This window comes from Lathyrus oleraceus, chromosome 5 (genome assembly GCF_024323335.1).
Source record: "Lathyrus oleraceus cultivar Zhongwan6 chromosome 5, CAAS_Psat_ZW6_1.0, whole genome shotgun sequence".
In the NCBI taxonomy this organism is placed as follows: Eukaryota; Viridiplantae; Streptophyta; class Magnoliopsida; order Fabales; family Fabaceae; genus Lathyrus; species Lathyrus oleraceus.
The window spans coordinates 27,294,656-27,363,755 of record NC_066583.1 but is presented as its reverse complement, the minus strand read 5'-3'; the positions used below and the strand labels follow the sequence as shown (position 1 = coordinate 27,363,755).

At 38.1% G+C, this 69,100-nt stretch overlaps 1 protein-coding gene and 1 pseudogene across 1 annotated transcript; both read left to right on the top strand.

The window, feature by feature from the left end:
- The first annotated feature begins 27,694 nt into the window (after positions 1-27,694).
- On the top strand, positions 27,695-32,345 carry LOC127078542 (uncharacterized; annotated as a pseudogene).
- Positions 32,346-42,292: 9,947 nt separating this feature from the next.
- Positions 42,293-43,414, top strand: LOC127087343 (probable F-box protein At1g44080). Its single transcript, XM_051028229.1, has one exon. The coding sequence runs from the start codon at positions 42,294-42,296 to the stop codon at positions 43,338-43,340; it is 1,047 nt and encodes a 348-aa protein (XP_050884186.1). The 5' UTR covers position 42,293; the 3' UTR covers positions 43,341-43,414.
- Positions 43,415-69,100: the final 25,686 nt, after the last annotated feature.

The window sequence follows — 69,100 nt, the reverse complement described above, 5'->3', positions numbered from 1 at the left end:
TACCTCATTTTTGGTTTTAATATTGACGTCGTCAATGAGAATCGACTTTTGATTTCTATGATTTTGTAAATTTGCATTTGTTATCCGACTTTCGCGGCTTGTTACTCTTTCTAGTCACTGGAGAAAACAATCATAATCGAACACGAATACCTATCATGTTCTAAATCAACTTAGCACAACTTCACTCTCATTTCCTCAAGATTTTTGGATCATCGATTTTCATCTTCAATGGATATGGTTGGATCCAAAACTACTGGATCCACCACTACACGGAAAGTTGTCGTTGCCGCCTTAGCAGCAAGTAGTCAACCGCCTATTCCTCCGCAACAAAACACTGCAGATTCTAGAGCATTAGTTCCTTCACACCCGGATCAAGTACGAGTTTCACATGTAGCGAAGTCAGCTCTGATCAATATGTTAGAGACTCTTATTCCAGTTTCGACTTTGTAACATGAAACCTTACCTGGCTTTCACACGCTGCAAGCAAACCTCGACGTACAATGCGACAATGACTTACTGAATAATGTGTTCAACATTGTTTGACAACAAAAATCAAATGATATTGAAGAAAGACTTTAAGGCCTTAACAGGGCCTTCATAACGCTCCCTTCTGCGAGAATACAATTCAAGAGGCTATTTCAAGAAAGACTCGCGCTGCGATCCCGGAACCAGCTGGGATGAATGGATTAGTGTAGAAGTAAAAACACTAGACTCCCCTCCGAGCCTCGGAGAAGACCAATGAAGTTATGCTCTGACCCTGGTTCAAGCATAAGTTCACCCGAATAAGGTGCAACCAAAGCACCCGCTGTTAAGACAAAATTTGGAAAGTAGGATCCCAAAGTCTATGTAGAAGCCACCCAAGTAACTGATTATGACGGAAAGGGAGATCATGATGAACATATGCAATTAATAGATAAACGACTGAGTTACTTTAGTGTCGACGATGCTTCCAATGCAAGTTGTTTGACTAACTTTGGGCATACCAACTCGGTTATGGCTCAACAGCTTACCTGATGGATGCATTGATTCTTGGGAGGAATTCCGTAAGAGGTTTTCGGCATAATTCACAGCCCGAAAGCGAGGTTCTATCATTTAGGCCGCTCTAACATGGATTGTTCAAAGGAAGAAAGAAATCTTGTGGTCTTATATCAACCGATTTACTCAAGTCTCAATTGAAGTAGATGTGGCTTAATAAGGCCTGCAGTGCTGGATTTTTGAGAATCACCTTATCAACGACCATCCTTTCAGGCCAAAGATGGGAAAAGCAAGGTCAAATTCGTTCAAGAGATATTAACTATGCCCGAACCTTTTATGATTTTAGAAGAAAAGTTGATCACATGTGTTTGATAACCCCACGTCTAGCGAGTCTCACTCCGGTCACCCATTTGGAAAAGAATATCACCGATGCCAAGATGATCTTGATAGAAACATACAAGGGAAATACGACATATACACCCTGTTGATGGTCTCTCGTGAGAGGATATATCAAGAGTATGTGAATATCGAATTTTGAAGGGTGGGAATCTGACCTCTGTATCCCGTCAGAGAGATAATCCTGACGGACCGATCAGATTGTCGAGTGAGGCGTGTTAAGCATTCTTCTTCAGTTATCTCGACATTGCTAAGACATAGATCTTTTTCCAACTAAAAGGGAATTGAGTAAGATCTGGATAAACCCAAATTGTCGAGTCACCATGTTAGGTTGATAATCAACAAGCCCTAAGATGTCTTTGGTAGTCTCAAGCCTAGTCGACAACAATTTGGGGGTAAAGAAGGCTTTCAGATCTCAATAGCCTCAGCTTTATGTTCAACATGAAGAGCAAGAAATTCTCTTTTGAACCAATCTGGTTCATGACTTTGGTAAGAAAAGGGGGCCATGGAAGGAATAAACACATGTCGACTGGCAAATTATTTACGCAACAATCTCTAGTCTTCCTATCGAGGTTTATTTGCAGGAACGACTACAAAGTCCTAGGCTGATATGTGTTAAGTATATGGTGTGTCTGTTGGTAAAGTATTTGGAATACTAGAACAATAAGAGAAATGTTTTCAGAATAGAAAAATACAGTAACAATAAGAAATGGTCAAAACAAGATAAATATGTAAATGAACAAAGCAAATGAAAATAACTTGACAAGTTAAATGGTTTGAAAATAAATGTGGAAGCAGAAGTATATTTTGCAGGAAGTTAACTCTTTTCTCTCAGACGCTTGATACTTCAAGTATTTTCCTATTGCAATGTTACAAATGCCACCCCTTTTAGAAATGAAAATCACATATACTTAAATAGTAATAAAAAATAACTTCTAAGAGGCTATGACCCATTCATGATGCACCACGTGTCGGAGCCTATCCCCTACATCTCTAGTAACTTTCCACTTTCTGTTTCCCACTATCAGTTACCATCATGGTACGCTTGCCTTCGGTTTCGACATAATCACCTCCTTCATCGGCATAACTTTCTTGATTTCCCCCTTCGCTGACTCTACTTTCGACCTCCTATTGGTCGTCCTGATTTCGTCCTTCGTCGGGGTCGAGATTTGTCAGCTAACAAATTCCCCCCTAAAAGGCCAGTTTCGACTGAGACGCTTCGACCGAGAAACTTGGTTTTTTTTACTTTCCAAATTTTGGTTGGATGTCTAATCATTAATGATGTTCTGTGCAATGATGATTTTCCCTGCGCCACGATTTCCCAGAAACATTGTCATCATTAGGAGCTACTTCCTAAGTCGTGGGATCTCAACTAATGTTGCTAACTTTCCCAATACCTCTTAGTCTGACAGTTTTCGTCAATCGGTTGACCCTTGGTTGTCATCTAGTTTTCCTATAAATAACGCTTTTTTACATTCAATATTTTCTTCCTGTTTCTTCATCTGCGCATTTTCTCTGCAATTTCTCACAACGACATTGTTCTTATCGGTTTTTGTTCTTCTTCTTTCACTGCAATGACTTCCTCTACTCACACCAAGAGCGTAACAACCTTCAACACTGGAAACAACCCTGTTGCATTTCAACTTATTGAAACTGACAACATGAAACCTATTCCTCAACCCTCTTCTACTGATGAAGCTGTGGTAAAAATATGGCAACGCAAAAACTGGGCCATCTGCATCTTAAAGGAATGAATAGGATTATATCTGTTGAAGCTGTCAGAGGAATCCCAAACTTAAATATTGATGAAGGAAGAGTTTGTGGGGAGTGTCAGATTGGAAAACAGACAAAGATGTCACATCAGAAGATCAAACATGACACCACATCCAGAGTGCTGGAACTTCTCCACATGGACTTGATGGGACCTATGCAGGTGGAAAGTCTTGGTGGGAAAAAGTATGCTTATGTGGTGGTGGATGACTTCTCCAGATACACCTGGGTAAATTTTATAAGGGAAAAATCTGATGTATTTGAGGTATTCAAAGATCTTTGCCTAATACTTCAAAGAGAAAAAGAAAGTCAGGTTATCAAAATCAGAAGTGATCATGGGAAAGAATTTGAGAACAATAAATTTGCTAGATTTTGTTCATCTGAAGGAATTAGTCATGAGTTCTCATCTCCCATTACCCCATCAGCAAAATGGTGTGAAAGAAAGGAAAAATAGAACTCTCCAAGAATCTTCCAGAGCTATGATTCATGCTAAGAAATTGCCCTACCACTTCTGGGCTGAAGCTATGAACACAGCCTGCTATGTTCACAACAGAGTAACCTTGAAGAAAGGGACTCCAACTACTTTATATGAAGTCTGGAAAGGAAGAATACCTATTGTGAAATACTTCCACGTGTTTGGTAGTAAAAGTTATATCTTGACTGATCGTGAACAAAGAAGGAAGATGGATCCCAAGAGTGATGAAGGAATATTTCTGGGTCACTCAACAAACAACAGAGCATTTAGGGTCTTTAATTCCAGAACAAAAGTAATGATGGAATCTATCAATGTTATTGTTGATGATCAACAGACTGATGTCACAAACGATGTTGAGACATCTCTAAATGATGCCCCAGCTAATTTCCCAGACAAAAGTAATGAGAGTGAACCCACTCAAGCTGAACCTGAAGCTGACAAAATTAATAAGGGACCCTCTATCAGAATTCAGAAGGATCATCCTAAAGATCTCATTATAGGAGACCCAAAAAAAGGGGTCACCACTAGATCAAGGGAAGTGATCTCACATGGCTGTTTTGTGTCCAAGATTGAGCCCAAAAATGTCAAAGAAGCCTTAACTGATGAATTCTGGATCAATGCCATGCAGGAAGAGTTAGGCCAATTCAAGAGAAATGAAGTATGGGAATTGGTTCCAAGACCCGAAGGAGTCAATGTTATTGGAACAAAGTGGGCTTACAAGAATAAATCTGATGAACAAGGGGTGGTTACTAAAAATAAAGCAAGATTGGTAGCACAAGGATACACTCAAGTTGAAGGAGTTGACTTTGATGAAACATTTGCCCCGTAGCTCGGCTGGAGTCCATTAGACTACTGCTCAGAGTAGCATGTATTCTGAAGTTTAAACTGTTCCAAATGGATGTAAAAAGTGTCTTCTTCAATGGGTACTTAAATGAGGAAGTGTATGTTGAACAACCTAAACGGTTTACAGACCCAAATCTTCCAAAGCATGTGTATAAGCTGAGGAAAGCCCTATATGGTTTGAAACAAGCTCCTAGGGCTCGGTATGATAGACTCAGTGTTTCTCATTGACAATGGATATAGGAAGGGAGGCACTGATAAGACCTTATTTGTCAAAAATGAAGGGGGAAAACTCATGGTGGCTTAGATATATGTGGATGATATTGTGTTTGGTGGGATGTCAAATAAGATGGTGGAACATTTTGTTAAACAAATGCAGTCTGAATTTGAAATGAGCCTTGTTGGAGAGTTGACCTATTTTCTTGGGCTACAAGTCAAGCAGATGGAAGATTCTATCTTTCTATCTCAAAGTAAATATGCCAAAAATATTGTTAAGAAGTTTGGCATGGAGAATGCAAGTCACAAAAGGACATCTGCTCCTACTCATCTGGAAGTCTCTAAAGATGAAAATGGTGTTATTGTAAATCAAAGTCTCTAAAGAAGCATGATAGGGAGTCTGCTATATCTCACAGCAAGCAGACTTGACATTGCTTTTGCTGTAGGTGTTTGTGCTAGATATCAAGCTGAACCAAAAGTCAGTCACATAAACCAAGTGAAAAGGATCCTGAAATATGTCAATGACACTAGTGACTATGGGATGTTGTACACTCATGGATCTGGATCTGTGCTGACTGGATACTGTGATGCTGATTGGGCTGGAAGTGCTGATGATAGGAAAAGCACATCAGGAGGATGCTTCTTCTTGGGGAACAACTTAATATCATGGTTTAGTAAGAAATAAAATTGTGTGTCTCTGTCCACTGTTGAAGCTGAATACATAGTAGCTGGAAGTAGTTGTTCTCAACTGGTATGGATGAAACAGATGTTGACTGAATACAATGTCACGCGAGATGTCATGACATTGTATTGTGACAACCTGAGTGCTATAAATATTTCTAAGAATCCTATTCAGCACAGCAGGACAAAACATATTGATATTCGTCATCATTTTATTAGAGAACTAGTGGAAGATAAAATTATAGCCCTAGAGCATGTTGCTACTGAAATGCAGTTAGCTGGTATTTTTACAAAGGCCTTGGATGCAAATCAATTTGAATTTCTAAGAGGGAAATTAGGGATTTTTATTTATGAGAATTTGTAGCAATTAATTTGGAGTGGAAAAGGTAATAAAATTATTGTCTGCTTACTTAAAATAAAGTGCCCCATTTATGGTAAATCATCACCTAGTATTGGAAATTCCATCTATTACCTTTTCACACGCAACCTCTACTCAAACATTTCCAACTTCCTGCGACTTCATCAAACTTCTCTGCTAGGGAAACTGAAACCTTTCCACAAAAACAACAAGATGTCACAACATCAAACACCATCTGGTTCTAAAACTACCAAACCTACTCACTGATGCGTGTTTTTCGCAAGTATACGAATGCGTCAGAGTAATATAAAAGATTGTCGAATCCACAGAGACCAAATGTCAATCTATCGTTATCTATTGTTACGGTGTTTATCTAAGGTAATCGAAACAGGGTTTTTAAGAGTGCACAATGAAAAATAAAGTATTAAATTAAATTCAATTAATAAAGACATGTTCGAATGTAATTCACATAATAAATTAATAATCCAAGTACTTGCTAATAGAATTTCTTATGGGCAGTGTTTCCTACTTTGAAAAGAATCAATTTAACGGGAACTGTCGCTTTCGCGTATTCAGAACCGAGTTGTACTCCCTAATCAAACCCTCTTATTGTCACTTATAAAAAAGCGCGCATTGCGTTAGAGTAGTAAACCTATTTTTAAGAAATATAGTGTCTTGACTAAGTTGAAAAGTATTTTGACTTGGATTTCTTAACCAAAAGAGGTTCTCACGAACCAGACTCTAAACTTATAAACGCGTCCGAAAATAGTTTTAAAATCACTTTTCTTTTTAAGTTAAAAACTCCTAATGAACTAAACAAAGCGATTTCGCTGTATTTGAAATAGTTAAAAACAACTAAGTTTAAACAGACGTCAAACGACTTTCGATCTTACCCAACGGAAATTAAGTGCAGGAAAACTTAAGTTGAAAGTCAAAATAGCCCTTAAGTGTTTTTACGAACAATTGTACGGATTATCGGTTCAATTACGATCCTTACATTCTAACCTTTATAGGTTTAGCCAGACATGGTAAAGTAAAAATGCATTTTAATTTTTACCATAAAAACGGATAAAATAAAAGGTAATAAGTGCGAGTGCGGGAAAGTAAATAAAAGTAGTGTGAATGCGGAAAGTAAATAAAAGTAGTGCGGTGCAAGAAATAAATAAAAGTAGTGCGGTGCAAGAAATAAACAAAGTAAAGTGCGATTGCGGGAAAGTAAACAAAATAAAGGAAGTGCGGGAAAGTAAACAAAATAAAGGCAGTGCGGGAAAGTAAAGTAGACAAAGGTAAAACAATAAAACCTGTTCCAATTAGAGGGTCGAATAAACTGCGAAACAGAAATGAAAATGGTGGCAGGATTAAACTTCCTTCCAAAGTGCTCCAAACTCGATTACACAGTGTGGCAACACTCCGATGTGAAGCGATTACCACTTTTACACAATACTGATATATGCCTAGTTGTAACTAAGTTTGGATGCCTAAACAAGTGAAATCAAGGCTCTATTTATAGGCAAGAAAAAAACAAGGAGATTACAAGGATGCCCCTAAGTTTGAAATTGGGAGGGAAACATTTTTGTTCTTGTGGCGCCCGCCACAACATCATGGCGCCCGCCATAGGAGTAAAGTGCAGCGCCCAAGTGGAGATCATGGGAGGCGTGGCAGTTGAGGAGAGGTTGAGATTTGGGACACGTCATGGCTGGAGCCATGGCGCCAACCACAGTGGGAGCCACAAGTGCAAAATGCTGATTTTTTGGCTTTTTAGCTCATTTTCGCTCCTTTTCTCGATCGGGGCTCCGATTAGACTAGAAACCTGAAAACAAAGAAAAACATAGTAATAACATAACAAAATAACAGTAAAACAACTAAAATGCATGCGAAATCGGAGTCGAAAATACGGTGAATTTCAGTGTCATCAAATTCTCCCACACTTTAACCCTTGCTTGTCCTAAAGCAAAACACTTAAAAGCTCAAAAGAAGAAAAACCGGTGTCGACGAGTGATTCAGGCTAAAAGGGCTTCTAAGTTCAAGTCGGGATGCAGTGATAGGTACTAACTGAGCGAACCAAGGGTATCGTGATGACACTTATCCGCAGACACGGACATAAACTCCATTCCTATATTAACCAGCCCATATTATCCCACAATACCTAGGCCTACCTCTTCATCTCTTTTTGGGTCCTTTTCATTCAGGAGCAATCACATTAAGCCCGTTATCCGTACATTCTTCATAGTAGAGTGACCTGTTAGTGATTCTGATCCTAAACATGGGGTTTCTGGCACATAAATATGTGTAAACCCTTTTATTTGACCCAAATGCAGGTTCTGAGGAAATGTGTCAAGACTCTGAAGATCGAGGTTCTGAAGATTCTCTCAATTAGTCTCTTTATCCTTCTAAGCATGGTTCAACGTCATTTCATTACAAGCCTCTGAAAATTATAAGATAAGATCAAAAGGTTTTATGTCAGGAAAATAGTATACAGTATAAGATCACCTTTCCCTCCACTACACTGATTTTGTAGGCTAATGACAATACTATTGTACCATTTTGCCTCATATATGCAAGCCGTTATGAAAGAATTTGTTATTCCAGTTCTACCCTCCAATGAATCTTTTAACTGCCTATATAAAGAAGACTTGGAAGATTGGACAGGTGGCTAATGCTAATTCACTGTTCAATACCACGCTTATACACACGCTCTTTGTTAAACTTGATTTTATTTGTGTATAGTTTTTGTAAACACACATAGAGTTTTTGCTCATTACTGTGTGAGAGATTCATTATACTTAACTTTTGTTAATCTGCTTTTCTAGAAGCAATATTGTAAACACATACTTATAAATCCCAAATTGTTTGAGTGGTTTCCTTGAGTGACTAGGTTTTAGTCAGATAGACTCAAAAACACAAAGACGATTTGTCTTTGTGGTGTCTGTAATCAATTTCAGTTATAGTGGATTAAGTCCTTGTTGAGTAGACAAAATCACCTTGGTAGGATGGACTGGAGGTAGCTTCGTTAATAGCGAACCAATTTAAAAATAACCTTGTTATTTTTCTTGTTCATGTTATTGTTTGATTGAGTTGGTTTTGAAAAAGTTTTCATTTTTAGAAACCCAATTCAAACCCCCATTTTTTGTGTTTCTTGCCACCTTCAAATATCAGTAGATCAAGTGGTTGTTACACATCAGTCAGTCAATCACACAATGATGCTTCCTTAATTATACAAACACACAATTAGTCAGCATGTGCACAAATTAGAGTCAATAGTCAGTTGTCATTCAAATAAGAAGTTAGCATACTTCATAACTACTACATATCAAACATCATAACATCAGAGTTCATACACATAATTAGTAGATCAGCTCACACATGCTCAGGGGATAGATGATCCATCATGTGAGCACACACATCAATACTTCAATAACACATACACACCTTGCAACACTCATGTTAAACAAAGCTCCACAAACCCAGTTAGTAGTTAGAACACACTACTAACACACACTACTCCCTTTTTTGCCACAATTTGGCAAAAATAGAAAATAGATCAGATCAGCGAAACATTGTTTGTGGTAACATAACCATAAAAATAGATGAGCACTAACATAACATATCCATGAATGTTTAGGAATTATTATAGACCAAAAAATAAGGAACATACAACCATACAAAAACTTCTGGAAATATTAAACCTCATGCTAGATCTTCAGACCAACCACTTGATTAAATGAAAGTGACACAATCTTCATCAGTATCTGAGTAAGAATCATATATTTGAAGAGGCTTCTTCTTCAAATATTTCATCTTTGTGACATGCCTCTTCCTAGTCACAGATGGTCCAACATGTGTCCCAACCTTAGATTTTTTCAAATCCTTCTTCAGTGACTATTGAGCGCTAGCCTTCTTCCCAGACTTATCTTCCAACATATTCACCTCTTTAGCTTTAGCTTTTCAGATGAGTGTGTCATTTTTGAAAAAAATAGAAAGACTTGAGAGAGGGGAAATTGAACAAAATTCCGAGTCCAAAAGAGAAAGAGAAGAATACATTCCTTGCTTGTAACGATGGACCAATCAAAATGAGAGTTTGAAATTGGAATAATCAACCTCATTTCACGTGCACATAGACCTTTAGAGAGATATACTTTCTTGTTCTCCTTCCACGCCTCCCTAGCTTTGATTACTATAAACTCTCACATAAGAAAATACCAATAGCACCCCTTAACCTTTCAAATTGAATTGCATCTACGACCTTAGTAAATATGCCAACAAGTATCTTTCAGCTACTACATGCTCAAGGTTTACAACTTTATTTTCCACAAGTTCACTGATGGAATGATGTCTTATGTCAATGTGCTTGGGCTTAGTGTGTTGGACATGATTCTTTAAAATATTAATGGTACTCGTGTTTTCACAGAATAATATCATGACATCTTGTTCGACATTATACTCCTTCAACATCTATTTCATCCAGAGCAATTGGATACAACTGCTCCATGCAACAATATATTCAGCTTCAGCGGTGAATAAAGAGACACAAATACTGAATTTTTAAAATATCCGATATACCATGTTACTTCTCAGATTTTTTAGAATATCCTATATACGATGTTACTTCTTGGATTTTTTAAAACAGTTGTCCAACACTGGATTTTTCTAAAAATTCAAGTGAATTTTCATGTATTTCTAAAAAATATAAAAAAAATCAACCAAAATACTTAGGTTAAACCAGATTTTCTCAAAAACCCAACACATTTTCATGTATTTAAAAAAAATTGAAATAAAATATAACAAACAAAATTTAATTAAACCAAATATTTCCAAAAGATTTGGTAAATCTTCACGATTTCTTAAAAAATTTGGTAGATTTTAAGAAAATCCGGTAAAACTCATTCATATTTCCAAAACTCAAAGATTTTGTTAAAAAGTCAATATAGTTATCCAAATATCGGATACATCACAAAAGTTTTTCAAAAGTCTAAAAATTTTAATTTTCTTTATTTAGAGAAAATTTAGATAAAAAATATATATATTGGGAGTGTCAAAGTTAAAAAAATAAGAAGCTAACAGTTTCGGCTATTTTATTTTTAATATAACCTATTACCTCGAATTTTAATATAAATATTAGGGAAGTCGTTTCGAATCCCGATTACTTCATTTTTATGTTTCTTCAATTGTTTAATTAGTATTTCTCACTTGGCGCCTTTTAAAATTCCATTTTTTCTTTGTTAAAATTTTTTTTCTTCATTTTTTTAAAAATTAATTAGTAAAACTCAATCTTTGTTGTCGTGGATGAAAAAATGACAGAGTCATCATCATCCTTTATTCGTTCCTAAGGAACATGAAAATAATAAGAATACCTAATAACTAAGGGTGAGATGCTAGGTTCGGGAGTCAGTTAAGTACGGAAAATATACTATGCACCCCTTACCTTCATTGCATTCAATGAGGTCCTCCTTCAATTCTAGGGTTAGTGTGGGCTTACAGATGTTCGTTTGATTATTGTGTAATTATTAATTATTTATCATATTTTTATTGAGTAAATATTTTAATTAAACAAATGGGAGATCCAAAAAAGATTTTTTATTATCGTACTCGCTAGAGTTTACAACTCTATGCCTATGTACCTTCACATTAGGCAAGGGATCATAGTACCGTAGTTCTTGTATAAAAAGATTGTTTGTTGATTTTTTTTATCCCTTGAAAATTCTCACGCATCGGGGGAGGAGAAGTAATTGATTTTAGGAAAATGTCTCAATACATTAGGGTAGAGGACTTACAGTTTGAAGTGTGATGAATTGATTTTATCCTTTAATTATTTTGCAAAAAATTATAATATTTAATTTATTTAAGAAAATAAATAAATGATAATATTAAATATTAAATGATAAATGATATATCTCTTATCCTGATTTTATCCCATAATTATCCCTAAATTATCCAATTGTTATCACCCTAAATTATTCTATCCCATAAATTAACAATAATTTTCCAAATTAGTTAATATCCCATAATTAACCCTATTTTTTTATATTATTTATATTAACTCATTTAAAAATTAATCCCTAATTTCAATATATCTAATTATTCTAGAATTAATCCCTAATCCCAACCCTTATTACATATTTTTTTATATTTTCATTCCATGTTGATTATAATTATTATTTGGGAATAAAATATTTATTTTATCTTATTATTAGTTAGAAACTAAACAATTTTGTTTCTTTTTCTTAATATAAATTATAAATAATTAAAATAATTAAAATTTGAGTTTTTAGTTTTATTCAATTTAGTATAATTGACGTATGTATTTTATTGAAAAATTTAGTGGTTTTGAAATAGGATGTTGTTCGTTAAAAAAAGATTTATGATATAGATTTTATGATATTTGTTAAGAAGGTTTATGATATATTTTTAAAGATTTGAAATTGTGTTTTAGAGTATTTGAAATATGATTTGGGTTTAACTTGAAAGAAATTATGAGATTTGAGTTTAAAAATTAAACCAGGTATTCATTTTTTAGATTTGAATATATTATGATTTTATTAAAAAAAAATTATTCATGTTAAAATATTATTTTAATTAATTGTATTTGTTAAAGAAAGTTATTAAATTTTTTTTATAAAAATTTTTTTTTCTTTTTAAAATGCTTTATGATATTAGTAAAAAAAATTACTTTAAAAATTGATTCAAAAGAATTTATTTATTTTAAAAAAATGCCTTATAATATTAGATAAAAAAATTGATTGAAGAATTAACTAACGAATTTAAACCATAATAAAATATGAGAAGTCATATCGAAATAAAACATCCACCAAACATAAACAATTCAACCAATTCTATAAATGAGATAATATTCGTTTTTTTATTCCCTCTTGTTCTTTACGTCTTCGATCCCAACCTTCTCACAATTTTTCTTCTTTTCCCGCGTCCTTTTAGAAAAGATCGATGATGATGATGACGTTGGAGCTTTAGGATTTCAGTGTTATTGTTCTTCAATATGAAGAACAACAACATTTTAGGGTATGATTTATAAATTGTGGATGAGAAAAATATGAGAAAAATGGATTTTATTCATAGGTAAAATTAGGTATGAATTTTATTTATAGGTAAAATTAGGTTAATAAATAAAATAGAAAAGTTAGAAGTAAAGAAAAAAAATAAAAGAGAAAAGACACTAAAAGTGAAAAATATAGGATTTGAACACATTCTCTTTTTTAACTCTTTGTACTCATTTTGAAACCAACTAAGCAATTCTATTTATTCGAAATAGAACAACATTAACGAGTATATAATAATAATCTTAATAATAATACTATTAATCCAATTATGACCCTAATTAAATAATATATCAACTAATGATAATTTGATTAATAAAAAAATTAATTTAACCTTACAATCTCAATATTAATCTATTTATAAATCTATACCTATAGATAAAGGGGATACAACTATTTAGAGTGACCTATTTTTCTCCCGATTTTACCCTTATATGTTTTAATTCTTTTTATCCAATAATAATATGTGGCACTCATACCATCCTACACTTATGGAACAGTTTAACAAAATATTTCACTTTATAACTTCTCACATTTTTATTCCTGTTATCAAATTTAGCATAACTGCTACAAAATAGGAATAGCAGTTACAACATATAGGAAATGGCAGTTTAATTTTAAATAATGGATGCATTGGCTACACACATAAAATCCAAGTGTAAATGGGAGTTTCTGTGACATCACCAAAATATTTCCTTAACTTCTCAATATCAATGTTCTTATTATTGGCTGCTACAAAAACAATTACCAACCATATTTACCTTTCACCATAACATAAACCTTCATCTCTCACGTGAAGCACCACCAACAACGATCCTACGAACATTCACGATTTTCATTTTTTTCATTTCCTCCGGTTACAACAACAACCAAAAGCACCGCTGAACTTCCGACATCACCGTTGAACTTCCGACATCACCGCTGATACATCCAACGGCCACCTTCGCGATTGAACTGCCTTGCCATAAACTTCTTGAAGGTACGTGAAATTCTAACTACTATCTATGACTTCTTTGCTTTATGTGTTTCGAAAGCAACACTGGAATTTTCGTTAGGATTCGTTCATATTTGTATAATCAACTTTTTTAACTTATTTATAGTCCTTCATTCTGCAATTGTGAAAGTGGAAAAGAAAAGTGCATTAACAAAAAGAAAGAAGGTTCAAAGTTTATGGTGTGAGATTTGTCATATTAGCACTTTTTCAAAAGCTGTGATGGAAGGTCACATAAAGGAAAAAAACATATGAAGAAAATGATAATATTTGAACAAAAGCTACTAAGCTATAAAAGATAACTAAACAAAGAAACAAACCGAGTGACATTAGTCATTACTCTAATGGGCAAGCATATTAATCGAGCATAAAATAGATCATATACTTCTTAGGAATAAACATAAAATTACTCATCATTCAGTAAAGAATTATTGGACTAGAAAAGCTATCGCTACTCTATGGATGACTATCTTATTGAAGAAGCCAAAAGGATAATGAAAAAATACAAGCAGTAGCACTAGAGTAACTTACTTTAAAACACTCAATTTCTACTGTATAGATATATTAAATGTCCACACTCAAAAATATTGAACATGTTAAATTAAATAAACAAAATCAAATCACATTCAATAGAAAAGTTTTTTAATCTTCACCATAGAATATGTTACTTCAGTACCCATTGTATGTCTTCTCTTTATGTTGTAGTCCTTTCCGTCCTCTTCGACAATTTCGCAAACTGATATGCTCAGTAAGATAGTGAAATGATAGTTTTTGTGATCATGAGTTTGTTTCCAAAATCAAAATATAAATCCATCGAAGTTATGTAATGTATTATATTTAATTATATTTAATTAACTTAAAAATAAAATAAAAAGACCACCTATATATTTAGGTAACGGCCTAAACAAAATGCAACAGACAGAATCCACAACTGATTTAGTGGGGGTGTGATGTTCACAACTTAAATTGATTTAATGGACTGACATACTATAATAATTTAATTATTAATTAATTATTAAAATAATTAGTTGAACGAAATTTAACTATTAATTAATAATAAATAAATTGGTGGAAATTTTGGGTAACATAATATTTTATTACTTAAAAGAAAACAATATTAACGTATTTTGGGTAACATACAAAGTGTAATGCTTATTTTAATATATTTTCATAATTTGAATAATAAAATCATCTTATTCACTGCAACACTTATTTTAACGTATTTTAAATAAAGTGTAATACAATAATATATTAAATAATTATTACATAAGTGATATATTTAATGTATTTTAACTGTGTTAGATTAAGTAGAAATAATTTAATTATTAAAATTATTTTGAATGCGCAAATTCAATATTATATGAAAAAAAACGGAAATGAAATCTCACTAAAAATATCACTTATACCTATTTATAATTATTTCACTTTTAATAATTAAATTCTTATATTATGACTCCATCTGTTGTAGTGTTAACGTTAACATCAATTTATCAACATTTATGTACGTCATGCAACATTTATGTAGGTTATTTGTGGAAATCAACAACATATTTAAATTTATAGTATACTTGAAATTGTGTGGTGTTCTTATAAAAACCCTCAAAGTTTAATGCAGAAATATGAAAAAGATGCATGACTCAATTGAAGTTACTGAAATAATTTAAAGTTTATGGAAAAGTAACCAAAAGAGATAAATTTTTTTTTAAAAATGTAAGGGAATAGAAAGTGTTAGAGAGAAGAAAAGTATCACTACAGTGAGCTGGATTAGAAAGGAAAAGGAAAGCACATAGAGATGCAAGAAGTGGGAGATTAGGATTGAAGCAAGTCATGGTGAGTAGTTGTGTTCTAAAGGATAAAGATGTTTTGAAGAATTGATAAACTAAACTTGAGAAAAGTGTAAACTTTGAAGAGATGAAGTAAAAATGGAGCCTAAGTAGTAACAGGTATAAATGCTTCTTTCACACGTGGCTGACATGCAAGTAATAACTTAAACTCATTTACAAGTATAAGTGCATATTTTGTAGACACATGAACAATATAATGTGACTAGAATTTGTTGCATCCATTGATCATTTAAGATACATATAGAAACACCCCACACCACTAACAAAAATAAGAAAGGATAAGTAACAAAATACAAACGAATATAACTTCAAAATATTTGTATAATCAACTTTGTGATATGCTCTTTCATATTTATTTTGCATTGCATTTTGACTTTGTTCTCTCTTATAGAATACAATTTTTTTAAATTTTAATTTTAAGGTAAATTATTTATCAAGTTAAATTAGTATATAGTATGAAAATAATTACGAAGTACACAATTTTTTTAATTATATTGTGTTATTTATTTAAAAAGAACTAAAGATAAATTATGCCATCTATATATAGGTATAGGTAACTTATAACATGCATAATTAATTTTATTTAGTCTATAATATGTAGTGATTGAAGAAGAAAATTTATATCAAATCATCTTCTGATGATATATCAGTTTTCGATCAATTGTTTTTGTAGAGGATTCAGCATAATTTCTAGTTGAAAATTACATTAATAAAATGGAAAATAATACCCGTCAAATATCAAGTCAATAATAGAGGTCAAGAAGGTCCGAAAATAAAAGGAAGAGGAGACAAAATATGAGCAACGAGCAGAGAGAAAACAATTTGTCGAGACGACGTGAAAATTATAGGCGGCGAAAAGAGCAAGAGAAATAAGCTCAAACATCTCGCCCTATAAACATTCAGTCGAGAGTTCTGTTAGTTGTAAATTTATGTGTCGGGTTTTTGTTATCGTATCCACAGAGATTGTAAGATATCACCGCCGTTCGATGGTTGTATTAATCTTAGCTTAAGTAACAATAGGGTTTTGGTTGGTTGTCACGTTATCTTGCATAAAAAGGTAATAAATTGCGGTAAAAGTTTTGGTTTGAATAAATGAGAAATATTGCCAAATTTAGGGTTCGATGATCACTTTGCATGTATTTGTTCGGTCAACAATCTTATAAACACCTTTAGATGATAAATCATTTCACAAAGTCCTCCCAATATGTTTCTCTCGAACACACATTGTGAGTTTTCCCATTTTGATCCATTATTTCTCTCGAACACAATCTATCAAAATGACAACTTTTTGGTTCAACCTTATGGTGAACAAAATCATTCATTACTATCTCTAGCTAACAAACAAGATTGGATGAAAACCTAGGTCAAGAGTTGGTAAACATCTCTCGATCATAAACCAACACAAAGAGTTTTAAATAGAAACAAAGTTTTCATCATATATTCACCATTAAAGAGTTTACACATGAAGATCCTTACATTTACACACAAAGCTAGTAATCACCTACATCTAACCTTGACAAATGGATGACTTAGCTACTCATTTTCATGGTAGCTTGGTCGACAAGTTTCGGAAGAAGGTTGATCAACATCCAAGTCGGATAATCGAGATTGGATGGGAATCCACCTTCTTTTTGTAGAAGATGGTTACTAGATGAAGAGAAATGAAATCTAGGGCATAAAAGATCCTAAGAACAATGCTGGAAAATATCTCTAAGAAAGTACAAAAGTGGAAAAATTAGGTAAAACTAAGGTATGGCTCTCAAAAGTGGCACTTGCTACTTATAGAGCTGTACTGGGCTGTCATGCTCGCTAGGCGAGCAGAATGGCTCGCCTAGAGAGGGTCAAATTGAGGCACAAGAGGCACCTACGCCCAGAGACACAGTCTATCTCAGACTGTCATGTTCGCCTAGCGAACAAAACTTCGCCTAGCGAAGGACATGCTTCAACCTTCGCCCCAGCGAGGTTGAAAGGTTTGGCTACTGGAATCCTCGCTGGGAACTCGCTAGAGCCTCGCTTAGCGAGTGAGTGCTGGCTGCGCTTTTCATCAAAACTGAACGAACTCGCTACCACCTTCGCTAGCAGCTCGCCTAGCGAATTTATTGATATTTTACTGGAGCTTTTCGCTGGGCGCTCGCCTAGCGAGTGCTTCGCCACAGCCCTCGCCTAGCGAGCAGGCTGATGAATGCTTGTTTTCTTTGGTTCCTTTGCCAACTTTCTTGTGTCTTCATTTTCAATTATTTCATGCCTTCTTCCTGCACAATAACACACAAATCAAAGGCACCAAGATCGTTTATCAATGTAATGCATTTCATCTAAAACAAAGGTGGTTTTGACAATTTAGCAAGGAAATAGAGTGAAAGATACCCTTAATTGATAGCTCAAATAAGCACTTTTGGGTATCTAACAACTCTCCCCAACTAGATTCTTGCTTGTCCTCAAGCAAAGTATGCCTCTTGAATGACAAGAGGATTTGCATTAAGAAAAAGGTTTCTCCGAAGTTGGATAAAACGGTTCAAACACAAGCGAATCAGCATATACAGGTGTCCAACGGTTCGAATAAAATAATACACAAGAACTAAAACTTAATAGCTTATGCGAAATATTTATCTATCTACAACAATATTATTCTGAATGAATCACCCTATCTCTCCTCTTCGAATAAGGAATGAAGAATTTACGCGTTTGCAACCGCGGGAATAATCTCACTCTCTAACAAACAATGAAGAAATCAAATAGATTCATACAATGTCTAACAATCATAAATGGTAATGTGGAAGCATAAAGATCACTAAGGGCTTTTCGGTTGAAGCTTGGTTAGGTTAACAAACAAGGGTCATTTCTAAGGCCATTGAAACGAAAGTGCCGATGCAAAAGAGACATTCACAGTATATTATTCACACATCTCGACTTTGTTTCATTTGTTTCTTATTTGAAACCTTCACAACTCATATTCCACAACTCAATTTTTATTTTTCACTATTTTTCTTCCAAGCAAACATTCATTTTCATTCTTTCTATTTTTGTTCTTTTCTTTCACATCATAATTACAAAACAGATGTTTCTTTTCTACATTTTTATTTTCAATGCTTGCTTGGTTTTTCATTTCTTTTTTCAAGAGTTGTGGTACTTACCGATTCTCCCCAACTTATTTCTTACTCACCCTAAGTGAATGCTCTTAACTTTTTTACGGCAAAAGAACAATAATCAAGATTTTCCGGGTTGTATCAAAAAAGATTTTTGAAATCTCGCTTTTTTTTTTCAAGCAGAGATTCAACTGTTTAAGCTCAAAGGGGTTAACGAATACTCTCTCTGCTCACAGGTAAGTTGTTTTTGGATGTAGTTGTGCTCGATAGAAAACAAGTGCCTTGATCATTTCTAATTACTTCCACATATTCAAAATAATAAAAGACAAAGCATGAATCAAATGAATCAACAAAACTTATTAGAATCCAGCATTTAAGTGTACAATGGAGGTTTCCTCACAATTTGTGGTTTTAAGTTCTAGATGAAACATTCATTCAATTATGTTGCACAAAGACAATATTCAATTTACCAAAAAGAGTAAAGTTCCTAATGCATTCTAACATTCTAGCCGAAGGTAACCATGTACCTTAGCCTCATTCACTTGTTTATTCTTATCATTGCCATCCAAGCTTGGATGCACCTTCATTGGGTACTTCTTTGAGGAGCAACCAATCTAGAAGGTTTTGCCACTTAATCAACCAAAAATTTATTAAACAACAAAATTCAAAACATAAATAATAATAATACTTCAAAATATAAAATTGTTCATGGGGGACAAAACACCCCAACAGTACAAAACCAAAGTCAAAATACAGAATACGCAAATACAATAGAAATAAACATAAAAACTGAAAAATACAAAAACTTAACCCTCTAAGGGCTCAGAATCCTCCTCGCTACCGGCCTCAGAACCGGTAGCCTCATCATCCTCAGCATCATCATCATCATCAGCTGCAGCACCTGAAGACGCACCAGCGCCCGCCCCCTCACCATAAACAGGCCTGTCCACAGGCCAGTTGGCGTTAAGCAGAAACTGCTCACGCGTCATCAAGGCATGAGCACCACTTCCCTGCAGCTGTAACCGCTGCATAGAGTCGTGCATATCTATCATGGCTCTCTGGGATGCCGCCATCCATTCAAAACTATAATCACACACAGCCTGCAGGTAAGGATCTAGTCCAGGAGTAGAAGTACCAGGACCATCAGAAGCCCGGGTACTCTCTGTAGCTGCACTGCCTCTGGCATTCTTCGCTCTACAATATTTGGCCACGTACCGGTCATCGATAGGTGGCGGGATCCTTACCTGACCCCGAGACGGAAGTCTCACCCTTGCCTGAATGCACAAACTCATGATCAAGCACGGGAAAGCTAGGGGACAATTCACACGAGCCCCCGACTTTAGCCCGCTTTCGATCACGGACTTAAGCTCATTAGCGATGATCCTCGCCACATCGATCTGGACGTTGGTGAGGATAGAATGGACCAAATGTGCCACTGGGATCGGCACTGTAGAGGTGTGGGACTTTGGCTGGATGTTTGTCAGCACTAACAGCAGTATCAGTTGAGCCATGGGAGTCATGTTCTCCCTGTGATACCTCATTGGAACCCCAGATGGGTTCAGCTCAACAGATTTCCCCCTTAATAGCAGGGCGGCAGAAATGGCTGGAACATCCCGGTGAAGCCGTAGGTCAGTATGGTATGTGTCCCTCTCTTCAGCTCCCAACTGGAGCGGTTCCCCAAGGACTCGGTTGATGGCATCCCTATCAAATGCTACTGGACGCCCGACCACTTTAGATATCCAAGTAAAGGGCTCGTCGTCATCAGGCAGTGCGTTAGCATAAAATTCACGCACTGTTGCTATGTCGTAATGCTCCAAGGGATTAATCAACCGATCCCATTTCTTAGTGTCAATCAACCCGACAAAAGATCTGTTCGTGCCCTGTGGGTTGATTAGGAATCGCTTCTCCGGAAGAATTTTCCGCTTCTCCAGAGCGACGTACCTGGCGGCCTGCTTCGGGCCGACAAACTTATCTGTATCAAACTGGATAGGCACAGTCCGGGAAGTAGTCGCTCCCTTTCTTTTCTTAGACGCTCCAGACCTTGATTCCATCTGCAAAATATGAAAGGAAACAACACACACCAAACAAACAGATTAGACAGCAAAGCCATTTTTCAAAAGACTGTCAGGCTCGCTGCTGCTTCGCCTAGCGAAGTGGCAGCGAACGCTCGCCCCAGGTTCGCCTAGCGAGTGCTAGCGAACCTTACGGGTTTTTTTGGGTTTTCAGCATGTTCAAAGAATATTTCCCAAAACCCATACTCTAATGGTTCCAACATCAGAACCTAATGATTTAACAATTAAATAACCGTTCTATGCTATTGGGGATTACATATTCACATTCAAAACCTAAAATCCCTAATTCCAAAACCTAAAATCCCAATTTGCAAAACCGAAAATCCCACATGCAAACCCAAGGTTTCCCATACCACAACTCATCCTAATTGACATTCAAATTGGAAATATAAAGTTCAAACAAAAAGAAAATGTAGTAGGGCAAACCTTAGTTACAGTGATTTGATTGAAATGAAGTGACCAGGGTTTGCAATGGACCGAATAGAGATGGAGTGTTAGTGAGAGTGATGCAAATGAGAGAGTGTGGAGAGCTCTGTAAAAAATTTTCTCAGCAGGGTTGCAAAACAGCAAAGTTGTGTTAGGGCAAAAATGAGTGCCCTGCTGAGATTTAAATAAGTGCTGTCATGCAGCACTCGCTGCTGCATCGCCTAGCGAGCAGCTAGCGAATCAGCTCGCTACTGCCTCGCCTAGCGAGCAGCTAGCGAGCATGACAGCAAATGCCTTTTCAAAGGCAGCAATTCATGTTTATACAGCATGGTTTTAGCACTAGGAAACCCAACACACACAACACAAAAAAAAACAGTAAATACTTACAATGTTGGGGTGCCTCCCAACTAGCGCTTGTTTAACGTCGGCTAAGCTCGACGGTGCGATGCTCATAGAGGAGCATCAAGCGGAATTGTGCAGCTTCCGCTATCCACTTTGTTGTTTGACTTTCCGGGATCCATTTTGTTGAGCAACTTCCTCAAGGGCTTTGTTGTCTTCAAGAGGTTCTTGATGAACCTTCGATAAAATCTGATACCACCCTTTTTCGGAACTATTTGTACAACGCTCACCCATTCACCATCTGCGATAGAACAATTCATCCCGGCCTCCACTAATTTGAAAACCTCCTTCTTTTTTAGCACCCGCATCAATTGATTCTCTTCGTTTGTGGACAAATTATTGCTAATGATCACGGGTTTAGCACAGTTATCATCAAGGTACACATATTTCAAATGTGGCTCTAGTTTCGGCTCCTCCACTATATTGGTCATATCCACGCCTTCCCTTGTCTCTTTATGATAGACAAGTTCTCCACAAGCTTCTAATTCATTCAACCATGCTTCCATCTTTTTTTCTTTAGTTTTGGTCGAAAGTTGGTAGACTCCGATAAGAGGTCTTTCGGAAGGATTAGAAATATGGACCTGGTTTGCGACCTCCACTAGCTTCTCCTCTGTGGCATCGATTCGGAAAGAATCATGTTTATCATTGAGATGCTTTTTGGCTTCAAAAAGATGGAAGGCTACCTCTTCATTTTGGACCCTTACCTTCATCAAACCGTTATCTACGTCTATCATCATGCGCGCGGTTTTCATGAATGGTCGGCCCAAGATGAGCGGAGCATCATCATCCTCTTCCATATCAATAATAATAAAATCAACCGGGAAGAAGAATTTATCAACTTTGACTAACATGTCTTGAGCCACTCCATATGGTGCAGTGGTAGATTTATCAGCAAGTTGCAAAGTCATCTTCGCAGGTTTGATATCAACATTTCCCAATCTTTTGATAATGGAAAGTGGAATTAAATTGATGCTAGATCCCAAATCAATCAAGCCATTACCCATGTAGGTGTCTCCGATGGTTACCGGTAGAGCGACTCGTCCCGGATCGGATTCCTTCCTTGGGAGGGTTTTTTGAATGATGGCACTACATCGTGCATCAAGCAAGATTGTCTCAGGTTCCGTGTGCCTCCATTTTTTTTGTAAGTATGTCCTTCATGAATTTGGCATACTTTGGCATTTGCTCCAAGGCTTCAGCAAACGGAATGTTCACTTTCAATTGTTTAAAAATATCCATGAACCGGGCGTAATGCCGTTCATTCTCCCTTTTGGACGGAGCATGAGGATAAGGAAGGTTTTGGATTGGAGTAGCGCTCACTATCTCCTTTCCTTTTGCAATTCTCGAACTCCTCCATCTAGGTTTTTTCACTGGCTCCACCACTACTTCATCACTTGTATTTTTCTCAATCTCCACACTTTTTTTCTTTTCAACTTCACCATTCGTTTTGGTCTTTTCAACTTCTTCCTTTTCACTCCACTCCCCCACTTCACCATCAATATTTTCCTCAACTATTTCCTCCTCATTTTCTCTCTCAACTCTTTTTTTATTCTCACTCATCAACTCCCTCCCACTTCTCGTTGTGATCGCCTTACAATACTCCTTAGGATTTGGTTGCGTGTTTGCCGAAAAGGAAGGACCGGTTTGTTGTTCCGCGAGTTGCTTAGCAAGTTGCCCAACTTGAGTCTCGAGATTTTTTATAGCCGCGTCGTTGCTTTTTTGATTTGCCATTGACATTTGCATGAATTGCGTCAATGTCTCTTCCAACTTCGAAGTTACGACCGGCGGTTGTTGAGGTATATAAGGATTTTGAGGAGGGTTTTGACGGCTAGAAGAACCACCTCCATAACCTTGGTTTTGGTAATAGTTACTTCTAGGTTGGAACCCTTGGTTCCCTTGGAAATGTTGTTGTTGATTTTGAGGGTTTGGTTGATAAGGTTGTTGTTGTTGTTGTGGTCTCGGTTGGTAGTCCCTTTGGTTTGCCATGTAGTTTACTTCTTCAAACCCCGGAGGTGGACAGAATCCGGTGTCATGCTCACCTTTACAAAGCTCACAACAAGCTATTTGTTTACCTTTAGACGGTTCTCTCAACTCTTTAATTTGTTGCGTTAAGAGTTCCACTTGTTGTGAGATGAGCTTGTTTTGGGCAAGGATGGCATCGTTCGTCCCTAGCTCAAGCACTCCCGACTTCTTCAAAGAGTTTCCTCGACTTTGACTCTGAAGATCATTTAAAGCCATTCGATTTATGATGTTCGGGGCTTCTTCGGCACTTTTTGACAATAAAGAGCCACCCGAGGTAGCATCCAACAACGTTTTGCAGTTTGGTTGAAGTCCATTTTTGAAGATATGGATTTGAGTCAATTCATCAAATCCATGCCCTTTACATTTCCGAAGCATGGACTTGAATCTTTCCCACGCTTCATTTAATGATTCACTGGTTCCTTGTGAAAACACCGAGATGGCCGTCTTGGATTCCATGAATCGGTTATGGGAGAAAAATCTTTCGATGAATTTCTCTTCTAACACGTTCCAGTCTGTCATTACGGCTGGTGTTTGATCTAGGTACCAATCCTTTGCTTTACCGAGCAAAGCGTGGGGAAATAATCGTCTGAACAACGGAAGCTCCTGAGCCTGATCCACTCCGGCAGCCAATGCTATCTCATAAATTTTGTGAGAAAAGCAAATGGGTCTTCATGGTCCATTCCGGTGAATGGACTTCCATATAATAAATTTAGAGTTCCCGTTTTCATCTCAGCTTGCCTTCCTGTGTGGTTGGCAAACTGAGCGGTGTTCCTTGGACTATTTATGCATGGAGTAGAAATAGGTGGTGGTGGTGGTTGCTCCATGTTTGGTATGAATGGTGGTGGATTTGTGGTCGAAGAACTTTCTCCTTGCTCTTGGCGTTGTTTAGCCTGTTGCCTCCTACGTCTCGTTTTGCTATTGAGCCTCCTTGCGGTTCTCTCGATCTCGGGATCAAAAAGAAGTTCGTCCACAGGGATTTGCCCTCGCATAAAACGTAAGCTGCACACTAAACCAAACAAATTACAAGCACAAGTCAAAAATTCACAAGCTAAAACTTAAACAACCATTGCGATGCTCGCAATATCAATTTACAATCCCCGGCAACGGCGCCATTTTGTTAGTTGTAAATTTACGTGTCGGGTTTTTGTTATCGTATCCACAGAGATTGTAAGATATCACCGCCGTTCGATGGTTGTATTAATCTTAGCTTAAGTAACAATAGGGTTTTGGTTGGTTGTCACGTTATCTTGCATAAAAAGGTAATAAATTGCGGTAAAAGTTTTGGTTTGAATAAATGAGAAATATTGCCAAAGTTAGGGTTCGATGATCACTTTGCATGTATTTGTTCGGTCAACAATCTTATAAACTCCTTTAGATGATAAATCATTTCACAAAGTCCTCCCAATATGTTTCTCTCGAACACACATTGTGAGTTTTCCCATTTTGATCCATTGTTTCTCTCGAACACAATCTATCAAAATGACAACTTTTTGGTTCAACCTTATGGTGAACAAAATCATTCATTACTATCTCTAGCTAACAAACAAGATTGGATGAAAACCTAGGTCAAGAGTTGGTAAACATCTCTCGATCATAAACCAACACAAAGAGTTTTAAATAGAAACAAAGTTTTCATCATATATTCACCATTAAAGAGTTTACACATGAAGATCCTTACATTTACACACAAAGCTAGTAATCACCTACATCTAACCTTGACAAGTGGATGACTTAGCTACTCATTTTCATGGTAGCTTGGTCGGCAAGTTTCGGAAGAAGGTTGATCAACATCCAAGTCGGATAATCGAGATTGGATGGGAATCCACCTTCTTTTTGTAGAAGATGGTTACTAGATGAAGAGAAATGAAATCTAGGGCATAAAAGATCCTAAGAACAATGCTGGAAAATATCTCTAAGAAAGTACAAAAGTGGAAAAATTAGGTAAAACTAAGGTATGGCTCTCAAAAGTGGCACTTGCTACTTATAGAGTTGTACTGGGCTGTCATGCTCGCTAGGCGAGCAGAATGGCTCGCCTAGCGAGGGTCAAATTGAGGCACAAGAGGCACCTGCGCCCAGAGACACAGTCTATCTCAGACTGTCATGTTCGCCTAGCGAACAAAACTTCGCCTAGCGAAGGACACGCTTCAACCTTCGCCCCAGCGAGGTTGAAAGGTTTGGCTACTGGAATCCTCGCTGGGAACTCGCTAAAGCCTCGCCTAGCGAGTGAGTGCTGGCTGCGCTTTTCATCAAAACTGAACGAACTCGCTACCACCTTCGCTAGCAGCTCGCCTAGCGAATTTATTGATATTTTACTGGAGCTTTTCGCTGGGCGCTCGCCTAGCGAGTGCTTCGCCACAGCCCTCGCCTAGCGAGCAGGCTGATGAATGCTTGTTTTCTTTGGTTCCTTTGCCAACTTTCTTGTGTCTTCATTTTCAATTATTTCATGCCTTCTTCCTGCACAATAACACACAAATCAAAGGCACCAAGATCGTTTATCAATGTAATGCATTTCATCTAAAACAAAGGTGGTTTTGACAATTTAGCAAGGAAATAGAGTGAAAGATACCCTTAATTGATAGCTCAAATAAGCACTTTTGGGTATCTAACAAGTTCCATTTCAAAATTTTACAAATATGACTTTTCCAAGATCACACTTTCAAGGAACTCATGACAGTGAAGCCGGCCCAAGTAGAATTACACATGTTAATGATGTTGCACTTGGTTGGTGATTATCAATATATATATATATATATATATATATATATATATATATATATATATATATATATATATATATATATATATATATAATATATATATATATATATATATATATATATATATATATATTACATTTCATAATTTTGTTCGCTTTCGTCATATCTTATTTTATGTATTTAAACCCGCAGATTGTAATTGCACATCACCTAATCAATGAAACAACACGAGCCAATTCGATACAGGTATAAGTGATATAGTTCTAAGTATGCGAGTATTCATTTTTACAAATGTATATATATTAATTATTATTTTTGTATCAGATGATATGGATGTTGATGAAGCTTTGTAGGATGCAGTAATATCATATGTTAACATGGACGCCAGAGAAAATGGTGCATTATCACGTCGTCCTCAAGGTATGTTCGTAAAAATTTTGCTTCAAATAAATGTAGCCTTTGCTCATGTGACGTAAAATTTAAAATCATGCAATATTAAAATATAATAATTGAGGCATCTTGCATATATTTTTTATTTGTATTTTAGATTTTGGATAATATTTAGTAATCAATATCAAACTCTTGCCTGTAGAATCAGGACATGCTTTTCGAGGAAAGCACAATATTGCTCGAAATTTCAAAAATAATATGATGATGGCAAAATCCTGGTTGCCTCATCCATTTACCTGTAGACACTGCAATGCAAGATTGTTTCATCATGAATCACGTGACACGTGTTGTAAGGGTGGAAAGGTATCATTCTCACGGGTTGATGCTCCTATAGAATTGCAACAATTATTTTTGGATGGTTCAGCTGAAGGAAAACATTTTAGGCAACATATTCGAAGTTATAACCATGTGCTTTCATTCACTTCAATTGGTGTTCATGTTGATGAGAATATTCTTGCATCTGGTCGTGGTATATACACATTTCGTGCTCAAGGTGCTTTTTACCGTAACATAGGAGGTTTCTATCCAAATGATGGTGTCAGGCCGCGTTTCTTACAACTATACATCTACGACACTGATAATGAGCTACATAATAGAATGCAGGAAAATCCACAGCTGCATCTAAATGTAGTTCACAAATTACAGAAAATGCTCCATCAGTTTAATCCTTTTGTAATTAGGTTCAAGCAACTTTCAATACTTCCGAATATCAGTGAATGTAGCCTCATACTGAAGGAGCGTCCAAGTAATCACCATCAATACAATCTTCCAACTGCTGAACAAGTTGCGGCAATTATTGTTTGATGTGATGCAGATTCTATGGATTATGGAAGGGATATTAATGTCATTCATTGTGATGGAAATCTCAAGAAAGTTCAAGAGACAAAGGGATATTAGGATCCTTTGCAATACCCTGTATTGTTTCCATTTGGGATGCATGGTTGGGACATCAAGACAACAAATTGCAATGGACGAAAAGTGTCATGTCGAGCATATTACAGTTACATGCTTCAGGTAAATTTGGATTAATTTTAGTAGATAATCTACTTAGCTAAGTGTTGTTTAAAAAACTTTACATTTAACACCGACATTTTTTTCAATCAACTGTAGATTCTCCCAAATGATCAATCAATGTTGTTAAATGCGGGTCGACTGTTGCAACAATATGTTGTAGACAAATATGTCAAAATTGAATCAGGGAGATTGAGGTGGATTAAAGAGCACCAAAGTGATATACGTTCTGAATTGTACCAAGGTTTACATGATGCTTTGCATGTTGGTGAAACTAATGCAGGTACAAATTTATATAGCATAAATATACAGTTTTAGATTAATAATTAGTTGTACTTCTAATGCTAATAATTCATATATTCTAATACTAATGCATTTCATGAATCATCGTAGAGAACATTGGAAAAAGAACAATATTGCCATCATCATTTATTGGCGGTCGTCGAGACATGACACAACGTTATGAAGATGGCGGTAAACCAGATATTTTTCTAACAATGACATGCAATCCTTCTTGGAGTGAGATAACATCAAAACTTTTGCCTTTTCAAACACCACAAGATCGTCCAGATTTGCTAACAAGAATATTTCGTTCGAAATTTGAGAAATTGAGGATGATGTTATTAATAAAGGAGTCTTGGGCAAAGTTAAAAGCTACATGTATGTAACTAAATTTCAAAAGCGAGAACTGCCGCATGTGCATATGTTGTTGGTCTTAGAAAGTAACGATAAGTTGCCTGACCCAAAAGATTATCATAGTATGGTAAGAGCAGAAATACCTAAATTAGAATGTGAACCACAATTGCATGAAGCTGTTGTAAGACATATGATCCACGGACCTTGCGGCATAATCAACCGAAAGTCTCCATGTATGAAAGACGCACATTGTAAAAAAAGGTATCCCAAACAATTCTTGGATGAAACACGTCAAGGCACTGACTCATATCCCGAGTATAGGAGAAGGTTTGATGAGTCTGTATCGTTAGGTAAAGATAGGTCTGTCGATAATAGATGGGTGGTTCCTTATAACCCTTGGTTACTGTTAAAGTATGATTGTCACATCAATGTAGAGATTTGCAGTAGCATTAAAAGTATCAAGTATCTATACAAATATGTGTACAAGGGCCCTGATCGTGTGGCTATGGAGGTTCATAAAGGATCATACATGGATGAAGTTCAGCAATATGTTGATGCAAGATGGATTTGTGTTCCCGAGGCATTATGGAAAATATTTCGATTCACTTTTTACCGATTATATCCTTCGGTTGAAAGATTACATATCCACTTGCCGAACCGCCATCAAGTGCGCTTTTATGATCATCAGCAAATTGCAGATGTGTTAAATAATGAACGCAACTCCAAAACAATGCTCACACAATTCTTTGCATTGAATCTACGAGATCCACATGCAAGAAAGTATATGTATAGAGAGATTCCAGAGCATTATTGTTGGAACAAGCGGGATATGGAATGGCATCATAGGCGATCAACAAGAAAAGTTATCGGGAGAATCTATACGGTATCACCTTCGGAGGGAGATAAGTTTTACTTGCGACTGTTGTTATCTCATGTCACAGGTCCAACCAGTTGGGAATATCTTCTTACAAATAATGGCATGACTTTCAGTATATTCAAAAAATCAGCCGAGGATAGGGGATTTCTAGAGACTGATCATAGTATTCGTGATTGTTTGGTTGAGGTTACGAGTCTCCGAATGCCATATTCTTTACGAAGGTTATTTGTGACGATTTTATTATTTTGTGAACCTACTGATGTTAGAGGCCTTTGGAATGAGTTTTTTACACATATGGTAGAGGATTATCAAATAGCTAACAATGTTGTGGAATCAGACTTAACTAATATGTTGTTGAAGGACTTGAATGAACTCTTAAACCTGCACGGTAAAAAGATTGAAGATTATGATCTCCCATCTTTACCCCCTAATGCAATAGGCAGAGGTGCAGTTCCAAGTATCATACAAGAGGAGTTAGCGATCGATATCCCCAATGAAGATATTGAATCTATTGCTAAGTTAAATAATGATCAAATGATTGCATTCAACACCATTATGAATGTAATTGTTCAAAAACACAGTGGGGTATTTTTTGTTGATGGTCCAGGAGGAACAGGTAAAACATTCCTTTATAGAACATTAATGGCAAGTTTAAGAAGTAGAGGAGAAATTGTCTTAGCAACTGCATCATCTGGTATAGCTGCAACATTGTTCCCCGGTGGTAGGACTGCACACTCTCGATTTAAGATACCTATTGATATTCAACCGAGTTCCATTTATGGTATTCAAAAGCAAAAGGATCTTGCAAATCTCATTAGAGTTGTTGCCGCAATAATTTGGGATGAAGCACCAATGACAAACAAAAATTGTTTGGAAGCCTTAGATCGATCATTACAAGACATTTGTAGCAATAATGCTCCATTTGGTGGAAAAGTTCTGATCATGGGGGGGGGGGGGATTTTCGTCAAGTTCTTCCTATTGTAAGAAAAGGTACTAAGGCACAAATGATTTCAGCGTGTATTGTTCAGTCTCATTTATGGAATCATACCAAGATTTTGCATTTGCGTCAAAATATGCGATCATTTCATGATCAAGAGTTTGCAGAATTTCTTATTCGCATTGGTGATGGTGTTGAACCTACCAAACCAGATGACATGGTGAGGTTACCTTTACATATTGCAATCCCATGGGATGGTGAACATTCCATACAAGTACTTATCCAACATATTTTTCCTAATTTAGAATTGCATGGTTGGGATGCCCCATATATGATACAAAGAGCTATTTTGACACCAACAAATGATGATGTCCAGAAATTGAATGATATGATTATCGATCAGTTTCCAGGAGAAGAACATAATTTGTTATCATTTGACGAGGTTGAAGGAGATAATCATAATTTATACCAGCAAGAATTCTTAAACTCAATTCCACAAGGTAGTTTGCCACCACATATTCTAAAGATAAAAAAGGGTGCACCATTGATGTTGTTACGAAATCTAGATCCTAGATATGGATTGTGTAATGGGACCCGGTTATTATGTCGTGGTTTATTTATGAATATGTCGGATGTGGAAATCTTGACAGGAAGCAACGCAAGAAAACGTGCTTTTTTGCCTAGAATTAAAATAAAAACATCTGCAAGTGATGGACTTCCTTTTGTCCTTAGTAGAAAGCAGTTTCCTGTGCGACTAAGTTTTGCAATTACAATAAATAAATCACAAGGACAAACCATTCCAAATGTTGGAATATATCTTCCACGACATGTTTTTAGTCATGGACAGTTATATGTGGCTTTATCCAGGGGTGTTTCACAGACTACAACAAGAGTTTTAACCAGGGAAGGAAAATTGAAAGGAGAAGATGGTGACTACACAAAAAATGTAGTATACAAACAAATTCTTTTATCGCACCCGCAGGTATTTATTAAGTACATTGAAAAAATTGCTCACATGTTGATTCCCATTTTGGTTACACGACATACTAAGCTTATATTGTATTATTTATATCATAGATAGATAATAACTAAATATAATTTTCTTTTGCTTTAATATACAGCCAAACTAGAACACGGTGAAATCTTTCAATTATGTAAGGAGTTGAGACGAAAGAATGTTGAAACTTGCTTCGACATGAAAGTAAGTTATACGTAATCATTTATTTTATGCTTTTATGTTAGATATAAATGGGGTGATAGTTATTCTCACTATTCTTATGCAATAAATTTTAGATAACAGACTTTGAAGATAAATGGAACACATGGAAGGATGAACAAAGTATTTCATCCATCGACAAACTCAACAATAAGGTGTATTTATCTTTTCCGTAATACGTATAAAAAAAATTATAAAGATTTATCACTCTTTCAGTAACATTTTTATCATCCTCATTGAAACAGGTCAAACGTTTGAAAATTTACTCCATCGATTGGAGCTCCACAGTGATAACAGATAAAACACAACTTTGGAAAATGGTGAAAAGAGAAATAATATCTCAAAGGATGGAGAGGTTTTTATTTAATTCATTTAAGAATATATTTACTCTAGGTTATTTTTGAATGCATGAATTTAACTTCTATTTGTGGTTTATGTAAATAAAACCATATATATTTACTAAGTCCATTGTTTTCCTTATTTACCAGAAATCCAGGTAATTCAGAAACAAGTCATAATTATTGTTCTACCAAATCTAGACTAAAACAAAGTATCTCCATTCTCCATATATTATTTGTGTCGCAATAAACCACATTATATTCAAACGAGTCAAGTGTTCTGAATGTATTTCTTTTATAATATGACATTTCGTCATGTATTTGTAGTTTTTTAAATCTCAAGAGCGCATTGATAAAGGGATGTACGAAGAATTGATTCAAATCTTTATAAGGTAAGCAAAAGGTATATTACACTACTTACTATTAATTTTACTATCTTTTTCTCTAAAAAAAATTCTAATTTAAGAGTCTTACATTTTTTCTTTACTACGGAAAACAATTGCAGGGAAAAAGAAAATACTTCGAATAGAGATTTCATGTTCGGCATTCCTCTTAAAGAACGTCATTGATTACACAATATCAATATTACTTTCCATGTTTCGATATAATTTTGAATATCTTTATTTACCATTTTCAAAATGTAATAATATTATTTTTAATGCGACCTACCGTAGAAACCTCATAAAAAGAAAAACAAATATTTATTTTTCTCTGTTGTGCGCATTAAAAAAAGCGGACAGACGGGTACGGGAGTGCCCGTCTGAACGCTAGTAACAATAATATAACTTAATATTAATATGTAAAAAAAATAAAAATAATACTAATATTAATATATTCCCATTTAACTAATAACGTTATTATAATCTATTATATCCCTGCTATTAAAACAAATAATCATCATAATTATTATTTTTTACTAATGTGTTTTAATAAGACAAAATGTCTTAGTTACCAATGGTAATATCTCTCTGGCATAACTCCACAAATTATTACGTTTTAAGCAATATTTCTGAATTAAAACAAATCCCTAAGAGGGACTACAAAAGTCAAAATGACCCTCACTACGCCAAATAAGGGAAAAGAGGGCGCTTATTTTGGCCTATAACAGCGCTTTTAAGCGCCCTCTAAAGTGGCGCTGGCATAGGTAAAGACAGCGCTTTGTTTTCCTGGAGAAAGCGCTCTCTAAAGTGGCCCTTTAAGGGCCACATTATAGTGCGCTTTCAGAAAAAAGCGCCCTCTGAAGTGGTCCATAAAGGGCCACCTTAGAGGGCGCTTTCTGGACAAAGCGCCCTCTAAAGTTGTCAATGTAAAGTGTTTAGAGGGCGCTTCCTACAGAAAGCGCCCTCTAAAGTGTTAGTTATTTTAAAAAAATTTGTTTGAAAAACAGTGGGTATTTAATTGGGAACCTGTTCGCATGCTGCAAAAGTGTAAAATTCATATTGATTTCATCCTTTAATCCAATGTTATACACCATTAATCCATTGATATATACAACATGAATCCATTTATATACAACATTAATCCTCCATATATACAACATTAATATATTGATATTCATGCATGTACAACAACATTCCATACATATATGTACAACAACTACAACCTATATGATTCTATGATCAATAATGAATTGACACAATTCATCCTTCATTTCATCCAAATGAGCTCTTGAGTAAGATTTGTATTCGTCAAAGTACTACAATTAAGAGAATAAAACATATTCATGATTTAGTAACAAATTAGATGAAATATCCGATAATATTAAAATAAACCCTAAGTTATTATTCCATACCATTTTTGGGATGTCTATACGATTCAACGCAATGATATCTCTCATAAATCTCAATACAAAAAATCCACAATCGATCGAATTGTTTTGCTGAGGATACTACACAGAAAAACAAACAAACAAACAATATATATATATATATATATATATATATATATATATATATATATATATAGTTAATTTCTTACAAACACTATTATAAGCAAAAATAAGAAACTTAATATATACCTGAACTCTGACCCAGGTAATGTCCTTCCTATTACGATAATTCTTTTTCGATCTAAATTTTAGTATTGCCCTAACAAAATAAAAACGTATATTGAGATCAATCTGACAGACATAATTAAATATACAAATACACACGAATATTTAGGGGAATTTCACTTACGCGTCAACCGTCTTCTTCATACTCGGATATTTACTCCAATCACCCGGTAACGAATCGAGATAATACACCATTAGTCTCGAAAGATCCATAGCAACCAACACCCAGTGACCACTGTAAAATAAAACAAAAATTTAGATGCATGAAAATTTTCTACGTAAAAGATATACATAGATTAGAATGAAATTATTAGAAAGAAAATCTAACCCGTTGCCAGAATTAAACGGTAAAAAATACAAACTGGGTGTAGTATTATCGCCGGCCACTATGAATCTATCGACTAGTTCATTCATTACGGATGTTGGATTTTTCGTTATAAACGTTGTGTTGATACGGGAAGCAGCAATAAAATTGAATCGGTTACACAATTCAGTTCCCCGCATCAATGTGTCATACATATACCTTAAATAGAAACATAATAAACATTAGACTACTCATTGAAATGTGTAAATAAATTGTTCAACTAAGTAAATAATAGATTGATCGGAGTACCATATGTATGTATGAATGACAACGATGCCCAATTCTTCGTGTTCAAAAAGTTGTTGCATGTCCTCCTTTGCAATTAATTCAGAATGAGCAATTCCGAAAACACCTTCATCCATATCTACACTACGGATGGCGCCGTGCATAATATCTGACTCTTCCACCATTTTCTCAAGACGCATCATAATTTGAGATTTTGTCCCGGACGTCGTTGGAATTTCCTTACTAGCTTTGTCCAACATTTGACCGGGAACCTAAAAATATAAATTAAATCATGACTTTTTGTGATGCAACAGAATCGTTGTGTATATAATTCAATGGGTATATATATTTGTACCTCTTTTTGAGATTTAGGATTTGTTTTTGTCCCGGACTTCGTTGGAATATCCTTACCAGCTTTTTTCAACATTCGACCGGGAACCTAAAAATTCATATAAATTAAATCATGACTTTTTGTGATGCAACAGAATCGTTGTGTATATAATTCAATGGGTATATATATTTGTACCTCTTTTTGAGATTTAGGATTTGTTTTTGTCCCGGACTTCGTTGGAATATCCTTACCAGCTTTTTTCAACATTCGACCGGGAACCTAAAAATTCATATAAATTAAATCATGACTTTTTTGTGATGCAACAGAATCGTTGTGTATATAATTCAATGGGTATATATATTTGTACCTCTTTTTGAGATTTAGGATTTGTTTTTGTCCCGGACTTCGTTGGAATATCCTTACCAGCTTTTTTCAACATTCGACCGGGAACCTAAAAATTCATATAAATTAAATCATGACTTTTTGTGATGCAACAGAATCGTTGCGTATATAATTCAATGGGTATATATATTTGTACCTCTTTTTGAGATGCAACCGACTCGATGCGTCTTGAAATCCCTTTACCAGCTTTATGTGTGGGTCTTGTAGGAGTCTAACATTACCATGTAATAAGGATTGATTAAATATCATAATTGTAGCTGAATTGAAATGTGAATACTAAATATTCATAATCATTTAGAACATATATACCTCGGCATCTGGGAAAATTAGATCTGACGGCCATCCAACAAAGGATCCGACTGCATCTCGCATCAACATTGTCTCTGAAACAACGTCAGGTAATGGTAGAAGCGCGTCCGTATCTAATACAAGGTCAATCGAAACTTTCATATATCCCACCGGGAGGGGATTATGGTGAAGTAATTCACCCGAAGTGTTGTGCACTTTTCCCTTGCCAACTATGCGATAAGTTGGTGACGATAGATACAGCTGACAAGGTGTAATGCCCTAAACCAATAATAAATATGTTATTGTTAACGTGTATATGTGTCAAGTAAAAAAGTGCTATTTTAATTTCATAATAACATATATAATTACCTCGGGAATTTTCGGTTGACAATTGATACTAGCTCGGTCACTAGTATCTTTTGCCTCGGAACCGCGCCTTTCCTCTCTATACCTTGCATTCTCCTTTTGCAGTTCGAGTACTTGTGCCCTTAACTCCGCCAAGGTCTCCATCACCTCTTTGTTGGTAGGATTTTTGTTTTGGTTTTTTATAAAATGACGACGGAGTCACACCAAAACCCTTACCCCTCACACGACCGGAATACTCAGGAACATTTAGTACTCGACTAAGTAGGCTCCTGCAATCCTGGACCTCGGTTGAAGGTAAGGTTTGGGATAAAGTCTCCTGAAATATTATTAGAGGAGATTAAAAATGAATTATATGTCTAACAAAATTTTCGATATAATTAAAGAAATAATGTTATATATACTTACACATTCGTCATAAACATTTTGAACCGCTTCAACGACAGCCCCATCCTTCCCAACCCGAGCAGCCTTCCACAATACGTGCTCCGGAAGAGATGTTGCGTCACTTTTCTCCTCGGCTAGCTACACATTGAATCAGATTATAAGATCATCAATTATAACATATTGTGACAATGTATAAGCTCATAGCATTTGAATATACTCACAATTCTTTGTTGTAACCGTGCATATCCCGTACGCCCTTTTTTTGTACGGATACGCGGGTTTTGATGCCCTTTTCCGATTTTTGTCGCTTACTTCCTGGATAAAAAAGTTTAAGGCATATCAGAACCAAGTAACTTAACAATTGTATAATACCATAATTAATAGACATTACATGGAATTTTTCGTTTCTTCGTTTGGCGACAAAGTTATCCCATTCTTCGGCTGAAATAATCTCCGCATACTTCATTGGCCGTTCTGCTTCAACAAATTTTCCTTCCTCATCCTTGAGAAATTTGTTGGACAAAAAGGATCGAAATCCTCAGAGTCTTTTTCCGGCCAATTGAATACAATATTTTTGCCGGCTTTCATCGATGTGAAAGGATCTCTAAAAAACATACACATGGAGTGTGTTATTATAAGTAATATTATAACAATATATGGTCAACAAATAGTCAACAAAAAAAACATATAACAATATATGGTAAGTACCTGTATCTCGGACCATATATTCAGAATATGTTGTCCAATTATCACATGTAATCAGAATATGTTGTCGAACAAGGAAACCAATGTAACTTGCCAACATTGAACCGTTAGGCTCAATTAGTTGGTCTTCAACACTCCAATGTACTTCGAATTTTTCACCCTTGTCTCTTGCACGAATGATTGACTTCATAACAATCAATCCTCGTTTGATTTCATTTTCAACATTGTTACGTGATCCACTCGCGTCATGGGTATCGTCTTGGTTACTAGCCATTTTATCTGTAATATAGAAATGATTCAATAAGACCCAAGTAAGACAATGACCATATTCGTGAAGCTACACAAAAAACACATTCATATACCTTCCATTTCTCTCATGTTACAACAATCTAAACTCTTTTTTTTTCATCATTATTGAATACAAACTCACACACACCTACTGCATACAAAAGACCAATGCAAACTTATGGTGTTTGGAACATGAACAAACTTGCATCCATAATCATCAAATTTCCAAGCACAAGCTCAAACACACTCCAAATGACATCAATTTTCAATCAGAAATAAAAAACCTTACATAACCATACAACATACAACATTCAGTGATCAAAACCATACACAAAAAAATAACAAAAAATGATTTTCAACAAGGTGCTCATGAACACCATATAGTGCTCGTTTGCCTTAAACAACATTAATCAACATAATGCACAAAATGTAAAACTCAGTTTAGAAAATGCCCTAATCAAACACCTGAAAATACAAACTATTGAGAGAAATACCTTCAAGGTGACGGTAACGATGGAGAAGAAAGTGAACAGCGACGGTGGACGCAGATAACTCAGTGAACGTGAACGCAGCAGCAGAAAAAGGCGACGGCGACGACGACGGTGGGGGAGGGAGAACGAACGGAGGACGAGAGTAATCGCAGTAGAGAGAAAACCCAGTTACGTAAACGAAATAGCATATAGCGAGGGAAAATAAAGAGACATGCATTATATGTTATAATTTTAATGTTTACTAAAGGGGACCTTAGAGGGCGCTTGTGTAAAAAAAGCGCCCTCTAAAGGGGGCCTAAGAGGGCGCTTCTAAAAGCGCTCTCTAAGGCTTTCCAAAAGCGCCTTATAAACTGGAAATGTACATGGACTTAGAGAGCGCTTTTTTAAAAGCGCCCTCTAAGGGTACCCTTAGAGGGCGCTTTCATAAACGCGCCCTCTATTGGTGTCCCTCCATTTCCTCATTATTTTTCGCTTCACTTTAGAGGGCGCTTTGTTACAAAAGCGCCCTCTAAAGTGCGCTGTCTATTCCAGTTGTTCGCTCCTTATTTTTTCTCTTCACTTTAGAGTGCGCTTTTGTAATAAAGCGCCCTCTAAGGTGCGCTGTCTATTCCAGTTTTTGGCGTAGTGCCTCCTTTGACTTTTTAGCTTATTGGGGTTGACCATATGCCTTATAAAGGGCCATGAGCATGTCAATCACCTAGACTCTAAGTCATTGTTAAAATCTTGATTTGCTTAAACATTTTATTTTAATATTTTGAGTATTAAAAAAAAAATTCCCCTTGATTTTTAACAAAAAAATGAGAGGTATGTGGCATTTTGGTTGAAACATATTTTGTTGTTTTTTTATTTAAAAAGAAACAGATTTTACCTCGGCTTTGAGTAACAATCGAGGTAAATATAACCTTGTTTATTCAGTTTCTTCAGCTTCTTCAGCGTCCTTAAACAAATCTTCGTCGTCCATTTAATGAGTATCAACGCTCAAGACACTATCATTAGTGATCCTCCTGAAACCTAAAACCTTTATTATAAAAGTATTCTGAATATTAAAATTTGATAGTAGTGAATCCACAAAGAAACTCAAGCGTTTTTGTGAAATCCTATATGTTTAATCATAACGCCAAAGATTTATGTGATGAATTGCAAGTTCAGAAGAAAAAAACCAGTTCAAAGATTTGTGTTCTAACATAATCTCTTAATTGAATATTTATTTTATTTATGTAACATTTTTTTGTTTTATATCAAACATTTGATCTTCCTCAAGATCAATGAAACAAGGATCCCCAACATTTGCTCTTCTCCAAGAGATTTAGCATTTGTTCTTAACCGACAACGATGACGATAAAGAACAACATTTTTACTTGAATATTTTGTGTAAACAGTGTAATATTTGGTATAAACAATGTAGTTTGTGAACAAAATAATTTATTAATATTTTTTGTAAACAATATAATGAGTATTTAATATATATATATATATATATATATATATATATATATATATTATATATATATATATATATATATATATATATATCTTTTCACTCAATTTTGTTATTAAACCAAGAGGTTTTCGAAAATAAAAAAAACTATTGTTGAGATTCAAACTCATGACCATTTAAACTAACTCCTCAGTTATTTTTAAACCGTGAGTAAAGTTCCCACTTTTCATGTTATCATTCGTTACCTTGATATTATAACTAAGGTGAAATTAATTTTGTGTCCGACATGACATGTGTTATTTGTTATAGTAAGAGTGTTGAAACAAAATCTCTAATAGTTAGAGAAAGCTATATAAATCCTCTTCTCTATTGAACTTCATATTTGGAAATGCTTATGAAAGAGAGCTAGAACAAAGGTGTTGATGATTTACGTTATAATGTAATACGGTAAAATAAGAAACACATATTTCTAAACTCATTCATTTATATCGAAATGTTTTAGAGTTTCAATTACTCTTATTTTTGACCCATACTTCGCCAGGTATATTAGAAATAAAACTACATTTTTTTAAAATAATTGATATTTAAATTTTTATTTGCATATAAATTATCTTGCAGGCCATTTAGATTATGTATGCAATTATACTATTAATTTTTAATGTGAAAGACAATAAATCAGAAAAAAAATACTATGATAATTTAAAATGTATAAATTTAAAGAAAGGAGTATTAATTAATAAAATAATATTATTAAATACTTCTTTGTAAATTATATTTAATGTTGTATCTATATGTTCACATTCATTATTAGTAACCAATATCTTCAATCCTTTCCTTGAAGTAACCTTTGATATGGCAATATATATTTGTGTTAGAAAATTTGTTGTGTTAGATATACTCCAACATGTTTAAGTGATTGTCTTTACTTTTATCGATAGTCATTGCAAATGAAACAACTAAAGAAAATTGACATTCTTGAATTTTGAAAGATATTCTTTTACTAGAAGGAGTCAATGATAATCTTGGGATATAAAATCATTGACTAATATTAATAGTCATTAATATATTACAAAAATAAAAAAATTTAAACTCATATATCAAAATCATTTTTTAAAATATATTTTACCTTCATACATGTGAAGGTTCAGGTTTAAGGATTTTGTGTTCGTCGGTTTGATTGAAGAATGCATAAAGAGATTTAGTATGAAAGAATTTAATGAAGAGTGAATTGGATGAAACTAAAGTTCCTCTTCGTCATTTAATTGTCTATATTATGGTTATATAGACAAATTATCTAGTCGTGAGAAATTATAAATTTTATCTTATAAATTTAGTGTTTTTTTAGTCAATCACCTCAAATATATAAATTGTATCGTCTTTTACGCTCTATATCACTTTTTGAGTCATTCATCCAATCTAATTTAAATTATTTAAATAAAATATATTTATTCTTATTTATAAATGTCAATTCTTTATATTAATTCAAAATTAATAAAAAACAATTTTATCTATCATAAAATATATAAAGAAATAATTAAATCATTCTTATTTTTAATATTGTAGCTTAATATTCTATTATTATTACTATTGTTAATTATTAATGTAGAGTCAATTTAATAAAAATTATTATTATTAATTAAATATGATATTATTTATATTATTATTATTATTATTATTATTATTATTATTATTATTATATTTTTATTCTTAATGTAGGATCAAGTAAATAACATGATTAAGGTTTTTATTCAAAGTTCTATCATGATAACACGTGAATAGGAGTTTTGTTAAAAGTTCTCTCATGATAACAAATGAATAGGGGTTTTGTTAAAAGTTCTATCATGATAAGACGTGAATAGGGTTGCCAACTTGAATTATATATATATATATATATATATATATATATATATATATATATATAATATATATATATATTATATATATATATATTAAGATTAAGATATTAAGATTAACCTATGTTTACGGTTTCTCTGAGTATATTTTACCTTCATACACGTGAAGCTTCAGGTTTAAGGATTTTGTGTTAGTCAACTTGATTTAAGAATGCATAAAGAGATTTAATATGAAGGAATTCAAGGAAGAGTGAATTGGATGAAACTAAAGTTCCTCTTCGTCATTTAATTGTCTATATTATGGTTATATAGACAAATTATTTAGTCGTGAGAAATTATAAATTTTATCTTATAAATTTATAGTGTTTTTTTAGTCAATCACCTCAAATATATAAATTGTATTGTCTTTTACACTCTATATCACTTTTTGAGTTATTCATCCAATCTAATTTAAATTATTTAAATAAAATATATAAATTGTATTGTCTTTTACACTCTATATCACTTTTTGAGTCATTCATCCAATCTAATTTAAATTATTTAAATAAAATATATTTATTCTTATTTATAAATGTCAATTCTTTATATTAATTCAAAATTAATAAAAAATAATTTTATCTATTATAAAATATATAAAGAAATAATTAAATCATTCTTATTTTTAATATTGTAGCTTAATATTCTATTATTATTACTATTATTAATTACTAATGTAGAGTCAATTTAATAAAAAATATTATTATTAGCTAAATATTATATTATTATTATTATTATTATTATTATTATTATTGTTAATAGTGATGGTTGAATATTATTATTATTATTTATTCTTAATGTTGGATCAAGTAAATAACATGATTACACGTGAATAGGGGTTTTGTTAAAAGTTCTATCATGATAACACGTGAATAGGGTTGCCAACCTGAATTTATATATATATTAAGATTAAGATATTAAGATTAATTATTAATGTAGAGTCAATTTAATAAAAATTATTATTATTAGCTAAATATTATATTATTATTATTATTATTATTATTATTATTTATTCTTAATGTAGGATCAAGTAAATAACATGATTAAGGTTTTTATTAAAAGTTCTATCATGATAACACGTGAATAGGGGTTTTGTTAAAAGTTCTATCATGAAGGCACGTGAATAGGGTTGCCAACCTGAATTTATATATATAAATATTAATATTAAGATATTAAGATTAACCTATGTTTACGGTTTCTCTGATCATATTTAGGGTTTAGACATTATAAAGGGTTTCTCTTGTGAACCAGTTTCTAAACAGAATCATCCTATTCAATTTTTTCTCCATCATGATGATGAATAGTAGAACAAATGAAGGAAAAAGAATGGGCGTAGCTGAATTACCACAGGAAATCATTGAATTGATATCCAAAAGGTTGACTATCTACTCCGACTATCTCCGATTCCGATGCGTATGTCGCACCTGGAATTCCTCTCTTCCCAAAACCCCTCTCCATCTACCACCTCAACTCCCATGGCTCATGCTTTCTCACAATTCCTTCTTCGACCTCACCGCCAACAAACTCCACCTCCTCAATCTCCCTCTATCTCGTATCTGCGGTTCTTCTTTTGGCTGGCTCGTCATTCTCCACCAAATCTCTGAGATTCGTCTTCTCAACCCTATAACACAAGTCACACTTTCTCTTCCTTCTCTCTACACTTTGCCAGAGTTGGTTAGAAAGCATTTGGATCATAATAATAACCGTTTCCTTAACAAAGTTGTCTTGTCGTCTAGCCCTTCGCGTAGCGACGACTTTGCTGCATTGGCCATTCTTAATCCTAGTGAGTTAGCATTCTGTAAAAAAAGCTACGATTCTTGGTTTCTCTTTAGTGTGAATGAAAATCACCTATGGATGGATGTTGTATCCAAAAACGGTTTGTTTTATGCTGTGAGCTCAGAAGGAATGATAGCGGTGTGTGATGTTGAAGGCTCTAAAGTCTCCATTATTAAGACGACAGACTCTATCAATTTATGGAATGCAATTTACTATGCTGTGTTTTCCGGGGAGGACATGTTGTTGGTTTATCGGTATTTACTAAAGAAAAATGTATCTCAGACAGAAAGGTTTCGAATTTTAAAGATGAATTGGAATGTGCTAAAGTGGGAAGAAATTCATAGTTTGGGCGAAAACATGTTGTTTGTAGGGCAAAAGTCTTGTGTTTCTTTTTCTGCTGCTGATTTTGTTGGATGTCGTCGAAATTGTATCTATTCTGTTAGGAAAGATGATATTAGCATCTTTAGTTTATCAAATAACAGCATTGAGTTATGGCCCCATTATCCACTAAATATAGATCGTAGTTTGGGATGTCCAATTTGGATTACACCAAATCCGGGATGACCGAAAAATTGTCTTGTTTAACACTTTGCTTACTATTATAATATATTGACTATAGCTTAAATACTTTGGTTTGTGTTCTCTTTTTTAATGGTAATGACTTTGAGAGATCTAGGTTGCAGCATAGCAAGATTATGGTGTTATTACACTAACCTTGTTTACTTTAAACACACTAACATAGCGTGTATACGTGTGTGTTTGTGTGATATTCTTTTATATACTAAAGTATGTTATTCTTGTCTCTCATTGATGTTTTATTAAAGGAATTTCAATTAATTGATGATGAACAAGTGAGTTAAAACACATATATTCTTATATATTCTTTTATGCGGGGCGGTTCTAATTTTTTAGAATTCCCGGACAAATAATAAAAATGGACCTCTAATAAAAATATAATTTTTTAAAAAAGAATAATTTTTTATTAGTCAAATAAAAATATGTTATTGTATTCACTTTGTCAAATTCTTGTATTCGTCACTAGCTATAACTACTTCCTCTTCCAACTCAAACACAACGAAAACAAACAGTATTAGGATCAATCTTGATATAAACATTTTCACAAGTGATAATTATCAAATTAAGATTATAAGCTAACTATGGTAAAAAATTTAGACAAGAAAATATTCTTACATAAGCAAGAACCATGCAATGATCAAACCTAAAAATGTATAACAAGAAGAATTGAACCCACAACCTTTACAACCATGTTCAAAAATCAATCTTCTATTGTTTGGTCAATGACAAACTCATATTTATTTCCATTTTTATAATTTATTTAATAGATTATTAAATATATATTTCGTTTATTTTAAAACAAAATGTGGCCCCTTAATTTGGACACCCTAGACTAAGGACCGTCTTGCCCTTGCTCAGGGTCGGTCCTGCTCTTATGTTGTGGGAATAATATTTGTAGCCAGTGGCAGAACTGAGGGGGAACGTGGGAAGACCACGCCCACTGTAACACCCCGATAATAATAAAATAATTATTTGAATTGAGTTAATAATTTATTTATTAATTTAATTAAATAATTGGAAATTTTATTATTATTATTATTGGATTATTATTTTGGAAAATATATAAGTTGGGCTTAAGGAAATATCCCATTTGGTAAGAAAAGGTGATCTCACCTGATCAGGAGGGCCTTCCAAGGTCTTGGTGAATGGGCCGGAGAATGAAATGAGAGGGGGGTGTACCTGCAAGGTGCTCCAATGCTTAAGTCAGAAAAGGTACAGAATGAGGTTATCAGAGTGTGAGTTAGAATACCTGCCCCTTTGCCATGAAAGGGGTATTTATATTGAGCCCCCAGCGCTGGGCCAAGGCTCCTAATGGGCTGGATTAGCTAGGCCCAAGGAGGAGCTGCCAGGGGACGCGTAAGAAGCGTTAAGACCTAGACCAAGGTCTGCCCCCTGGTCCAACCGCCCCTATCCCTAAGGAGACAATATAGGGGAGTTGGGTGACGTGGTGAGTGAGATGCCGTTATGGCTCTGCCCGACACAACTTAGGTGTCCGCGACGTGGGTTGGCGATGAGTGGATGGAGATCATATGAGGAGGACCCGCTCGTTGTCCGACACGTATTTAAGGGGCCGGGGAGGCGTTCGTCGGGCGGACGGTCGTTCACCTGACGTGTCCTCGTGGTCGTTTGGACACGGTCGTTTGGACGTGGGCTTGGCGAGCATTGGGCCGTGCCGTGCCTAGTGTCACGGCCCAGTCCGGAACAGGAGCCCCCCAAGTCGAGTCTCTGAGCCAGAGAGATGACTTATGTTTCAACTAAGGGTTCCCCGAGACGATGGGGAAGCTTCATCGTTAGACAGGTGAGGTCGTAACAGACCTGTTCATGACCGACCCTTTCTCCGGGAATGTCGGGGATGGAGGTGATCGGTTGGTCCGCACCTTCCTTGTGGTAAACGTGGGTATGACGCGGGGAGGTGGCGTCTTGGTGAGTCGAGGAGGCGGATAGGTGCTCGGGTCGTTTCAGTTTCTTATCTTTGATAGACGTGTCTCAGAATCAGTGGGGTCGCTTCGTTTCGTGTGCAAAGACGGCGTAGGCAGGCTAGGCAATGATGACCTAGCGTGTTGGTCCACGTGCCAAGCCCTATAAAAAAGGGGTTGAGTAACTTCATTTCCACTTTTTTCGCTCACACGTTCACCGGAGTTCTCCACATTCTCCCTCGTTTGCTCGCTCTACCGTCTGGACCGCCGTCTCCGCCCATCCTCCTATCTGAACCACCGTCTTCTGCTCGGGCACCACCGTACCCCTTTCACCTTAACTATGACAGGTATGATTTCCCACTGTGACCCACTGTTTTTCCTTGCTGTTTTCTGTCAAACGCATGCTATTTTTGTAGAAATGTGGTTAGGTTTAACTTAGGAACAGTGTAGTGGACTGTAGGTGTATATTAGATGGCAGAAAATAGGGTTGGGATCATACTGTACCGGGCATAAATTTCATATGCCGGGCCATACTTGCATAGGCTGTATGAAGTTTATGCCCGGTCTCCATAGAATGCGCGCGTCACCGAGTTGAGCACGGTTAGTGTCCGTCGCCGCTACGCCCTTTCACTTGACCTGCGGTGGAAGGGTGGATTTGATACGACGTCGAATTCACTCTTTCTGTCTGCGTTTCAGGTGCTACCGGGCGCTTACGACCGAGGAGGGAAGATTCTGGGTCCTCCACCGAAGACGCGACAATCGCTCGTCTCCCTGTCGGGGATGGGAGTGTCCGAGATGGTACCGAACACGCCTCCTCTTCCGGGCAGGTCGACTTCTCATGGGTTGCGGACGAGCCCTTGGAGGAGGAATCAGACTTCTGTGACGAGGCCGTCATTGCTTACGCTATGGTCGAGACCATAAGCCGGGAGGATCCACCAAACTGGTATTGCTGCGCCCCCAAGGAAGAGGACCGCATTTGCCATCATTTCCCGGGGAAGCAGTTCACCATGTATGAATTTGCTTTCCGTGAGGCGGGGATTAGACTGCCCTTCAACTCCTTCCAGATGTCGGTCTTCAAGTGGCTCCGGCTGGCGCCGTCCCAACTACATCCTAATGCTCTCGCATTTATGCGGGCATTCGAGTTAGTTTGCCAGTTCCTCGGCATTGGTTGCACCCGGGCTCTCTTCTTCCACGTTTTCCATCTCCAGAGGTCCGGTTCCCGTGGTCGCCACAGTTGGGTTTCTTTCAAGCAGCCCGTGCGTCTGTTCAAGACGTACGAGGATTCTGTTCGCCATTTCAAAAACCGGTGGTACGTGGTGATGCCGATTACCCGGGCTGCCCTTCACTCTCTATACTACTATCAGCGGACACCCAATGGGGAGGAGACGCTGATGTCGAAGATACCGCTGAGGTGGCAGCGTGATCATTTCGATCTCTCCACGGCGCATTACCGAGTCAAGTATGCGATGCTCGGCGAGGAGGATAGGCTCGCGTACAAGAAGCTGGTCGATTACGTGCAGAGCTTCAGCTTGGGGTTCTGGGCGAATCGACAGGGCGTGCCCTACCTGGATGAGGCCGGGGAACTAATCACCGAGGCGCGTTATATCAATACGAAGGCTCTGCTCGAGTGTGATACCGAGGAGGAAGCTCTGGCGTTATTGAGTAGGCAGACTTTGTTTAGCTTTTTATTTCTGTTTATGACTTCGCTCGCTAATGTTGGTGTGTAATTTATTTGCAGGTGCCATGCCCAATGCTCGTGATCGGGTGCTGAAGCTAGCGAATCAGGTCGGCACTCCTGACCGGGTGCCCAAGAAGAAGAAGAAAACTGTGGCCCGTCCCTTGGAGACTGCTGGCGATGCCGGGGCTAGTCCCTCGCAGGCGGCGAGCGTGATTCCTTCCTCTCCTCCTCGATCTAACCCGATCAACATTCCTGATAGCAGTCCGTCGCCAGCGGCTTCTCCCCTCCATAAACGGAAGCGTCCGGCTGGGGCCCTTACCAGGTCGTCTCCAGGAAGTTCGCATGGACCGGGCAGCTATCTTCTACCTCCCTGCTATGTGGAACGGTCGTTCTTCAAAGCCGAGGAGTCGATTGCTGTGCCTGCGCCTGAGGCCAAGGCTATTCTGGACCAGGATGTTGCTGCCCGGAGGAAAGATCTGGCCAGGGATATTGCTGCTGTCATCCGGGTGATGGAGACGGCCATGGTTTTGACCGACACTTCGGTCTCCACCGCCTCGCTGGAGGATGCCCTTTTGCAGGTTCGGACGGAGAAGGAAAGACTATCTAAAGATCTGTCGGACTACAAAGAAGAGCATCAGCTGCAGGAAGGGCTGAGCCAGAAGCTGGAGGAGGTGGAAAAGGAGAGGGACCAGTTGAAGGCTGCTAAGGCGAGCTTGGAAGAGCAGGTGGTCGACCATCAGAAGCTGACCGAGGACAACGCTTGCCTACGGGCTCAGGTTGAGTCTCTCGAGGGAAAGGTCCGTCCTCTGGCAGATGAGACCGAGGAGGAACGCGCCCTTGGTTCGCGCGGTGAGCTGCTAGGGCATATTCGGACTCTCAACCAAGATCTCGTGGCCTGCTTCAAAGAGGGTTTCGACAATGCTGTCGAGCAGCTCGGGCTTCTGAACCCTGAGTTGGTGACAGTAGGGTCGGCCTATAACTGCTGCGTCCGGGACGGTGAGATTATCTGCCCGTTTGAAGCGGAGGAGGAGCTGGGGGGAGAAGAAGAAGAAGAGGATGAAGAGGTGCTCCGAGCGGAGTCTTAGTTTATTTGTTTCTCTTTGATTTTAGTTATCATGGCCTGCGTGCCTTATGTATTTGGCCTTCGGGCGTTGTAATATGGCCTTCGGGCGTACTTGGCTTCGGCCGCTCTTATCGTTTTTAATGCATGAATATTTACGTTATCATTCATCGTGCTCGTTTGTGTTTGATACTTGTTTGTATGAATTCGTACTCTGCTCGACTTTGTTAATCTCCTCGGTTTAGGGAACCGACGAAGTGTCGGGCTTTGTGCCCGTGGGTATCGAGGCCCGGGTCCGTTGTTCGAACCCTGGTCCCGAGGCTTGGGCCCTCCCATCGCGAGCTGGGTGCCCTGCCAGTCCTGGTACTTCGACGTTGAGTCTTGGTCAAGATCCCAACCGTCGGGGAGGTTGTGTTTGTCATGTGACCCCGGATCGTTCCCGGGTCTCGTGGTTCCTCCCTGGGGTTTTGGGGACGAAGAGCGTGGTCGTACCTGCCACGTCTCCCCGTGGCGTATTTAGCTGTAATATTGTCTAAGTTTTTCTGCGTTCCATGGTCGAGCGAGTTGTTCTCCTTGTAGGTTTTCTAGGTAATAGGCCCCGTTGCTCGTTTTGTCGCGGACGCGGTAAGGGCCTTCCCAGTTGGCCGCCAGTTTGCCCTCTCTCGGGTTTTTCTGGTTTCTTCTGAGGACCAGGGTGCCGACCTGGAACTCTCTTTTTATGACTTTCGCGTCATGGCGTAGTGCTATTTTTTGTTTGAGGGTTGTTTCCCTGAGAGCTGCTTCGGAACGTATCTCCTCGACTAGGTCGAGCTCGGCTCTAAGGGTTTCATCGTTCATTTCCTCGTCTAGGGGCTCCTCTGTCCTCCTCGTTGGCGTCCGTATCTCCACCGGGATGACTGCCTCGGTGCCGTAAGTTAGTCGGAACGGGGTTTCCCCGGTGGTAGAATGTGGTGTCGTGCGGTAGGCCCATAGGACGCTATGTAGCTCCTCGACCCATGCCCTCTTTGCCTCACCGAGTCTGCGTTTGAGGCCACGTAAGATTACCCTGTTGGCCGCCTCTGCTTGCCCGTTCGTCTGCGGATGCTCGACAGACGTGAAATGCTGTGTGGTGCCCAGGCTGGCGACGAAGTCCTGGAATCCTCCGTCCGTGAATTGTGTCCCGTTGTCTGTGACAAGTGCCTGGGGTATACCGAACCGAGCGAGGATATTGCGTTTGAAGAACCGGAGAATGTTCTGCGCGGTTATTTTGGCCAGTGCCTCCGCCTCGATCCATTTGGTGAAGTAATCCACCCCGACGATGAGGTATTTATTCTGATATGATCCGGTGACGAAGGGTCCGAGGATGTCCATGCCCCACCACGCGAAGGGCCATGGGGAAGACAGTGATTTGAGGTCGTTCGGGGGTGCGAGGTGCATGTCGGCATGTCGTTGGCATTTGTCACATCTTTTGACGTGCTCTTTCGAATCGTTTTGCATGGTCGGCCAGTAGTAGCCTGCTCGAAGGGCTTTTCGCGCGAGCGATCGTCCGCCGAGGTGTTGAGCGTTAATTCCCCGGTGTATCTCTCCAAGTATGTCGGGGACTTTCTCTTCCTCGACGCATTTGAGTAGTGGGATGGAGAATCCTCTCCGGTAGAGTTTGCCTTCGAGGAGTACGTACGAGCATGCGCGTCGTTTGACAGTGGTCGCCTCTTTGGGGTCAGCCGGGAGTTCGTCTCGTGTGAGGTAATTGTAGATGGGTGTCATCCAACAGTGGGCATCTCCAATAGCGTTGACCTCGAGTGGAGGCGGTAGTTTGTCGATGCTGGGCCGAGGGAGAATTTCTTGGATTACTGATTTATTCCCACCCTTTTTCCTCGTGCTGGCTAGTTTCGAGAGAACGTCTGCCCTGTGTGTTGTGCTCGCGGGGTATGTGTTGAACTTCCCATTTTTCAAATCTATCAAGTTTTTCTTTGACGAGGGACAAGTACTCGAGGAGGTTGTCGTTCTTGGTTTGGTATTCTCCTCGCACTTGTGAGGCCACGAGCTGGGAGTCGGTGGATATTTTTACCTCTTTTGCTCCCAGGTCCTCGGCTAACCTCAGGCCCGCGAGGAAGGCTTCGTATTCGGCTTGGTTGTTTGATGTTGGGAACGCTAGCGCTAATGATACCTCTATCAGGATCCCTTCTTCATTTTCGAGGATGATCCCGGCCCCGCTGCCTGATGTGCTAGAGGCGCCATCGACGAAGATCGTCCATTTGTGGGCGCTTTCTACTGGAGTCGGGCAGTGGGTCATCTCCGCGACGAAGTCGGCCAGTGCCTGAGCTTTCAAGGCTTTCCTACTTTCGTATTGTATGTCGAATTCGGAGAGTTCTAGTGACCACTTGAGCATCCTCCCGGCCATATCCGGGCGCCCGAGCAGCTGTTTGATTGGCTGGTCGGTCCTCACCTTTATCGTGTGTGCGAGGAAGTAATATCGTAGTCTCCTCGCTGTGTTGATGAGGGCCAGGGCGACCTTTTCGATTTGCTGATATCGGAGCTCGGGACCTTGGAGTGCTTTACTCGTAAAATAGATGGGCTTTTGTCCTTCGTCGGTTTCTCTTATTAGAACGGCGCTGACGGCCTCGGTTGCCACGGATAGGTATAAGTATAGGGTTTCCTTTTCTGATGGCCGTGATAAGACCGGGGTTGGGACAGAACCTTCTTTAGATGGAGTAGCGCTTGCTCGCATTCATCGGTCCAGTCGAAGGTAGCCTCTTTGCGAAGGAGTCTGAAGAATGGCAATGCGTGCTGGGCGGACTTGGCGATGAAACGGAGAGTGAGGCGAGCACTCCATTGAGTGACTGGATCGATTTTTTGGTTTTCGGGGTCGGAAACTCCGAGAATGCCCGGCATTTGTCGGGGTTGGCCTCGATCCCTCTTTCGGTGAGATAGAAACCGAGGAACTTGCCTGCCCGGACTCCGAACGTGCATTTTTCGGGGTTGAACCTCATTTTACACTGTCTCGCCTGCTCGAATACCTTCGCAAGGTGTCGAGCATGGGTTATCTCCTCGTGTGATTTGACGATCATGTCGTCCACGTACACTTCGAGCATGTCCCCTATTTCGTCCTTGAAGACTTTGTTCATCATGCGTTGGTATGTAGCGCCAGCGTTCTTGAGCCCGAACGGCATCACGTTGTAATAGTAATTGCCCGTTGGGGTCATGAACGCTGTGTGTTTCTTGTCTGCGGGCGACATAGGGATCTGGTTGTATCCACTATATGCGTCCATGAAGGACAAGAGTTTAAAACCTGCAGAGTTGTCAACGAGCAAGTCTATATTAGGGAGGGGGAAAGCATCTTTCGGGTAAGCCCTATTAAGATCGGTATAATCAACACACATACGCCATTTTCCATTATTTTTCTTAACGAGGACTACATTAGAGAGCCAGGTTGTGTACTGGGCTTCAGAAATAAAATTTGCCTCTAAGAGGTCTTTTACAGCTCGCTCGGCAGCCTCTGCCTTTTCGGGCGATTGCTTGCGTCTACGCTGTGCTATGGGCTTGGCTGCCCGGTCTAAAGCTAGCTTATGACACGCGATCTCGGGGTCCAGCCCGGGCATTTCTGCGGCATTCCACGCGAAGAGGTCGGAGTTCTCTTTGAGGCATGCTACTAGCTCTTCTCTTGTTTCCTCGGGTAGTCCCTTACCTATCTTCACCGTCCTTTCCGGATCGTCCCCAAGAGGAATGAGTTCGAACTCCCCGTCGGGGATTGGTCGGACCGGGTGTTCGAGAGAGCGTTCCTTGGGGAACCTCCCCTCTTCGGTCTCGTCCAGCCCGATGCGACAGTCGAGGTCGATGGCGTTGACTCCTCGGGCAGGATCCTCGGTCTTGAGTTTTTTGTTGTCGCAGTTGCTCTTCGTGCTGACTACGGCCTGTCCTTTTACTGCGGCGTCGTAGCATCGCCGGGCTGCTTCGATGTCACCATGGATGGTGACCACACGTCCCAATTTGGTGTAGTATTTCATCTTCAGGTGGACGGTGGATGGGACCGCGGTGAGTTCGGCCAGTGTCGGGCGTCCAAAGATGCAATTGTAGAGAGACGGACAGTCTACGACCAGGAATTGGATTTTGACTTCCCTGGCCGTTTCTTGTTCGCCGAAGGTGACGAGGAGCTCAACATATCCCCACGGTCTGGTTGTTGCTCCGTTGAATCCTTGGAGATCTGATCCGACGTAGGGGGCTAAGTTGGTCTTGTCTAGCTTCAGAGTCTTGAAGAGGTGGACGTACATGATATCCACTGAGCTGCCTTGGTCGACCAGGATGCGTCGTACGTCGAATTGGGCCATCTTTGCCCTTATCAATAGTGGGATGCCCGAGTTCGGGGATCCGCCCGGGAGTTCCTCCAGGAAGAAGGATATTGGGTTGGATTTCCCCGGTATTTTGTCAATGTCGCTTTCTGCTCGGGGGCAGTCAGTAGGAGTTCGTCGAACTTACGTTTGACGGAGAGGGCCGCGGATTCCCCGTTAGTTCCTCCTCCTGATATCACCAGTGTGGTAGGGAAGTTTTCCCAGGGGCTGAGTGCAGTGATCTTGCCCTCGGGCAATGGTTCGGGGAGGACGAAATCTTCCGGTCGTGACACGCAGAGGGCCACTTGATAGGGAGAGTTGTCAGGGGGTGCGTCTTCCCGGGGTCTCTTCTTCTCTGGCTCGTCGTGTCTGGGAGCTTCGTTCTTCCTCGTATACTGCTTTAGGTGCCCCTCTTGGATTAAAATTTCTATCGCATCCTTCAGGTGGACGCAGTCTTCGGTCACGTGCCCGTGACTTCTGTGGAACCGGCAGTACTTTGATTTGTCGGTGTGGGGCTTTGGTGCAGACGGTTTTGGGAACCTGACCCTGCCCTGCTTAAATTCAGAGTTGATACATTCTGCGAGGATGCGCTCTCGAGGAGCTGTCAGTAAGGTGTACTCGCTATATCTGCCCGCGGGGCCTCTTCCTTCCCGAGCTCGCGAGGTCTTTCTTCTCTTCGTTTGTCTCCGTTGCGACGGGAAATGCTCGTGTCCTCGCGTTTTGAGTGCTCGGTCTCCCCAGCGTTACGTCCGCTGCGGGCATTGTGTGCCACCTGCTTTTCCTCGTATCTGATGTAGGCCTGGGCTTTATGCAGGAGCTCGTTTAAGGTGCGGGGAGGCTCGATCCCTACGGCTCTGCTAAGTTCACTGCCGGGCAAGAGACCTCTCTCGAGGAGATACTTCTTCATGTGCTCGGTGGTATCTACCTCGACAGCTTCCTGGTTGAATCGCTCGATGTATGAGCGCAGTGTTTCATTCTTCTTCTGCACTATGGCTTCAAGGGTCGCCTCAGTCTTGGGGTGACGACGGGAAGCTGTAAAGTGCCTGGTGAACATGGACCTCATGACTCTCCATGACGTAATGGACTCAGGGGCCAAGCTTTTGTACCAAGCCATGGCCCCTTTCCTGAGGGTCGTTGAGAACAGTCGGCATTTGAGGTGCCCGGTTATATCATTGCGGTAGTCGAGCATCGCGTTGACGTTGTCGACGTGATCGTCGGGATCTGTAGTCCCGTCGTACACAGCTAGATTTGGTGGTTTCTCCATGCCTTTGGGGAGCGGGGCTTCCATTATTGCCCGAGATAGGGGGCAATGCAAATCTTCCTCGTCGCTCCTTAAGGGAGACAGTTCGTTGTTGTCGGGGCTGTGTCCGCGCCTTGGTGATGTTCCCGCTCGACCACCGTCACGACGGGCGCGTGCCCTGCTGACGTGGGGTTCTGGAGAGCGACGTCCTCGCTTCTTCGTTGGCTCCGAACGTTGTTGTATCCTACTCACCGGCTGGGGTCGGGCTTCTTGTCGTTCGGCTTCGAGGGCCATGATTCGTTCGTGCTGCTGGTGGAGCATAGAACCGGCCCGATTGAGGGCATTCACCATGGCAATCATTACGGCGTCTCCTTCAACGGGAACGGGAATGGGATGAAATGTCTCTGCCCCTAAATTGTGGGCGTGAGAGGCATCCCCGTTGTTTTGGGGCTCTGGAGACGGGGTGGATGGATGACCGTCCCGAGCGTCCGTTTCGTGGGATGGCGGGCCGTCGTTCACATTGTAGTTGACGAGGGGACGGCTGTGATCGCTATGTTGTTCTCCGGCCATGTTGGAAGGACAGAAATAAATGAGCTTTTGATCCTCGTTTGATGAAGATGGGGATAGCTATTCCCACAGACGGCGCCACTGATCTCACCTGATCAGGAGGGCCTTCCAAGGTCTTGGTGAATGGGCCGGAGAATGAAATGAGAGGGGGGTGTACCTGCAAGGTGCTCCAATGCTTAAGTCAGAAAAGGTACAGAATGAGGTTATCAGAGTGTGAGTTAGAATACCTGCCCCTTTGCCATGAAAGGGGTATTTATATTGAGCCCCCAGCGCTGGGCCAAGGCTCCTAATGGGCTGGATTAGCTAGGCCCAAGGAGGAGCTGCCAGGGGACGCGTAAGAAGCGTTAAGACCTAGACCAAGGTCTGCCCCCTGGTCCAACCGCCCCTATCCCTAAGGAGACAATATAGGGGAGTTGGGTGACGTGGTGAGTGAGATGCCGTTATGGCTCTGCCCGACACAACTTAGGTGTCCGCGACGTGGGTTGGCGATGAGTGGATGGAGATCATATGAGGAGGACCCGCTCGTTGTCCGACACGTATTTAAGGGGCCGGGGAGGCGTTCGTCGGGCGGACGGTCGTTCACCTGACGTGTCCTCGTGGTCGTTTGGACACGGTCGTTTGGACGTGGGCTTGGCGAGCATTGGGAACGTGGGAAGACCACGCCCACTGTAACACCCCGATAATAATAAAATAATTATTTGAATTGAGTTAATAATTTATTTATTAATTTAATTAAATAATTGGAAATTTTATTATTATTATTATTGGATTATTATTTTGGAAAATATATAAGTTGGGCTTAAGGAAATATCCCATTTGGTAAGAAAAGGTTTTACGTGAAACAGAGAACGATCGTGAAAGAAGAGGAAAAGGGCAAAGAGACAGAGCGAGGGCTGAAGGTTGAAGAAGGAAGGGCTTGAGCTTAGAGATTCGTCGGATTAACTCAGGTAAGGGGGGTTTATCGTCAATTAACGGGTATTATGGGATAATATGTCATGGGTAGTGATAAGCTGTTGATTGACCCTAATTGGGAATTGTGAATGCTGAAATTTTGTTGGATGAACCGTGTTAGAAGTTGAAATTTAGTCGGTAATTGAGTCTGTTGTAATTTCCCGATCGTATGGCTTTTTACGGAATCGGATTCGGAGGTCCGGAAGTCCTCCAATGGCGGAAAATGCAGAGAATTCTGCATTCTGCCTTGAGTTAGCGCAGGAACAGCTTCTGTCTTGCGTTAACCGGTTAACCCAGGGTGTTAACCGGTTAACACTGTGTTGGATTATGAATATGTGCTGTTTTGTCTGCGTTAACCGGTTAACCCAGGGTGTTAACCGGTTAACACTGTTGTAATTTCTGATATTGGGCTGTTTGTGCTGCGTTAACCGGTTAACCCAGGGCGTTAACCGGTTAACGCTGTTGCAGAGTGGAAAAATGTTAATTTTAATGTTGTGTGCCTATTTGAGGGTTGGCCTATGTTGGCCTATGATGTAATAGAGATTAATTCCCGCTGTTTTGAGCAGTATAGATATTAGTGGAGTGTGCTAATATTGTGGTTGTTGTTTGGCATGATATAATATGCTTTTGTGATAAATTGTGTTGATAATGTGGAATGGTATACATGATGTTGTGAATGTATGCATTTGTGAATAGACTATTCTATGGCTTAGAGTGTGAGCATGTGTCTATTCTTGATTATTGTTGATGTTGCATTGCTAGGTGATTTGCATGCGTATTGTGGCCTTCGGGTGGTAGCTAATTCCCATGGTGAGGAATTAGTGAGTAAATCATGTTGATTGTTGTTGTTGTTGTTTGCATGCTAGGTGATTTGCGTGCATATCATGGCCCATTTGGGGTGGTAGCTAATTCCCATGGTGAGGAATTAGTGAGTGAGTCACTATGTCTCAAATGAGTGGGACTAGTGAGCTTGGTAGCCGTGCCTGGATTTGGACGGTGAGGTTGAACTATATGTTCACAACATAGTCGGTACCGCATGCATAAGAGTCTCATTGCACAATGAATGTATGGCATATGATATGAATGGATGTATTCCAGTATCATATGTGTGTGGTGTGTTGTGTTGCTGATGTTGAGTATGGTTGAGATTATATATATACATGCTATATGTTATTGTTGAATATGATGTGAACGGATACTGCCGTTGCTGAGTGTGTAGTCTGGTTAGGGTGGATTAATGTGTTATTTACTTAGCATTACATGTTGTTCTATAATGCTTATTATATTGATTGAAGAACTCACCCTTACAACTATTTTTTTTCAGGTAACGAGCAGTGAGTTGAGTAGAAGCTAGTACTATGGAGTCTAGTGTCGTCCTTAGTGGGTCATGCTCTGGTAGATGTAACATCGGGAGGGGATGTTTGACTATGTTTTAATTTAGTTGATGATCAACTTTACATGTAATGTAGTACATGCTTTGAATGTTGATGTTTTGTATCCGCTGCGTATTATGCAACTGTTTTATTTGATAAATAAATGAGCATGACAGGATGTTTTGATAAATGTTTGTGAAATGATTGTGTGACACCCTTCGGGGCATAATTACTCTGAATAACATGTTATTATTTTAATTAAATAATTTGGGGTATTTAGAAGGGTGTTACATTAGTGGTATCAGAGCATAGTCGGTCGTGGCGAGTCGTAATTATTCTGTTTCCCCTGTACGGGATAGGTGTTGTGTAACCCTATCAGTACTTATTTGTTTAGCTTGTTTGGGTTTCAGAATAGAGATGGCTGGAAGAGGTAGAGATGATGCTGCAATTGCTGAGGCTCTGGGTATGCTAGCTGGAGTACTTGGAGGAAATCCGAATGTTATGGGAATGGGAGCTGCTCGTCAGTTGAGTGAGTTCCAGAAGAACAATCCTCCAATGTTCAAGGGAGCATACGATCCAGATGGTGCTCAGAAATGGTTGAAGGAAATAGAGAGGATCTTCAGAGTAACTGAGTGTGCTGATAACCAGAAGGTCAGGTTCGGTACACATATGCTGTCAGAAGAAGCTGATGATTGGTGGGTTGCTACCCGCACTGAGTTGGAAACTGCTGGAGATACTGAGATTACTTGGGCAGTGTTCAGAGAGAGATTTCTGAGGAAGTACTTTCCAGAGGATGTCAGAGGAAAGAAAGAGATAGAGTTCTTGGAATTGAAGCAGGGTAACAGGTCCGTTACGGAGTATGCTGCTAAGTTCACAGAGCTGTCGAAGTATTATACTCCCTATGCTGAGGCTGCTGGGGAATTTTCCAAATGTGTGAAGTTTGAGAACGGGTTGCGTCCCGAGATCAAGCAGGCGATTGGGTATCAGAGGATTAGAGTGTTTTCTGATTTGGTTGACTGTTGCAGGATTTTTGAACAGGATTCCAAAGCCAGAGCAGAGAGCTATCAGCAGAGGGTTGATAGGAAGGGTAAGAATCAGATTGATCGTGGAAAACCGTATGCAGCTGGCAAAGGTTTTCAGAGGCAGAGTGGGATGAAGAGGCCTAGTGGGGGAGACTCTAGTGCTCCTGTTAAGTGTTACAGATGTGGTCAGGCTGGACATCGTATCCATGAGTGTACCAGTAATGAGAAGAAGTGTTTCAAATGTGGAAAAGGTGGTCATTTGGCTGCAGATTGCCGGTTGAAGACTGTGACTTGCTTCAACTGTGGAGAGGTGGGTCATATCAGTCCACAGTGTCCTAAGCCGAAGAAAGAGAACCAGTCAGGAGGCAAGGTTTTTGCTTTATCAGGTTCTGAGACTTTTGCAGATGAGCGTTTGATCCGAGGTACGTGTTATATTAATGGCTTTCCTCTTATAGCTATTATTGACACAGGTGCTACTCATTCTTTTATATCTGTGGATTGTGCTGTGAAGCTTAAGTTAGAGATATCTGAGATGCGTGGAAGTATGGTGATTGATACTCCTGCAAAGGGTTCAGTGACTACTACTTCGGTTTGTTTGAGTTGTCCTTTGAGTATTTTTGGTAGAAATTTTGGGATAGACCTTGTGTGTCTTCCATTAGTGCAGATTGATGTTATTCTGGGTATGAACTGGTTGGTGTTTAACCGAGTTTCCATCAACTGTTTTGATAAGATTGTGATATTTCCTGAAGTTGAGGAAGAAGGAAGGAGTTTGTTTCTATCAGCGAGGCAGGTGAATGAGGAAGTAGCAGATGGGGCAGAGTTGTTTATGCTGTTAGCGACTTTAGAGGCTAAAGATAAACTGGTGATTGGTGATCTAGCTGTGGTGTGTGATTTTCCTGATGTGTTTCCGGAAGAAGTGAATGAATTACCGCCAGAGCGTGAAGTTGAGTTTTCGATTGATTTGGTACCTGGTACTAGACCGATATCGATGGCTCCTTATCGTATGTCTGCTGTTGAGTTAGCTGAATTGAAGAGTCAGTTGGAAGATCTGTTGGATAGGAAGTTTATTCGTCCGAGTGTGTCACCGTGGGGTGCACCAGTGTTGTTGGTTAAGAAGAAGGAAGGTACTATGAGGTTGTGTGTGGACTACAGGCAACTGAATAAAGTGACGATCAAGAATCGGTATCCTTTACCGAGGATTGATGATTTGATGGATCAATTGGTTGGTGCTAGTGTGTTCAGCAAGATAGATTTGAGATCTGGGTATCATCAGATACGTGTGAAGACTGAAGATATTCAGAAGACTGCTTTCAGAACAAGGTATGGACATTATGAGTATTCTGTAATGCCTTTTGGGGTGACTAATACGCCTGGAGTATTCATGGAGTATATGAATAGGATTTTTCATCCGTATCTAGATCAGTTTGTTGTGGTGTTTATTGATGACATTTTGGTGTATTCGAAATCTGAAGAAGAACATGCTGAGCATTTGAGAGTGGTGTTGGAAGTTCTACGAGAAAAGAAGTTATTTGCTAAACTCTCAAAATGTGAATTTTGGTTAGAAGAGGTTAGTTTTCTTGGTCATGTGATTTCAAGAGGTGGTGTTGCTGTTGATCCTTCTAAGATAGAAGCGGTATCTAAGTGGGAAGCTCCGAAGTCAGTTTCTGAGATAAGGAGTTTTCTTGGACTTGCAGGTTACTATAGGAAGTTCATTGAGGGATTCTCTAAGTTGGCGTTACCGTTGACGATGTTGACTAGAAAGGGGCAAGCGTTTGTTTGGGATTCAAAATGTGAAGAAGGTTTCCAAGAGTTAAAGAGAAGGTTGACTACTGCTCCTATTCTGATATTACCGAGTTCGTCGGAACTATTTGAGGTTTACTGTGATGCTTCATTGTTGGGTTTGGGTGGTGTGTTGATGCAGAATCAGCAGGTTATAGCTTATGCTTCGAGACAACTGAGGGTTCATGAAAGGAACTATCCGACGCACGATTTAGAGTTGGCAGCTGTAGTGTTTGTTTTGAAGTTGTGGAGGCATTACTTGTATGGATCAAGATTTGAAGTTTTCAGTGACCATAAGAGTTTAAAGTATTTGTTTGATCAGAAAGAGCTGAATATGAGACAGAGAAGATGGTTAGAATTTCTGAAGGATTATGACTTTGGTTTGAATTACCATCCGGGTAAAGCAAATGTAGTGGCTGATGCATTGAGTCGGAAATCATTACATATGTCTATGTTAATGGTTAGGGAATTGGATTTAATTGAGCAGTTTAGAGATTTGAGTTTGGTGTGTGAGAGTACTCACAATAGTGTTAAACTGGGAATGTTGAGATTAACAAGTGGTATTCTGGATGAGATCAGAGAAGGTCAGAAATCTGATATGCTTTTGGTTGATAAGTTGACTTTGGTGAACTCAGGTCAGGGTGATGAATTCCGAGTTGATGAGAATGATGTTTTGAGATTTGGTGACCGGGTGTGTATTCCGGATGTTGCCGAGCTTAAGAAGAGTATTCTTGAAGAAGGACATCGTAGTGGCTTGAGTATTCATCCTGGAGCTACAAAGATGTATCATGATTTGAAGAAGTTATTTTGGTGGCCGGGAATGAAAAGAGAAATTGCGAGTTTTGTTTATTCCTGTTTGACTTGTCAGAAGTCAAAGATTGAGCATCAGAAGCCGTCTGGGCTAATGCAACCGTTGGCTATTCCAGAGTGGAAGTGGGATAGTATCAGTATGGATTTTGTTTCTGGTTTGCCGAAGACAAGTAAGAATTTTGAGGCTATATGGGTAATTGTTGATAGATTGACGAAGTCGGCTCATTTCATTCCGATCAGAATGGATTATCCGTTAGAGAGGCTAGCTGAGTTGTATATTGAGAAGATTGTAAGTTTGCATGGTATTCCGTCTAGTATTGTTTCGGACAGAGATCCTAGATTTACATCGAAGTTCTGGGAAGGTTTGCAGAAGGCTTTGGGAACTAAGCTGAGATTGAGTTCTGCATATCATCCGCAGACTGATGGTCAGACTGAGAGGACGATTCAGTCATTAGAGGATCTTTTGAGAGCTTATGTTTTGGAAAAAAGAGGTGCTTGGGATTGTTATTTGCCTTTGATTGAGTTTACCTACAACAATAGTTTTCATTCGAGTATTGGTATGGCACCGTTTGAAGCTTTGTATGGTAGGAGATGTCGGACGCCTTTATGTTGGTATGAGTCCGGTGAGAGTGCTGTGGTTGGACCGGAGATTGTTCAACAGACTACGGAAAAGATTAAGATGATTCAGGAGAAGATGAGAATTGCTCAGAGTCGTCAGAAGAGTTATTATGATAAGAGGAGGAAGTCACTTGAATTTCAAGAGGGAGACCATGTGTTTCTTCGTGTTACTCCGATAACTGGTGTTGGTCGAGCCTTGAAGTCGAAGAAGTTGACACCTCGATTTATTGGTCCTTATCAGATTTTGAAGAGGATAGGGGAAGTAGCCTATCGTATCGCTTTACCGCCGTCGCTTGCGAATTTGCATGATGTTTTTCATGTGTCTCAGTTGAGGAGGTACATTCATGATCCGTCGCATGTAGTCCAAGTAGATGATGTACAGGTGAGAGATAACCTGACTGTTGAAACATCACCTATGAGGATTGAGGATCGAGAGTTGAAGCAGTTGCGGGGTAAAGAGATTGCCTTGGTGAAGGTAGCTTGGGGAGGACCAGCAGGTGGCAATGTGACTTGGGAACTTGAGAGTCAGATGAAAGAGTCGTATCCGGAGTTATTCGCTTGAGGTATGTTTTCGAGGACGAAAACTCTTTTAGTGGGGGAGAGTTGTAACACCCCGATAATAATAAAATAATTATTTGAATTGAGTTAATAATTTATTTATTAATTTAATTAAATAATTGGAAATTTTATTATTATTATTATTGGATTATTATTTTGGAAAATATATAAGTTGGGCTTAAGGAAATATCCCATTTGGTAAGAAAAGGTTTTACGTGAAACAGAGAACGATCGTGAAAGAAGAGGAAAAGGGCAAAGAGACAGAGCGAGGGCTGAAGGTTGAAGAAGGAAGGGCTTGAGCTTAGAGATTCGCCGGATTAACTCAGGTAAGGGGGGTTTATCGTCAATTAACGGGTATTATGGGATAATATGTCATGGGTAGTGATAAGCTGTTGATTGACCCTAATTGGGAATTGTGAATGCTGAAATTTTGTTGGATGAACCGTGTTAGAAGTTGAAATTTAGTCGGTAATTGAGTCTGTTGTAATTTCCCGATCGTATGGCTTTTTACGGAATCGGATTCGGAGGTCCGGAAGTCCTCCAATGGCGGAAAATGCAGAGAATTCTGCATTCTGCCTTGAGTTAGCGCAGGAACAGCTTCTGTCTTGCGTTAACCGGTTAACCCAGGGTGTTAACCGGTTAACACTGTGTTGGATTATGAATATGTGCTGTTTTGTCTGCGTTAACCGGTTAACCCAGGGTGTTAACCGGTTAACACTGTTGTAATTTCTGATATTGGGCTGTTTGTGCTGCGTTAACCGGTTAACCCAGGGCGTTAACCGGTTAACGCTGTTGCAGAGTGGAAAAATGTTAATTTTAATGTTGTGTGCCTATTTGAGGGTTGGCCTATGTTGGCCTATGATGTAATAGAGATTAATTCCCGCTGTTTTGAGCAGTATAGATATTAGTGGAGTGTGCTAATATTGTGGTTGTTGTTTGGCATGATATAATATGCTTTTGTGATAAATTGTGTTGATAATGTGGAATGGTATACATGATGTTGTGAATGTATGCATTTGTGAATAGACTATTCTATGGCTTAGAGTGTGAGCATGTGTCTATTCTTGATTATTGTTGATGTTGCATTGCTAGGTGATTTGCATGCGTATTGTGGCCTTCGGGTGGTAGCTAATTCCCATGGTGAGGAATTAGTGAGTAAATCATGTTGATTGTTGTTGTTGTTGTTTGCATGCTAGGTGATTTGCGTGCATATCATGGCCCATTTGGGGTGGTAGCTAATTCCCATGGTGAGGAATTAGTGAGTGAGTCACTATGTCTCAAATGAGTGGGACTAGTGAGCTTGGTAGCCGTGCCTGGATTTGGACGGTGAGGTTGAACTATATGTTCACAACATAGTCGGTACCGCATGCATAAGAGTCTCATTGCACAATGAATGTATGGCATATGATATGAATGGATGTATTCCAGTATCATATGTGTGTGGTGTTTGTGTTGCTGATGTTGAGTATGGTTGAGATTATATATACATGCTATATGTTATTGTTGAATATGATGTGAACGGATACTGCCGTTGCTGAGTGTGTAGTCTGGTTAGGGTGGATTAATGTGTTATTTACTTAGCATTACATGTTGTTCTATAATGCTTATTATATTGATTGAAGAACTCACCCTTACAACTATTTTTTTCAGGTAACGAGCAGTGAGTTGAGTAGAAGCTAGTACTATGGAGTCTAGTGTCGTCCTTAGTGGGTCATGCTCTGGTAGATGTAACATCGGGAGGGGATGTTTGACTATGTTTTAATTTAGTTGATGATCAACTTTACATGTAATGTAGTACATGCTTTGAATGTTGATGTTTTGTATCCGCTGCGTATTATGCAACTGTTTTATTTGATAAATAAATGAGCATGACAGGATGTTTTGATAAATGTTTGTGAAATGATTGTGTGACACCCTTCGGGGCATAATTACTCTGAATAACATGTTATTATTTTAATTAAATAATTTGGGGTATTTAGAAGGGTGTTACACCCACCTCTCAACTTTTTATTTTTTTTAATTCTTATATATTAAATGACTAAAACATCCTTATTTTAAATTAAAATTAATTTTTATTTTTTCTTTTTCATTCAAAGTTAGGTTAAAATACAGATAAGGTAAAAAACTCCTATCTTTCCTTTCTTTCTCATATGGGTTTGCTACCGGCACCGGAATCGGAACAGATTAAAGTGATCGGCATCTAACAGGTAAAAAACTTTATTCATTCTTCTTTTATAAAAAGTAACAAATTAAAGTGATTGCTTGATTTGTGTTTTTGAGATTTTTAGGGTTCTTCTTTCTTGATGTGTTAAAATAATTTATATGAGGTTTATTAAGCCAATTCATAACACTGTAATTTATAAATATAGTTATACACTGTAATAAGGTTTATTTAATCATTGTTGCTGCTAATTTCTAATAGTGAAGTTACCGGTATTTGAAAGCGGATTAAAGTTGATTAGCAAAAAACTAAGTGGACGTCCCGGATCACTTGTCTTTATTTATATGGGTTTTAGAAATTGGAAGAAAGTTAAGAATGGAAAATATTGTTCCTTTCTTAAACACATAGGGAAGGATCCTTGCTCACCACACAACAATGCAATGAAAGCTTGTCAAGACTTGTTGAATCAAGATGGTCATATTAGAAATGTTATTCAAGTGCAAAGTTCAAGTCAAAGAATGAATAATCGGTTACGACTCAAGACTTCAATTGACACTGTTCGTTGGTTAACACTACAAGCTTGTGCTTTTAGGGGTCACGACGAAAGTAGAAAATCAAGAAATCAAGGTAACTTTCTTGAGTTATTGAAACTTTTAGCATCCTACAATGATGAAGTTGCAAAAGTTGTGTTGGAAAATGCTCCACAAAATTGCAAGTATACTTCACATCAAATTCAAAAAGAGCTCTTGCAAATTCTTTCTAGTAGGGTGAAAAAGAGTATTCGTGAGGAAATTGGTGATTCCAAATTTTGTATCATTGTTGATGAAGCCCGTGATGAGTCAAAAAAGGAACAAATGACTCTTGTATTAAGATTTGTTGATAAAGTTGGTTTAATACAAGAGAGATTTTTTGATGTGGCACATGTTAAAGACACCACATCTTTAACTCTTAAGGAAGCAATATGTGATATACTTTCTCGACATAACCTTGATGTTTCTAACATTCATGGCCAATGGTATGATGGTGCTAGCAATATGAGAGGAGAATGGAATGGTTTACAAGCCCTCTTTATGAAGGATTGTCCTTATGCATACTATGTTCATTGTTTTGCTCATCGATTGCAACTTGCATTAGTTACATCATCAAAAGAAGTCAAACCTGTTCATAAATTTTTTGAGAAGCTGATCTTTGTTGTGAATGTTGTTTGTTCTTCTACGAAGCGTCATGATGAGTTACAAGCTGCCCAATTAGAAGAAATTGCTTATTTGTTAGAGATTGATGAGATTGTAACTGGTAAATGTGCAAATCAAGTTGGTACATTGAAACGAGCTGGAGATACTCGTTGGGGATCACATTACGATTCAATTTCTAGCTTGATAAACATGTATGAAGCAACTTGTTTAGTTTTTAAAAAATTTGCAAAAGATAGAGGGAGTTATGCTACACGTTGGGGATGCAGATAGTTGTTACAATTACTTGAAGGCATTTGATTTTATATTTATTTTGAACTTGATGAAAGAAATCATGGGAATAACAGATATGCTTTGTCAAGCCTTACAAAAAAAATCAAGATGTAGTTAATGCTATGAACTTGGTTCGTTCAACAAAACATCTTATTCAAGGTTTGAGAGAAAATGGTTGGGATATATTGTTTACTAAAGTGGTATCTTTTTGTGAAAAGCATGGTATTGAGATTCCTGATCTTAATGATGTTCATTCAACAACAAGATTTGGACGCTCCCGTCTTGAAGAGAATCAAGTCACAATTCAACATTACTTTAAAGTTGAAATCTTTTTCACTATCATTGACAAACAGTTACAAGAGTTGAATAGCAGATTCAGTGAGCAGGCAATTGATTTGTTAACTCTTTCTTGTTCTTTATCTCCTAAGGATGGATATAAAGCTTTTAGCATTGATACTATTTGTTTTTTAGTTGAAAAATATTATCCTATGGATTTTAGTGATCAAGAGAAGAATAATTTGCAATTTCAACTCCAACATTTTCTATTTGTTGCTCGTCAAGCATCAAACTTGAATAATTTATCAACTATTCAAGAACTATGTTCATGTTTGGTTACATCTGGACAGGCTGAAACTTACTTCTTGATTGATAGACTACTTCGTCTTATCATGACTCTTCCCGTTTCTACGGCCACAACTGAGAGGTCTTTTTCAGTAATGAAAATTATTAAGACTAAGTTGAGAAACAAGATGGATGGTGGGTTTCTTGGAGATAGCATGACAGTATATATTGAAAGGGAGATTAGTGCAAGCATTAGTTCAGAGTCAATTATTGACGATTTCAAGTCACTCGGAACGCGTAAAGCATTACTTTAAGGTAGTTTTAAGTCATGTAATTTAAATTTTTAGTAATTAACTTTGTATTTATTTTAACTTTAATGTTTTATTTAAAATACTATTTACATTTTATTTATAATCTTTATTTTACGTTAGCGGCTATCCCAAATTTTTTTATCTGGCTCCGCCACTGTTTGTAGCAGATCTAGAAAATATAATATTAAGTGAAATCTTTGTATATGCTTCTCAAGAGTTTAAGTGTCAATATTATTTAAAAAAATAATGTCATGGAATTGCATGTTGAATTGTAACTCCTTGTGTCGAAGCAGGTAGTGTTCGATAGAAACAAGAATGTGTCGAAATATGTATTTTGCGTCGAGTTGTATTAGATGTCGAAGTGTCAAAGCAGGTTGTTTGACACAGGATTTCCACTTAGACCAAAATAGATATTTTTGGTCTTTGTAATTTTTGGGTTTTAGCTTAGGGAGCAAGCTATTTTCATAACAATCTTGTAATCACTTGCAGTTGTAAAATTAAGAGATTTTTCACAGACTGTGGGTAGAGAGACTCTGCAGAAATCATCTTCTTCTCCAATTTTCTTCAAACTCTTATCTTCTTTCTTATTCAATTTTCTTTTCTTATTTTCATCATCATTGTGCAGTGATACAATCTTTCAACCAAGGTTGATTGATTTACTCGAATGAAGAGTGAAGAACAAGTGGGAGTTCGATCAGTTGGTTGAATCTTGTTCATCAAGATTGACTCAGAATTACTCATAATTTTGGGTTTAATTCTAACATCTGGTATCAGAGCCTGGTTGAGCGATTCATGGAAGCATAGCAGGATGAATAATCTGAACGAGCATTTTCCGACGAGTCTCCCAATTTTAAAGAATCAGAATTACGAGAATTGGTGCAAGTAGATAAAGGTTATCATTTGCTATTAAGATCTTTGTGATCTTGTGAAGGAGGGATTGAGACCGCTTGCAACAAACACGATGGATGAAGAAAAAGATGCACATAAAGAATTGGGGAAGAAAAATTATAAAGCTCTTTTTATGATCCATGAATGTGTTGATGCAAACAATTTTGAAAAGGTTAGTGAAGTTGAATCAACGAAAGAAGCATGGGGAATTTTGAAAAATCGTTTGGAGACGGAGAAAAGGTGAAAGAGGTGAGGTTACAAACTCACAAAAGAACGTATGAGTTTGTAACTCACTTCTTTCACATTTCTACGCCTCCAAATGATTTTTCCAGATTTTTCCATGCTTCTTTCGCTGATTCAACATCACTAATCTTTTTGAAATTGTCTGCATCAACGCATTCATGGATCGTAAAAAGAGCTTTATAATTTTTCTTCTCCAATTCTTTATGTGCATCCTTTTCTTCATCCATTGTGTTTGCTGCAACCGACGTCAATCCCTCCTTCACAAGATCCCAAAGATCATGATAGCAAAAGACAACTTTTATCTACTTACACCAATTATCTTAGTTTTGATTCTTCAGAATGAGAGACTTGTCGAAAAATGCCTGTTCGGATGATTCATCACCAATCGTGTTTTGCTTCCCACGATTCACTCAGCCAATGCTCTAGATATCAGATGTTGGAAATTCACCAATTTCCTTTCAAGAAATTCACCAAAATCTATGGAGAATTCTGAACTGAATCTTGATGAACAAGAATCAATCTTTCTGATTGATTACTCATCTTGTTCTTCACTCTTCACTCGAGTGAATAAACCAATCTTGATTGTAAGATTTCGCTGCACAATTGTAATGGAATGATGAACAAGAATCAATATTTCTGGTTGATTAGTCCTCTTGTTCTTCACTCTTCTCTCATCACTCTTCACTCAAGTGAATCAATAAATCTTGGTTGCAAGATTTCGCTGCACAATTATAATGGAATAAGAAAGAAAAAATTGAATTTGGGAAAAAAAAAAGAAAATTTAGGATTTACGAGAAAAGGAAGAAGAAGAAGAAATTTCTGCAGGGTTTCTCTCTGCTCTCAAACTGAAAGTTTTATTCTTTACAACTGCAAGTATGTGATATGTTACAATGATAGGGGTTACTCTCTATATTTATAGATTGGGTTTGCTTATTCTCTATTTATAGATTGAGTTTGCTTGCTCCCTAAGAAAAACTCAAATACCTAATTTTACTAACACTGCAAAATTGGGTCTACGTAAAAAAAATCTATGTTTCTACCACACCATTGTATATACTGAATTTTTGATATATTTGGTAACCAAATTTATAACCTTACCACCAAATTTAAAAAAAAAATTGGAATGCTCTGTGTATTTTATCGACTATTTTAAAAAATCTAATAAAAACTCTCAATCATTATATTAATTTTTTAAAAATATACAGTAAAAATACATCAATAAAATTGTATTATATCGGATATATCTAAAAAAATTCGGTATAACCCATAAATTTGATGTTACATTTAAAAACAAAAGGATAAAATTGATTTGATTTTCTGAAAAATAATCTACGAAGCCCAAATAAAACGGTCCTAGTACAAAAAAATATATATTTATTTTCTTCACATTAGAAGCACAATTTTCCAAAACCTATCTTCATATTGGGCAAATGCTTCTGAAATAGAGTTGGACGAAGCGTGCATTACACTGTAACGCGGCAAAGTAAGAAACACATATTTTTGATCTTATTCATTTATATATATTGAAATGTGTTAGGGTTTGAATTGCTCTTCTTTTCTTTATTATTTCTCTGCTCTAATTATTAGTTGATCCTATTTAGGGTTTACAGTATTGATTCAAGTTAATTGACTCTAAATTATTATGTAATTTTAATTTCACAACTTAGTAGTTAATTTCCCGGTCCAGAAAGATAGGTATTTTTGTGAATTTCTTGATTTTGATTACTGTTATTATGTTTGTTGTGAACAATTTTCTAAATAAAATCATATTTGTTGAGTCAGATTAATGGCTTTATATGAGAAGCAATCGAGGATCAGAACAAGTCTTGGTGTTCCTCCATTCCCAATAAAAGAGGGGAAAATAATGGGCGTGGGGTGGGCGGAATTACCACAAGAAATCATTGAATTAATATCCAAAAAACTGACAATCTACTTCGACTATCTCCGATTCCGATGCGTCTGTCGCAGCGTTCCTGAAACCCCTCTCCATCTACCACCTCAATTCCCATTGCTCATGCTTTGTCCTAAATCCTTCTTGGACCCATCCACCAACAAACTCCACCACCTCAATCTCCCTTTATCTTCTTCTCACCGCACTCGTATCTGCGGTTCCTCCTATGGCTGGCTCGTCATTCTCCACGAAATCTCCGAGGTTCGTCTTCTCAACCCTATAACATGCGTCACACTTTCTCTTCCTTCTCTCTACACTTTGCCAAAGTTTGTTAGAAAGCGTTTGAAATGTAAT

What these genes read in the sequence shown, in the direction of transcription:
- LOC127087343 (XM_051028229.1), top strand. Translation starts at nt 42,294, where the DNA reads ATGATGAATAGTAGAACAAATGAAGGAAAAAGAATGGGCGTAGCTGAA.